This window comes from Tenrec ecaudatus, chromosome 3 (genome assembly GCF_050624435.1).
Source record: "Tenrec ecaudatus isolate mTenEca1 chromosome 3, mTenEca1.hap1, whole genome shotgun sequence".
NCBI lineage: Eukaryota > Metazoa > Chordata > Mammalia > Afrosoricida > Tenrecidae > Tenrec > Tenrec ecaudatus.
This window is the reverse complement of record NC_134532.1, coordinates 21,257,325-21,329,413: the sequence shown is the minus strand read 5'-3', so window position 1 is coordinate 21,329,413 and position 72,089 is coordinate 21,257,325. Positions and strand designations below refer to the sequence as shown.

At 41.4% G+C, this 72,089-nt stretch overlaps 1 protein-coding gene across 1 annotated transcript; it reads left to right on the top strand.

Annotated features, from left to right (window-relative positions):
* Positions 1 to 12,632: 12,632 nt before the first annotated feature.
* On the top strand, positions 12,633 to 37,025 carry LOC142443171 (uncharacterized). The gene is made up of 5 exons (XM_075544707.1): positions 12,633 to 12,831; positions 17,347 to 17,453; positions 24,504 to 24,630; positions 28,618 to 29,534; positions 37,011 to 37,025. The coding sequence occupies exons 1-5, from the start codon at positions 12,633 to 12,635 to the stop codon at positions 37,023 to 37,025; spliced, it is 1,365 nt and encodes a 454-aa protein (XP_075400822.1).
* Positions 37,026 to 72,089: the final 35,064 nt, after the last annotated feature.

The following is a 72,089-nucleotide window of genomic DNA, read 5'->3' as shown; positions in this document are numbered from 1 at the left end:
TGTGTTAAATCAATTCTGGCATGAATTAGAATTAATCTTGATACATACTTATTTTAATATATTATCTGAATCAGTTTCCTATTTTAAAAATAACATTTTCATTCAGATCCATTATCAACACTGGTCTACAGTTTTCTTAAAGTATCATCATCTGACATTGTTCTCAGGTTATTTCTTGTCTCATAGAAAGTGTTACTAAGTGCTCTCTTAAAACTATTGTTATGTTGGAACCCAGTAAGTTGAACTTAAGCAACAAAACAGTAAAAAAGTGCTTATTAATCTTATGCGAATACTCTAGCTCCAGAATTTTTAGTTTTCATCTATCTTACAGTTAGGCTGGAAGTTTCTCATGAAATTTTATTTTGATTCAATTGATTATGGACCTTCTAAGCATCCTGCAATCCAGTGAGTAATTATTGTCAGTCCCTTGCTCTGCTGGATCCTCTGAACTTCCAGCTGAACCCTCAATGTACAGGACTACATGATTTACAGTTTCCTAGAAAGACAAATAGCTGCTCACCAGTTAGTGAGTGTGCTGCCCTTAGGCTAGAGCCCATGTTCCTGAAAGTACTCTGCCATCTGGCATGCTGTGAGGCCCTTAGAGAACTGCCTTCAGCTCACCAAAACAATGGACTAATGAGGGGTAGAAATGCCTCAGTGATTTTGTTGTCACCTTGTTTGTTCCAGTTTTTTTTAACTGCAGAAGCCTCTTCCCTTTTTTAATGAGAGAAATGATATCTTTTGTAAACATAATACACTAATGTCTTTGTGTTTGTGCTGGGTGTATATTTGTGGTTTCTGAGACTGTTGTCATGTCAGCTGTCATTGAGTCAGTGCCATCTCATCGGGACCCATTGCACAACAGAACAAAACACTACACTCTCCTGTGCCATCCTCATAATTGAGGATGAACCCATGTTTTTAAAAATTAATTTATTTATTTTAACTCATATTATTAGGGGCTTGTACAGCTTGTACTATAATCCATGCATACATTCATTGTGTTAAGCACATTTGTACATATGTTGCTATCATCATTTTCAAAACATTTTCTTTCTCCTTGAGCACTGTATCAGCTCATTTTATTCTTCCCACATGAAGCCTTGATAATTTATAATTTTTTATTGCTTATTCATGTCTTATACTATCTGATGTCTCCCTTCACCCACTTTTCTGTTGTCCATCCCCCTGAGAAGGGGTTATATGTAGATCATTGTGTTCATTTTCCCCTTCACCCCTCACCTACCCCTTACTCTCTTGGTATTGCTACTCTGATTATTGGTCCTGATGGGTTTATCTGCCCTTGATTCCCTGTGTTTCTAGCTCTTTTTGGTACCCGTGTGCATTCTCTGGTCTAGCCAGTTTCATACAGTAGATTTTGGGTCATGATAGTGGGGTGGGGGGAGCACTAAAGAACTAGAGAAAAGTTGTATGTTTCATAGGTGTTATACTGAACCCTAACTGGCTCATGTCATCATTGTGACCCATCCTGATATGTTGGTTTATTGTGCTAACCTGGCCAATAGGAACATGGTATTAATGTTGCAGTTTGATTGCAGGGCAAAGAGATAAATGGCTAGGCAAACCCTGCCTCTCTCTCTTGCTCTCTTCTGATCAGATCAGGGTGCGCCTGCTTGTTCTCTGCCACAACTTGTGAGCTACACTAACTGTTGGACTGCCAACCTGTGGATCCTGCCGCTAGAGCTTGAGGTTCCTTTGAGAACTGCTTCATCATGTTGTTGGTGTATGCATCACTTGAGCTTGGGACTGTTGGATCCTATCGTCTTGCTCTTTGTTGATGATCTGCCCTTCTGTTTGCTGCCTGTGTCCAGACTGACTGCATTGCTGTACATAAAGACTCACCTGTCTGCTTCCTTGAACTTGGCCCCAGTGGCTCTCATAAATTGAAGGACTTCCAGTATATTAAATGTTTCACAGAAGTGAGTTGAACTGAGCACTCTGTACAGCTGTGTGAACAAATTAGCTGCTATATTCTTTTGTGCTTTATATGTCTATCCATTATATAAAATATATAATAATATATAATGGTTACATATAATCATTATATATTGTATATGTAATAGATGCATGTATGCAAATATCTATATATATTCACAAGTGTCCTGGTTTTGTTTCTGTATAACACACCCTTCTGTAAGGGGGTGTCCAATTGCCTACAGATGGGCTTTGGGTCTCACTCCACACTAACCCTCTTTCAAATTGATAGGATTTTTTGTTCTGTGTCTCTGATGCCAGATACCTGATCCTATTGACACCTCATGACCACATGGGTTTGTGTGCTTCTTCCATGTGTACTTTGTAGCTTCTCAGCTAGATGGCCTTTAGGACCCCAGACACTATATCTTTTGATAGCCAGGCAGCATCAACTTTCTGCACCATATTTGCTTCTGCACCATTTTTTCTTAATCGATTGTGTCAGGAAGCTGAGCATCACGGAATGCCAGGTTATTAGAACAAAGTCTTCTTTCATTGAGAGAGTACTGGAGTAGAGGTCCAATGTTTATCTGCTACTTTAATACTTAAAATTTAAATATATGTACATAGATCTATTACCCTTTCATCATATATGTGTACATATGTAAATGACTTTATTTAGAACTCTATAAATGCCCTTCGTCTCTTAGTTCTTTCCTCTATTTCCTTTTACTTTCTTCTTGTCCCACTATCATGTTTGGCCTTCATCAGTTTTCAGTAATTCCTCTCATTACATTGCCCTTGATCACGCCCTACCAGGCATCCTACACTCTCCTCAACATCGATTTTAGATCACTTGTTGTGCCCTTGACCCCAGGCTAACACCCACTTCCTTTCCCCCACTTCCCTGTTTCCTTTATCCCCCCCAGAACCATCAGCCCCATTGTTGTCCCCTCTGGTGTGTTTATCCTGCCTATCTTATCTAGATAGACATGCAGAGACAATAATAAGCACAGAAACAAGACAGAGCAAAAGAACAACAAAAAAAAGGAAACAACTACTGGAAAAAAAGAGAAAAGACTAGAAATCACTCCAGGTTTGTTAGTTAATTATTAGGAGTATTTTACTGTTGGTTGAGTCTGATGTGGTAACATGACTTGGCCACTCAGTCTATTTTTTTGTATTTCCCGGGCACTTCATTGCTTTGCTCCTCTTGCTGCTCTGTTGGATGCCCTTATAGTTTTGCCCCAGTTGGTAGAGTCAGATCGAGCACATTTCCCACAGTGTGCCACAGTGTTGTCCCTCATAGCGCTATGGGTCATTGAGGGATGCCGTGTCTTGTGGTTGGGATGGCCCTATGGTCCTCTCTGTGCATTGGCCAATTTGAGCAGGAATATCATTCTTGGGGTTTGGTGGGCCATGATGTGAGGGTGAACCATTTGTCGCAGTCACTTTGTTAATCCATTTGGTAGAGGGATTCATGTTTTTCACTGCCCTTCATCTTTACCAAACAAAATATCCTTTTCAAGGAATGATCTTTTCTGACATATGTCCAAAGTATATAATATGAACTCTCACCATCCTTACCTCTAAGTAGCACTCTGACATTACTTCTTCCAAAACAGACTTGTTTGTCCTTTGCATGTCCATGGTATGTGGGATATTCTTGTCCAGAACTACAATTCTAATACATTCTTTTTTTTCAGCCTTCCTTTGTTCATCTTTCAAATGCACATGAATCAATTGACAGTAGCATGCTTTGGTCAGGTGAAACCAGTCCTCGAGGTAATATCTTTTCCTTTCAGTACTCTAAAGAGGCATTGTTCAGCAGATTTATCTGATGCAATGATTGATCTCTTGACTGTTATACTTTCAGTATTCAGGGTTTTTGTTTATTTGGTCTTTTTTCTGTAAGCCAACCATGTTTTTTATGGAAGGCGTTAAAATTTACTCAAGTTTCAGATTAAGAATTTTGATCAAGGAGGGGCTGTCGGAGCAAGCTCAAGAGTCAAACAGTCCTGAAAGAGGGGGAATGATTATTAGGGTAAAAAGGAGAGACTAAAAGAATTGGGAGGGCAACAGTGAATACTGAAGCCTCAAGTTTATTTACATACTCCTTTTATCCATGCAGAAACAACCCAGGTTTATTATCTCATTGTTAAGCAAGCACATTTGATACACATAGCAATTCTGTCTTCTGCTAAGCCTGACATCCCTGAGAAAATTAACATATCTTCCCAGACTTTGCATACTTTCTTGTTCTTTTTTTTGTTCTTAGCAGTAAGTTAAAAACGAAAAGTCACAGAAGAAATCAGCAAACACTGACACAGGTCATGAGACTTCTCAGCCATTTCAAAGCTGAGTCTTAATGGCCTTCAACATCTCCCCCTTTTTATTTACTGAAGACGCCTTTACTCAAAACGTCAGCAGATCACTGTGTCTGTTTGAGGTTGTCAAGTCCTGAAATTGCCCTTACCTGTCATCGGTCACAGTCTGCAGGAGACTATGACCTGTCTTAGGTTGGGAGAGACTCAGACTTGATCTTACCCGTCTGACTAACCAGCCTCTGCCTTATAGTCCCATTTGGTGAGGGGGTGAAGTACGCAGGTGTACTTCATGTAACTTTGTTCCTAAGGCCAATAATTCAACCATTACCTTGTGCAGTATCATAGGGTGTATGCATAAGATAAACAATATACACAGTCCCGCTGTGACTAGAGAAAAAAGCATGTGAGGTAGGCCTCTGAGATTTCCTAATGAAGGGAAAGAATCTTGAAAATGCTGGAGCCAATCCTCAGCAACCTTGTCAACATCAAAATAAAGAGACTTAGCATATTTTATGGCTAATATTTCTTGATGGAGTTGTAATAAATCTAAAGACTCCTTAGCATTGTGCCAAGTACATTGAAGATGATTCTACACTTTAATCCAGCTGTACTGACTGTTACTATACTATTTAGGTGTAACACAGATCCATGTATGTACAGCATGGCACTGTAGAGTAGACCTGGCCTTAAGCCCCTGCACCTCGTCTCCTAAATATATGACCGTGTCATAAAGAGCATTTACTTTTTGTTCAAACTTCCTGTCTATAGCTTCTTGTGTACCCAACACAGTCACATTTTTGGATAATTCATTTCCACAGTGGGCAGTTTCTATGATTTGTGAAAGTACAATCGCAGCAGTAGTAGCAGTAGCAACTAAACTTAATATAGCTAAAATACTTGTTGTAGGCGAGCCTACAAAACACTTAAATCTGGTTAATGCTTTTTCAATCTCTTGTAATACCTGTAACCCTCTTTCTGAACACCAAGGCCCAGTAATATTCACTGGCAGCATAGCAAAAGAAGTTTAATACAAAATGGTGATGACAATACCTTCAGGGGACCAGGTAATACAATTAGACAAATTGCAGTTATTACAAGACCTGTTAAACTTAGAATCATCATGATCTATAGTAATATTCCCTGGCAAAAGTACATAAGGCGATGGTACACAGGCAGTAACATTTCCCTGTGGTCTGGAGGAAGGGCCCATAAGCTTCATGTCCCCCAAAGCAGCCCCTATTTTCCACCACTGAGTTTGTGGAAAACCTGAGTCTGACCAACAAAGTCCTGCAGACAGCCCCTTTTCCCATTTGGCAGTATTTTTTGAGTATTTTCCTGGTTGTCAGACCAATCAATGATAAATCTCTCTTTTGTGATGTTATACCGATGGGCTTGTCTGTGAGACACAATCTCCACAATACACTTTTATTATTCTTTTGAATCTCTAGTCTACATGAGGAAAAAGACTGCGGAGTGGGTGAAATAACATTTCCTTCACTTTGTACAGGGAGGGCGTGAGTCATTAACCCACATCTTGATTTCCGGACCTTCCCAGACAGCAGGATGTAAGAGTGGTGGATCAGAAACTTAAGCCTAGTACTTCTCTCTGTGCCATGCCCCTAGAAGCACTCTGAGGCAAATTACCTTCTACATGTTTTGCAAACTGCACCAACCATTCAGGCAGCCCCCATGCTCCATCAGCATCCTGGGTAAAAACCCAAACATGCCCTCCTCCCCATAATAATAGCGGGTTGGGGCCATGCCTTCAGGCAAAACAAGCCAATGATATCTCTCCATAGGCTTTTTGAAGTTGGTGGAAGGGACACTAAAGGCAAATTTTTTACAATCATTTGGATCCAAGGGCATGGTATAAAAACAATCTTTTAAATCTAAAGTGATCTTATGTGTATTGGCTGGAATAGCAGAGGGGGAAGGGAGCCCAACCTGCAGGGCTCCCATAAATTCCATAATATCATTAACCCTCCTTTACTGTTTTTTCCTTACAAAGCAGCTGCTATCGCAAGTCCCCGAGTAAAGAAAGGTCCAATGTCCAAGCATATTCTGATACAATTGGACAGGTTGCCCTTTTTTTCTAAAAGGTCTCAGCGCTCCCTGGCAGGCAGTATTTGCATTTCCAAAAGCCAATTGTTTCCATTATGCAGGGGGAAGTACCGCAATGGAAAGTGTATCTAATAAAGAATGAGTAAAAAGGGCAGGTGGACCATATTGGGCACAAGCAACCTTGAGTTCTTTTAGCTGTTTGAAAGGAATAGGAGTAAGCCCTCTCCAATAGTTTGTGTTGTTTTTCCTCAGTTAACATTATTTAGAGAACTTGAACCCCATTCTTTGGGCAAAGAACATGGAAGATAAGTCATCCCTTTCCTTGATCCATCTCATTTACCTTAAAACTTCTGCATTCACCTTGGCTCTTGGCATCACCCATGTACCTACAACTAGGCATTCTTTGAGTGTAGCATGCATTTCTTTTACAAAGGCTTTATCATTGCCATCATAAACACCAGAGCTGCAGAGAGGAGAAAATAAACATCCCTCTGGGCCTGTTTCTTAGTTAAGGATGTCTCTGCATTGACCAGTTCACCTCTAGGATTTCCTGTTCATGTCCTTCTATTTCTTATTGTCCACTTCAAAAAGAAGTTTCACTGATTAGCATACTCTGCTGTGCATATTACTATGGGCCTATAATGGATTCCCCCAAGTTTAGTAATTTCTTAACACTCAATAAATTATTTTATTCAAGGAGATGTGAGCTCATAAAGTTTGATGAAGAGCTCACATGGGTTGGAGTGAACACAGGCAAGAAGGAAACTCACATAATGACATTTGTATTTTAACAGTCATATTAACATACACATGCCTACTATGAACAAATCAGCACATATACTAGAACTAACAAATCTTCATACAGTACCCTCAGGTTAATAAATACACATGCATTTACTAAAAAAAAATAACCCAAAGAGACACTAAAATATACTAGCATTATAATAATAAAATCAATGCACAACAGACTACAAGTTCTGTCACATAGTATAACATCTTAAGGCAAAGAGTAGTTCGTGTGTACTAGCACACACAAAAACACAGACAAAGTGCATACAAGAATATACACACACTGAGCTACAAGAATGTGGAGGTGTGTGGCAGAGACATTTTCTCTGCAGGTAGAGGAAATAGGTACCTAATTTAACTAATCCTTCTTAGGCTCCTCTACATTTCTCCCCCGAGGGTCCCTGTTATCTGTGGGCTTGAGTGACCCCTGAGCCCCGCCCTATACCTGTATGGGTGTATGTGTCTGGGTTCCCATAGCCTTTCCCCCTGTGTGTGTCTGACTCAGAAATACGTGATTATAACTGCAGCAGTCACAGTGCAAATTGACAGATAATCAGTCCCTGGGCATGTCGCTAGAGAAGGATATTCTGATCACAATAATATGTGGAGGCATAGCCACCCACAGAACTTGAAGGGAACCTGTTGGTGCCCTGTACAGAATAGGACGTGCATAGCCCATGCGCAAGGGGATATAGGGCACGGAGCGAGGTGAGGTGTGTGGAGGCATGTTGAGACTAAGCATAAAATGTGTCTTGTCTCCCTTTTCCCAATCTTGTGTCAATATGCACAACTGCTAAATTCAACATCCTTTGGAGAAAAAAAACTGACTCTCAAATTAGTCTGTGGTGGACAAGGACAGACAGGAGCTGTGAATTAATAAAATGAATGAACTCAGAGAAGAAAGTCTGTGATTGGATGAATGGAGAGAGGTGACTTGATCGAGGATTGGGCTACTGGTGATAAGTTCATGTAGTATGTTGTCTGGAAATATATATATATATATATATATATATATATATATATATATATATATATATATATATATATATATACACACACACACATACACATACAAAGATAATAAAGTGAGATCCTTTGCACAGCAGGGACTGTTGTCCCGAGGAAGGAGGGAATACAGGAGGGGTATTCAAAGCACGGGATAAACTTTTTGATGAAGCCGATGATTTGAACAGAATCATTCTAGATGTAGTAATTACCAATTATATGGGAAATTTGGGGCGATTCAAGGGGAAAACGAAACAGAAGCTAAGTTCAAAACCATCCTATCATCGCAGGGAGATTGGGTGAGAGTTTTAGAAAGACGTGAGGAGATGCACCGATTCCCTGAGGGATACTGAGAAGGAGAAGAATCCCCAGACACAACAGGAAGCCAGTAGTGAAGCTTCATTTGGACCTACACCTGGGTCTGAGTCCTGTGCTCTGCAGATCCTGAGGGGTCCCTGCAGCCTAACCTCTTCCACTAGGGTACATTCTTGTCTGCGTTAACTCTGACTTACCCTCACTGTGTGTGTGTTGGCCTGGGTAGACTAGAGAAACAAATCCATAGACACATGCATATTGTGTATAAGAGATATTTTTATATAAAGGGCAATTGTGCATTAAGAAAGCATCTTACTCCAGTCAGGTCCAAGCCCATAAGTCCAGTATTAGCCCATATGTCCGATACCAATGTATAAAGTCCTCTTCAGACCCTTGTAATACATAAAATGATCCTGAATGCAAGATGATTTCAGGCCAGTGGGCAGAAAGTCTTTGGATCCTTTGACATTGTAAGCTTTTCAGCGGACACGGGTCTCTACATGGCTTCTCCAGCACCCCGGGCTGCATGGGGTAGGTCCATGTGGCTTCTAATCAGGGATGTCTCACAGGGAGTCTCCCTTGTCAGTAGGGTGTCTCCCAGGGATTAGAGAGAGTGTCTTCCACCTCCAAGATGGAATATGGGATTTCCCAGAATTCTCAGGAGAAGGCCATGCCCACACAGAGGCTTCATTGGCTATGACCCAATTGACAGACCACAACCCTTCCCTGTTTATCCTCTCAAGTCCCAAATTTACACCAGATTATGTAACTACCATACTGTGCATCTTTTTCAAAGAAATACAAAGCTGTGTCCTTGAAGTTCTGGTCGACCTTTTGAAGTTATAGGATGTCCTTACCATTGTCTTTGGAGATGGTGAATTGGCCCTTTGGAGAGTCCTACCAACACTATTAATGCATGAAACCCACTGCCGCCCCTTCTCCGTGGCTAGGCAGACCAGTGTATATTATAAAACAGGCAATGAATGCAGAGACTGCAGGACAGAGTCTCAGAGAAGCCTCAGGCTGCCTCAAGTCTCCCTCAGAAGCCGTAGCTCCACCTCACACAGGACACCTGCAAACACACAGACATCCTGATCATGAAAATCATAACAATTTACTGCCTCTCACTCATGCCCCCTCATACACAATTTCTCTCCATCAAAGCACCTTTTGAAATTCCAAAAAGGAAAATTGAGCTCAATAGAGATTCCATTGTGACTTGATTTGTTCAGTCTTGAATGGGGGTACCTTGGAATTCCAGAGGTGGAGCACCTGTCTAAGAGCTTCAGAGTTGGGACTTGGATGGTTTTCCTCAGCAGGGGAGGGGTCTATTTGTATACCTTCTGCCTACATAGTCATAAGTTATGTTGAATGACTTCTGAGAGAGTCACTCCAAGAGTAGATAAGGATGTTCTAGATATCTTGGAAAGCCCTGCGTGTGGGGTTCATTATGCAGTGTGCTGCTAAACACAAGGTCAGTCATTCTAAATCGCCAATGGCTCTGCAGGGGAAAGAATGCTCTCCACACCCATGAAGGTTTACAGACACAGAAGCCTACAAGGGCAGTCCTATTTTATACGGTTGTTATGAGAAAGGATTGACTTAATGGAAATGTCAACCTACAGTTACAGACACTGCCTTGAAATGTGCACCCCTCCAAATGTGGTGTTTATTATATACTTTTCTTGATGCAGTTAAATATTCCCCGTAGAAATATGTATTTAATCTGAAACAAGCTTCCCTTGTCTCATTCTGTTTTAGATTATCTTTTGGAAAAGAAAATTCACATGCTAAAAGGAAAACCCTCCCAAGTCCCTTCTGGACCTGCCCTTAATTGTCCCCTAGAGCTGGATATGACAGTGGCTCCTGATTCTCGCTCATTCTCTGCAGGTTTGTCCTGTCTTGAATCAAACTTGCTGTCTCCTCACAAGGCTTTTGCACACCAAGAATTTTAAGGTACTGAGTTAAACCTAGAAGTTCTGTAGACGCTGAAGGTCTCTACATCTCCCAGAGAAACCAAGGCTGTTTGTGAATTTTGATAACACATTGGGACGTTTCCAGGGCATCTTCCAAAAACTCGAGGAAGTCTCCCATGCTCAGGGAGTTGATTGTGCTCTCCAAATCTAGGTATTACGCTTTATAATACCAATGCTTTCTCTTTTATTGGGGGCTCTTATGGCTCTTATCACAATCCATGCATTCATCCATTGTCAAGTATATTTGTACATATGCTGCCATCATCATTTTCAAAGTGTTTGCTTTGTACTTGAGCTCTTGATATCAGCTCCTCATTTTCCCCTCCCTCTCCCACTCTCCCTCTTTCATGAACCTTGATAAATTATAAATGATTATTTTAATATTTTGCATTGTCCGCTGTCTCACTTCACCCACTTTCTGTTTGTCCCACTGGGAGGGAGTTATATGTCAATCCTTGTGATTGATTTCCCCTTTCTACTCCCACTTTTCCATTACCTTCTTGGTATCCCTATTCTCATTATTGGCCCTGAGGGGTCCTGGATTCCCTGTGTTGTGAGATCTTATCTGTAGCAGTGTACATGTTTTGGTCTACTCAGATTAGTATGCTAGAATGGAGGTCATGATAGTGGGGGGAGAAGCATTAAAGAACTAGAGGAAAGGTGTTTGTTTCATCGGTGCTGTAGTGCACCCTGACTGGCTCTTCTCTTTCTTTTGACCTTTCTGTAAGTGGATGTCCAATTGTCTATAGATGGGCTTTGGGTCTCCACTGCACACTCTTCTTCATTCACAAAGATATGATTTTTTTTTCTTGTTCTGGGTCTTTGATGCCTGATACATGATCACATGTACACCTCATGATCACACAGGCTGGTCTGCTTCTTCCATGTGGGCTTTTTTGCTTCTCAGCTAGATGTCTGTTTATCTTCAAGCCTTTAAGACCCCAGACAATATATCTTTTGATAGCCATGCACCATCAGCTTTCTTCACATTTGCTTCTACACCGAATTTGTCTCCCACCATCGTGTTGGGAAAGTGAGCATCACAGAATGCTGGGCTTTAGAACAAAGTATTCTTGCATTTGGGGAGTATTGAGTTGAGGCCCACTTTGCATCTTCAACCTTACTACCTAACATATAAATATAAGTGCACACATCTATTTCCCTACCATTATATAAAAATATATTTACATAGGTACATGCCTATATTTAGACCTCTATAAATACCCTTTGCCTCCTAGTTTGTTTCTCTATTTCTTTTTACTTTCCTCTTGCCCCACTACCATGTTTGGCCTTCATTTGGGTTTCAGTAATTCCTCACTCTTATTTTGCCTTTGATTAATCCCCACTAGGCATCCTATGCCTTTTCTTCATCGATTTTAGTTCATTTGTTCTTAACTTGTCCTTGGGTTGTTTGACCCCCCCCTCCCTTTTTTTCTCCCATCTCTCCTTCTCCCATGTCCCCCTCCCCACCTCAGGAACCACTGGTCCTATTTTTTCCTTCTCTTGATTGTTTATCCCGTCTTATATCTAGATGGATAAGCAGAGACATTAATAAGCACAAAAACAAGGCAAATCCAAAGAAAACAACAAAGGAAGACAAAACCAACCAAACAAACAGCAATAACAACAAAAAGTTAGCCAATGACAAAACAAGAAAAGGCTATGAATCATTCCAGGTCTATTTTTAGACTTTCAGGAATGTTTTCCAGTCGAATCTGAAGGGGTGGTATGCCACACTCTGTTCCCAAAGTCTAATTTTTGTATTCCCCAGGGTTTTTATTGCTTTGCTTCCCTTGCTGTTGCATGCCCTTATTTTTTCCCCAATGTGATGGGGTCAGATCAGACACAAGTCCCACACTGAGTCTCCAGTGTTGTCCCCATAGTGATACGGTTCAGTTAGGGACATCATGTCTTGTGTTGGGACCGGCCCTATAATCCTCTCTGTGCATTGTCTGCTGGGAGCAGCAATATTGTCCTGGGGGATTAGTAGGTCAGAATGTGTTCTTCTCACTCTCCTACCCTCTTTGTTTCTCCTGTGTGCTCTAATCAGACATGCTCCTTTCCCCAAGCTTCAGATTCAGTGCTGTCCTCTGAAGTGCCTTCTGTGGGTGGGGGTCGGGGGGAAGGGAAAGGGGAGAGTCCACATAGTTGGGATTGGGGCCAGCCCCATTATATGATTTGTAATGACTTTGAGATACTTTGATGCTTTATTAAGAATCTCAAAATGTCGGCCCCAGTCACTGAGCCGCCGCCGAGGACTCAGCAGCCTCCCCCTCGAGCCCCCTCGTTTCCCGATGCTCCATCCCCCCTGCCCGCCTTCTCCAGCCGCCGCCTTCCGCAGGCCGTTTCCACCGAGGAAAAGGAATCGTATCGTATGTCCGCTATCCAGAACCTCCACTCTTTCGACCCCTTTGCTGATGCAAGTAAGGGTGATGACCTGCTGCCTGCGGGGACAGAGTATTATATCCATATAAGAATTCAACAGCGCAACGGCAGGAAGACCCTGACCACTGTCCAAGGGATCGCTGATGACTACGACATAAAGAAGCTAGTGAAGGCCTTTAAGAAGAAATTTGCCTGCAATGGTACTGTGATTGAGCATCCAGAATATGGAGAAGTGATTCAGCTCCAGGGTGACCAGCGCAAGAACATATGCCAGTTCCTTGTAGAGATTGGACTGGCTAAGGACGACCAGCTGAAGGTTCATGGGTTTTAAGTGCTTGTGGCTCACGGAAGCTTAAGTGAGGATTTCATTGCAATGAGTAGAAAAATTCCCTCTGTCCCTTGTCACAAGTTTAAAACCTCACAGCTTGTATGATGTAACCATTTGGGGTCCACTTTTAACTTGGACTAGTGTAACTCCTTCATGCAATAAACTGAAAAGAGCCAAAAAAAAAAAAGAATCTCAAAATGTCAGTTTCTCCATGTTTCAAAAATACAACTGTCAATTATTTCAGAAATGGTAAAATCAGGTTTGGTTTGGTTTTCTCTTCACAGGAGATACTTGGGCTGGGATTCACACACATACAGTTTCAGCCTACAGTAATTTGGAAAAAAGAATTAGGATGGACAGAAACTGATTGTGTTGACTGAAGCACATCGAGGTCAGAATTTAACGACATAGTGAGACTACCGGTCCTTCTGAGATTGATTTCAACTTGTCACCGGTGTGATTTCTTTCTCCCCTGTCTTCTCAGGAAGAACATGGGCTTTTAATTTTTAGGATCTGCCCTCTAGGAAAATAAGAGGCATGCGACCTAGTTGCTGAAGTGTCCTTAAAGTGGTTCTCTACATGGGTGAATTGGGAAACTCCAAACGCAAGAGCAAACAAACACTTGGCATTCCTTGCACCTGCTCCAGTGGAAAAGACTGTCTCCCATGTACCCTGAGCTCCCTCTGCTGCCCAATTAGTGTTGTGATGCTTGAGATGTTTGACCATTAAGCCTTCATTGTGTCTCCTGGTATGTTTCCTACATTTTACATGTCAGTGTCCTCAGGTTTCATATTAAAACACATGCAGCTGGTTGAGCTATAGTGGTTGCAATGCATCAATATGTGAAAACTTAGTTGTTGCTAAGACTCATCACAAGGCTTCTGTGCCATCTAATACAGGTTGTGTTTCCCAGAGCCTTTTAGATCTAGAAACTTGATATCTTCAGACCTGGAAGCTAGACATAGCACTTTGAGACATAGCACATAGCTTTCCCAACTCATGACTGGTCTGTAGCAGGACTACCTGCACGATCACACCTAGAAATAAGGGGGAAATATAATTTAAAACCATTCTAAGATGAAAAGCACTGCTTTTGACATGAAGGTGCTTACAGGGTAGGACATTCATGTCACCAAGAAGAATCCAGAAGGGTGTCACCTCCACAGACATCTATGATTAATATGGTAAGGATGAAGGCCTAAGAAGCCTGACTTTCATGTGTGACTTGGAGCTCTGTTACCACATTTTACTGTAGGTGATTCACATGTGCTGTGCTTATGGAAGCAGAAAGAGGATGGCTCTGAGTAGGAGCAGTAATGGCCTCTAGAGGGGATTTTCCAGACCCCTGTTATGCAAGGTCAATCTCTACCCTTCATCATTTGCACTGACTGTGGACAAACAAGTCCTTCCTGAAAACCATGTGTAGATTTGTAGAAATGCAGGCAGTTGGCCTGAGGTGTGAGCCATAATGAAGGGAATTCCTGGGGATACTATTGTCCTAGGAATGTTCCACTTTCTCTCTGGGCAGCCCAGTTCTACCCTTAGGACAGAGCCCATGAGATGTGCAGGCTGTTGAGTTAAAGTGGATGGTAAAATGTTGAACATTTTTGAGTGTCCACTTTTCTTAAAAACAAAGCAAAACACTTTATTGGCACTTTTCCACTTATCATATAATTCAATACTTCAACCATATCAAGAAGAGTTGTATAATCTGTACCACAGTCAATTATAGAACAATTTCTCCCCCTCCGTAATCAGTATTCATGTAACATATTTCACATACTTGCAAAAATGTATACAACAAAACTTTCACCAGTTCAACAACTTCTACATGTGTAATTCAGTGCCATTGAGTATTCTTTTCATGTTTTACCACCATTACTATCCCCCTTCATATTGTTCTACCGTCATTAACGTTAATTCACTGCCCCCTAAGCAAAAACTCTTCCCCTTCACACATGCTAACCATAGATCAAGCTTTGCTCGCTTTCCTTCTTTTCTTTCGTTAGTAATGTTCCTGATATAACATTCATATTTCCATACTTAAAACGCTTCTAAAAAAGAATTGTAAGCCCATCATCAAAATAAGCTTAATGCTCCCTCCTGTCTCACAGATCCACTGATTGCTCCCCAATTCCCCTCCCCCTTCCTTATAAACCATTGCCTCAGTTATTGTCTCTATGGATCCACTTCTTCTTTACTTCCAAACAGGGAGACAGTAACAAAAACAATTAAAAACAAAGATAAAATGAAACATAAAGAAAAGTAATAACATAAAGATAAAAATAAGTAAGGTAGGAAACAAATAGAAAAGGTTCCTACTTCTCTTTTCCTGCCTTCCTCTTCATCTGCCTCCATGGTTGTTGTGGTAGTTGCATAATCTGTTGTCAATTTGAGAGTTAATAGTGAAGGGGTGGAGTTTAGTCTGTCAATCCGGGTGCATTTTGATGACATCATTTGAGGCGCTGAGGAGATAAATAGCTCGCCGGAGGCAGGACACAGGTTCACGCCCTGTGAGACATTCCTGAGAACAAGACACATGGAGCTACACTAGAGCCCTGGAGCTGAAAGAGCCACGTGGAGACCCCTGACAGGATTGAGATGTTTCCACCTCCACTGGATCCAAAAGACTTTCCACCCTCTGGCATGTGGTCTTCCTGCAGTTGGCATGATTGCATATGTTGCGTGAGTATGAAGAGAAATTTATAGTCTAGCATCGGATATGTGGGTTAATAACAGACTTAGGGAGTTGAACTGGACTGGGCTGGTATGCTTTCTTAATGCACAATTGCTCTTTGATATAAAGTTCTATCTTATATACATTTATGTCTATGAATTTGTTTTTCTAGTCCTCCCAGACCAATACAGTTGTAGGGTTTCACATGTTCACTTTCCAGGCACTCGGTAGAGGTACCCATGATTTATGACAAGGTGTAGCTAGATCTATCCTCTAGTTGATCATATTCTGTGTACAGGATCTTTACATGGCTCTGCTCAATACTTACCTTCATTGGAAAATCAATGAAGATAAGGGTATTACAGCAAAGTGTGGTGAAAAAAGCAGATGGTGCCAGGCTATCAATTATCTGGGGTCTTAAAGAATTGTCTTCAAACAAGCAGCCATCTAAGTGAGGTTTCAAGTAATTCCAAAATGAAGAAGCACACCAGCATGTGTGATCCAAAAATAGTGACAATTAAATTCAAATATGATGAAGGAAAAAGATTCAGAGCTCAAATTATGAACATCCAATTTGTTGAAGTGTAGGTGAACAGTGAGAACTCAAAAAAAATCTAGCTGAAGGATATCTAGGCATAGCAAACCTCTGGCAGATCCCTTTGAAAAGCTTTACTATCAGAGATGATTGTTACCTTCATCATGGTGGATTGGACCATGGCATAACGTGATAATTGGTCAGTTGACCCACCTCTTGATCCAACCAGAATTTGTCCTAAGGTAAAATATTTCTCACTTGTTCCATGACGAATTTTTTTTGCTGAACTTTAAAATATTGATGGTAGTCTTTCCTTTCTTTAAAACTCTTTATTTTAATTTTTATCTTAATATTATTATTTTCTTCTTGCTGTTTTATTTATTTATTTGTTGTTGTTTTTGGGTTTCCAAATTTGTAAAGCACAGACAGTGCAGATCCATAGAGACAATAACTGATACAATGGTCTGTTGGGCCCTTGGGGAGCAGAGGAGTAGGAAGGGTGAGGACATTTTGGGAGCAAACAATGACTGTGGGAGGGGGAGGCATTATAATAATTCATTATGATATATATGCATATATATATTTAAAAACACTTAAAATATTTAGCTATGAGAGTGTATGATATGTGAATATTATATACATCTATTTTTTAAAAAGAAAGATTAACCAGTGGTTGCCATGGGTGAAGGAGATAGGTTTGTTGATTAGGGGATGTTCATTTTATATTAGTGGTGGCGGGATAATTTTGAAAAGGATATCAATAATGGTTGTAAACATGAAGAGTATAATCAAAGACACTCAATTGTACATATATTAGTGGTTGAATTGGAGAATGTTTTGCTGTGTACATTTTGCCAAAATAAAAATGATATGAACAGCAAAGAAGAAAATTTTAATCGATATTGATAATGATTGTATGCCCCCCACTTTTTAAAAAAGAAACATCTTTATTAATACAGTATTTGATTGTCTTCTCTCTGTCAAACCATGATCCCATTTCATGTGTTACCTAGACATGTGTTACCACCCTACCAAATTGAACATCAGAGATAATGACCAAGACTTCCTGTTTTATAGCTTTGACTATATAATGAGAAATGTAAAGTATAATGAGAATTGTGTATGTGCGTGCATATATATACATATATGTTGAAAAAAATATATGAAAATCCGTGAAATCAACATTTAAATGATCCCAGACAATAAAATTTCAAAACTAGTTGATATTACACAGTAGAAAGATTGTATATATATTTGAAAGTGAGTGACTAACCTCATGAACCCGTGTGGAGTGATGGATTGCTTTTATATGGCCTTTCTGTTCACTGCTTTGTCCTTACCAATAAAAGAATGGGTAAGGCTATGCAAATAGGGTGGGGGGACACCACACACACACACACACACACACACCACACACACACACACACCCACCCCCACCCACCCCCCCACCCCTTTTTTACGGAAAGTAACACATGCTTGCATTTTGTACGGATAGGATCTAAGCATGGCGGCCTCCAGCAAAGTCTGTGAAGGGCGGGGCCGGAAGTGCGTGTATTTGGGCCTTTTGCGACCGCCGTAGTCACGCGCTGCGTTCCCGTCGCGCCGGTAGCTGTGGCGGGAGTTTGAGGAGCGTCCTGCGCACCGGCGGGGCGGTGGAGCCTTTGGGAAGTAAGTGTAAGTTGTCGGGACGACGGTGAGAGAGGAGAACAAGTGCGTTTCTGTCTCTGAAACAGGGCGAGCGACGCGCGGACGTGTGGCGTCAGGACCCGGGCTCCTGAGGGCGAGGCGGAGCAGAGAAGCTCGGTGGGCAGCAGGCGGGAGCTATGTTTTCTGGGGTCCGACGGGGAGAGCGCCCACGCACAATCGCTAGGCTGTTCTGCCCGTCAGGGCCAGAGGGCTTTGCGCCTCTCCCTGAACGACAGAATTCACTGGGTGGACAACCGTTTATAATTGTATTAGAGCTTCTTAAATTCTGAGCGCTCCAATTTGCAAAAAGTGGTGGCCTCCTTGGTTACAGATTGGGCTGCTGACTGCAAGGTCAGCAGTTCAGAAATACAAGCCACACCTGGACAGAAAAGCAGGGTTTCTACTCTTGTCTTGGGAACCCACCCGGGGCAGGTCCAACTGCTCCTAAAGGGTCGCTATAATCGGAATCCACTCGATGGCAGTCAGTGGGGTTTTAGGTTTGGGTTGCTGATGACAGTGATAACTCAGTGTCCATTTGCTGTGTTCCCACTTTGATTAAGCTGCAATTAATTTCTCTCTGATCATTAACCAAGTGTATAGATCATGTCCCCCTCCGGGGGAATGCATTAGAAAGTAGATTGCCTGCACTCCTCTGCAGCCAGCCCTCTCTGGCCTGCCTCGGTGTATGCCTGATGGAGGTCACCTTACTGAGCACAGAACAAGGGACATTGTCGAGTCTTGCCTTGACTGGCTTTGTATGAAGGTCCTGGACCAGTCTTGTAAGTTCTTCTATTGAATAAGGTATATGTCCTAGTCATGGTCCCTTTCCTGCTTCTGAAGTCCCACCTGTACCTGTGATGTATTGATCTGCCACCAGTCATGATCTGTGACATGCTTTTTGTTCTATGCCCTGTTATCCAGGGTCCAGGCTGTGAATCCTCAGGTGTTATTTTGACCTCGTGCTAGTGGTCTCCCTTATCCATCCGGTGTGTGTGTGTGTGTGTGTGTTTGTGTGTGTTTTGTTTTCTCTTACAGTTCAGTAAATCTCCTTAAATTATATTTGGCATAGGGGTAACTTTTGTACCCTAACACATAATTTGGATCCTAAATGACTCAAGATACAGTTCAATTTTGGGACAGCATCTTGACAGCCATACCTGCAGCTAAAGTGCGGCCCTGCAGCCCCTTGGCTTCTGTCCTGAATGGGCAAGTGTTACAAAGGTCTTTTAGTTCTGCAGAGAAGTGCCCACTCTGTCCCTTAGCCTCACAGACCTCTGTGTAGGTTGGCAGATCTGGTTCCCCAGATAAATACTCAGATGTATACTACTTCATGTATTAACCTCCTGCCCAGAGGCACTCAGCTCTCTTGTTCCGTGCCTTGGGAATTGCACTGCTCTGTCTCAGTCTCTTGGTTCTGCTGCCAACATGTCTGTGTTGCTGCTTCTCCCCATCACTTCCTCTTTTGTGTCACAGCTCTCTGTCTTCTACATTGAAGAGTTTCAATGCAAGAATCTGAGATCCAAAAGCCGCTACTCCTGGCTCTCTGGCTCTCTCTCATTTTTTTTTTTTTTGATGGTAGTGAGATCCCAATTTCTGTCTGAGAAATGCCTCAGTTAAACCTAACAGACGTCCAATGTGACTCATTGCCAGGTTGGGTTTTCAGGCAGTTTATTTGCATAGCCCCAAGTCTCAAGGGTAGCAATCTATTGTTTGGCAATTTTCACAATTCTCTTAAACCAAAAAAACCAAACTCATTGCCATCAAGTTAACAGTGACTCATAGCCAGCCTGTATGACAGGGTACAACTGCCCCATGTTGGTTTCCAAGACTGTCACTCTTCAGTGGACTAGAAAGCCATGTCACTCGTGAAAGAAGAAATCCCCAACTTACTTTCTAGGAGAAATTGGTGGTTTCCAACTGCTGACCTTGCTGTTAGAAGCCCAACAGTACCCACTATGCCACCAGATCTCCTTTTCCTCATTCACATTGTCAGATGACACACCCACCTAAACATTTGGAAGGAGTTAAGGGGCCATCGCAAGGAAGACGTAGAGGCAACTCATTGCATTGGGTTACTGCAAATAATGCTACAATAAAATGTTACTTGTCTTGGAGTTCAAAAGTGCACTCATTATGGGGGGACGTATACTTCTACATATATATACACATATATATGAATTTCAAAGTGTAATAGGTGATATATGTGTTTAATATGGAGCTGTGTTTTTTGACAAGTGTAAAGTGTTGGACTGCTAACCCATTAGCTGCCTGTAGTGGCTCTATAGTCTCGGAAACACTATAGAACTGTTCTTCTGTGTCCTATCGTTGCTTATATGTGTAACTCTACTTGATGGTGAGTTTTAAAGTGTTTCTAAAGTGATTGTACAATTTACAGCTCTAGAAAAACAGCTTTCAGTTTTAAATAGTTCTTTATATAGCCCATTTCAATCATCATAAAGGTTCATTGATTTGTCATTCTCCTTGAGAGTCACACAGTAAGGAATTGATATTTCATGTGCTTTGAGGTAGCGGTCCAGGTTTATTGTTTCTTATTTTTGACATGTGTATTTGATTACGCAATCTCTTTATTATAAAGTCATCTTTTATACATAGGTCTGAAAATTATGAGTTTTAGCTTTTATTGCTCATGGTATTAAGATGTTTTCTGTCACTCAATTAGGAGACCGTTAACAGTATTGGGGACTGTGTTAAGAAGACGGACAGGAACACTTACAGCATTTGGACCTAAACTACTCACATTGTATCCTCCCATCAGCCTGCAGATTTTCACCAACCAGCAGCTTAGAGGAAGAAGGAAGAAGTGCCTGGTTTGGGTATTATTATTTCTGGGATGTCCTCCTGAGAGGCTGAAATTCGTGAGCATCATTAGAGCTGATACAGAAAAGACAAACATAGAACATCCCAGTTCCTGGCAGTATTACAAGGACCAAAGAAAATGACCAAGACTCAGGTAATTCTGATGCATTTTTTCCTTTTCTGTATTACCTACTAGAAGTGTAGAAGCCTGTATAATACTGATTCAGTTCACTGGAAAGTGGAAATTTGAAGTAGTAGAAGTTAGAGATGAACTTTGACTCTGACTTCAACATTGGGATGGAGAAGATTAGGAATATGTTGATCACAGGAATAACACTAAACTACTGACATTGAACATAATACATCACTAAGGATTCTTTGGATGATATTAGCTTTCAACTGATAGTTCATTATTTTATGGCCAACCCATGAGAATCATTCAAATTTAACACTATGCTAAGTTTTTAAGGAGAAATAAGATCACTTCTTTAGGAGAGTCCATTATTCCATGGGTTTTTTTTGTCTGAGTGAGTTTCCGTAATGTTTCTTTCTGAAGGTGGTGTTGAATAATATCCCAAACTGCAGCATTCTCATTAATGCCTCTGAAATGGGCCTTGTAGGAATACTAATTTTAAAATGGTTGATGGCTTCTTACTTCCTCTAATTAGAGATGTAGGAGAGCGAACCAACCATCAGCATCAACCCTGATTCATGTGAGGCAGAACTTAAACGTAAATCTACCCTCCAATGGTTTTCCAGTTCTGACAGCAGTTATCTTTACATAGTTCTCTCCTTCGCAGATCATTATTTTTTTCAGTGGCCACATAGAAATTACATGCCAGAATCACAGGCACAAGTTTTATTAAGTAGCAAAATGTAACTTGCTAACAGAATCAATAAGATAGACATTGGGATTCATGTTAAGGAAACATGTAGGCAGATTTGCTCTTCTTCAGAGCAGGCCTGTTCTCTGTGTCCCTCTCAGACATTGTGCCTTCTGAATATAGGCTCATTTCTTGGTTCCATCTTTATCAGTTCATCTAGATCAGCTCGTTATTGAGATTGTCCTCTTGATCTTGTCGGCTTGTTCCTCGATCTTGGCTGGAAAGCTCTTTGTGGCTCTGTCACTGTGTCCCATGTGCCCTGGTCATTATCTTCATTGGTATAGATCTTGATCCATGAATATTACAGTTCATTTTGCAGGACCAGCAGTAGACCTTCCCTGTGAGGTAGAGCTTCAGGATGCTCCATGATTTGCCCTGCTGTATCTCACAAAACTAAATAGCCATCAAGTAAATAAATCCCTCTTCAAGATGTGGAAGCTGGTGAGTCCCAAATCCATAGGTCAGGTATCACTCTGGAGCAGTGGTTCTCAACCTTCCTAATGCCGCAACCTTTTAATACAGTTTCTCACATTGTGACCCCAAATCATAAAATTATTTTTGTTATTACTTCATAAGTATAATTTTGCTACAGTTATGAATCATACTGTAAGCAGGATGTGTTTTCATTGTTACAAATTGACCGTAATTAAAGCATAGTGATTAATCACAAAACAATATGTAATTATATGTTGTGAAATATTTCTTTCTAATGACAAAAAATGAAATTTTGTTTTGAAGCATGTGTAGCATGGGTAATAGTCTTCACACCCGGTACTCATATGTGGGCGTATCTGCATGTGAGTGGACTTGCCTGAATAACGATAGAGGAGTGGTATCTTGGTTCCTAAGACCATTGGAAATATGTGTGTTCCAATGGTCTTTGGCGACCCCTGTGAAAGTGTCATTCGACCCCCAAAGGGGTTAAGTGCCATAGATTGAGAACCGCTGTTCTGGAAACTTCTCATTGATGTGTTTGCGAAGGCTGATGAACCAGATCACCAGGACAACAGTACACTGCCGCACAAGGTGAAGTTGTTGAATCTGGTCCGATAATAGGTTGCAGGGGCTGAGGAACCCAAATGGGAAGGTCACACAGCAAGCTGTTGACTCATGGAGTGGAGGAAGCTCTCAAGTAAGTTCACACAGGCGGCTCGCAGTTGTCATTCAAAGAAATGGCTCATGAATTTCTGGAAGCTGCAAATCCCTAATCCATGGGTTCCTTCTGAACTGTGTGGCTGCAGGGGCAAACAAACCCAAATCAACAGCTCAGATGACAGGCTAATGCCTCACTGTCTCCTCTCAAACCCTGCCTGCAGGCAGTTCTCTCTCTCCCTCTTAATAAGATGGCTTCTTGGGCCAACCTAGCACCTTCCCTGCCTAGGCAAGATTAGGAAGGCTCCAGAGATCCACCCAACAGAACTAGGAGGGGCCCCTTGGGGAGCATGTGGTGAAAGATGGCAAGTTCAAGAGGACCTTGTAATTAAAGTTAAGGTAATTCGGTCCAAAGGTGGCTGAGGAGAATTGGTCCTAAGGTTGTCAAGAGGAGCTTGTCCTAAGGTGGCCTTTAAGAGCTTAGAAAGTTGTTCTGCACTCAGGAAGGGAGATTATGTCTATGAACATTCTGATCTTGGTTCTGAGTTATGGCTTCTTTTTCCTGATCCCGAGTTGTACCTTGTTCATTAATAGACCACTTTTATCTATTGAGTGTTGTGTGACCACAGCAACAGATTATCAAACCCGTAAGTGAGACAGAGTGGTGTGGAAGGACTGACTTTTTTTAGTGTTGACAAAAAATGTTGGAGAGGTGAGGTATGTTTGACCTCCGCCATCTGCCCTATTCCTGATACTTATTGCCACTGAAGGTACCGAGCCTCTTATAATGGTGATGCCGGTAGAAACCCTAATTCCATTTAATAACAAGCAGGTGTTTATCTACTTTGTGTGATTATAAAGCTGAACTATTGCTAGAACATTCAGATAATGTCACTGGAGCTCAAAATTCTAATTTTATGAGTGGGTGCATTATTTTCGGACACTGGGGTCCCCAACACTCCAAAAGTGATCCTCAGGAGTGACATTGCAATTGTGGGAAATATTAAAAGACAGAGAGCAGACAGCCGGACACAGGGGCTCTCTTCCCATGTCAGGCCTGAGAGAGTGAATATATTTTCCAATGGGTATATATAATGGAGCTTACAGACCTTTCCATAAGGCATTCGTGTCATGCAGTTAGCATGTACATAGTTAATGGGTCATATCTTAAGCGGGTAAGATTATAAACAAGCAAGATGCTGAGTTACCATCTTGACCTAGTGTTAGTTGACTTCAAACCGGCCCTGTGCCCTCTCCAGGGATTTCCTGCATTTATGTTGGGCTGGCTCTAGAGCCTGATTGTTCAGACCTACAGATAACTTTCAGGCATAATTAAGTAGCCAGGCACAGAAATGATTCATTTACTATGGGAGCTTCTTTAAATCTGCTCCTTAATGTACAGCTAGCTATTGTTGGGGGCACATTATTTGACCTGGAGAATGTATATTTGAAAACATTTATTTCTCAGAACACTGGAGATCTTTCTAAAAATAGGCCTAGTTTTCTGGGCCGATGGTCGTGAATGTAGAAATAAGGTAAGTATATTGTCTACCATGTCCTCAGTTAATGACACATTATGGAATGAGCTACCACAATAGTTTTTATTACTGTTTTGCTTTCTTTACTGTAAGATATATTTTTAAAATCTTCAAATGTAAAATACTCCATTAAATAAACTCCCCTTACTACAGGAACCACTGACATTCAACGATGTGGCTGTGAAGTTCACCCGGGAGGAATGGCAGCTCCTGAACCCTGCTCAGAAAACCCTATATAAGGATGTGATGTTGGAGAACTATCACAACCTGGTTTCCATTGGTGAGAAGAAGTCTCAAGTCATTGACCTCGTCACTGGCTTTTCCTGTCTTATGTGTTAAAAACTTTGCGGTGTTTGTGGTATTCTCAAAGAGGTAGATTCTCATTGCATTGTCTCATCCTAGGTTAGTGGGTTAGGTCTTCTACCCTTGAGAGAACACTATTTACTTTGTTCCTTTGAACGTTATTTTCCTAGAAATACAAAAGTGCATGCTTTGCAAACTTTACGTTAATGTTGGTGTGTAGGATTCTGTAATTTCTCATAACAGGTTATCTACTTGTCACCCCAGAAGCTTTCTCTCAATTGGAACAAGAGAACTGTGTTTGGTATTAGAAGCAAACTATAGTGGAATTTTCTCAGATGCGTTGTCAAAATACCTTAAGGGGAATTGGTGGGGTAGTTGATTGAACAGGGAGAAGGCCTCCTATCTATGATAGGGGTCCGAAAGTGCTACTTTGAATGTGAGAGTTCACTTGTCCAAGATGTTGAGAGAAGTACACCTGTAGCTCTAATGAGATTAGATTTCCATTTTCTTGTTTTATACTATTGTATGTTTGCTTCCATAATTTTCTTTAACATTCTGAAATTTTCCCTTCTTTTATGTTTCCACTTTACTATGAAAATCTTTCTTGCATACCTCTCCAAACAGAGAACTCTGAATTTGTAACTGTCCTCTGAATACAGCACATTCCTCCCATACTGAGTCAGAATGGATTGCCATTTGCAGTATGCAGCACCATCTTGAATCTTGAGCTCCCACCATAAACGGGTCTCCTTTCTGCTTCCTTAGCTTCCCCCCTTGGAGTTTCTTTAAAGGTTTTGGTGTCCATTTTCTCATTTGTTGCCCTGTTCCTTTAAACTTTTCTTCATGTAGATGATATCAGTTCTTTTTTTGTTTTCTTAGAGAGATGGTCAAATTGCCTTCTCTGCTGGAATTCTTTAACAGACATGTTTCTCCATATTTTATTCCTCTTGTTAAAACACATTTATGACTTCTGTTATTTTTAGGTATTTAAAATCGTCTTCCTAGCAAGAAAATTGTTATCAGCTTAGAACATACTTTAGCACCGTACCTTCAATATTTTTGTACCTGTAAGATTTTTATTTTAAGTTGTCTATACCTCTAGTAATTTTCTAAGTGGAAAGGGCATTTTTAACATCGTGTATTCTTGCTTTTTTCATTACGCACATGTCTGCTGTAGATCCCTTAGTATACAGTTTGCCTTCCTTAGGCCCACTACTTCTTAACAGGTCCAATACACGACAGATGACCGTTGCTGCTTGTAAAGAACATTTTTGCAAGATATTCCAATAGATTTTATTAGTTATTCAAACAATGCATAGTATATTCAATATTGCTCTCTTTTCTGTCTTTTGAGTAGCCTTTTGGTTTCCATATGGAAGTTGGCTTTCATGTCATCGCACATCCCATCTGGTTTCTGTCATTAGTCTTCAGTCAGTCTTTTATTCCCCAAGTTTATTCTTTACATAGTCTCTAAACTTTGTGCTCTAGCTACTTTGGATAGCTTCTACTTGGATTTGAGCAATTTATGATCTGTTCCATAGTTAACCCATGGGCGTGTTTTGACTAATAAAGCATCTCCACCATTTTTTTCTTTAGATGTGGTTGATTTGATTTTCATTTGTTCCATTCCGAAAGATCCATATGTGTAGTTTCCATTTCTGGTGTTTAATAAGGAATTTGCTATGAATTCATCATTAGTCTCAAAATTTTATCAGTAAACTTGCGCGTCATCTCTATTACTAAGATCACATTTTCCAACTACTGATACTTTCCCCAAATTTTACATTCATCAGTGTACATGATTGTATGGTTGATCAATGTCAGGCTGAAAAATTCATGTAAATTGTGCAGTATATTTTTAAAAATATTTTATTGGGAGCTCTTATAGATATCATAACTTCCAGTAGTTCAATTACATGGAGCAGTACTGTACAATTGCTACCACAGTACATTTTCTTCTTAAATTCCTTGATGTCAGCTCTCCTTTAACCCCTCTCCCCTCAATTTCTTTATTGTGGAAAACAGAACCTGGATGAAAGTGTGATCAGCCTTATCTCTACACTCCTGACCATAGGGCTTGGGAGACCAGTACTAGTGTTGGAAGAAAACTTCCACAAGCTCCAAAGCTTGAACTGCTAATGCACAATCTTCAGATAGAGTTTTCCCCAGAACTGTCCTCCAGTAAGATGTTAGTGTACAGCTGCTACAGGCGCCTGACTTCTTGCTACTCAGCTGAAAGATGCCTAGCTTTAAAAGCAATCAGGTTCCCTTTGTTGCTGTCACTTAAGGAATCAACTATCCCTTTGTCTCTTTAATGCCCCCTGGATTGGTCCTAAGGGACAGTTGTGTAATTGAAGGGCAGATATAAATAGGTTTTGTATTCTTTCACCAGTTTATGTAAACTCAGGGCATGCAGCTCCCATCCCCACTCACCGCCCCCCCACCCCACCCCCGCCTACACACACACAGGCAGACACCTACCTACCTAACAAGGTAGGCGGGATCTTTACCCTGGGGATCCCTGAAATAATTGGATGAGCAACTTAAGACCAGTGCTGAGGGTAGCTGGAGTAGAGTAACTGTCTCCTGAGCAGGGAGAACAATACCAACAACATGTCTGCTTTCGTAGTTAAAGCTGCTGGCAGATAGTAATTAGTCATATGCTTGTATGAAGTATCATTAAGGTAGCACTATAATGAGAGGGTATTGTGGGGATGATTTTTAATTGAGAGAATGTGACTGGGACTCTTCTCCAACTTACAAATCTGAATGCTTCTGCGTTTGCTTTAATTGGTGCACAAAACTAAATAACACTTGTACTAAATGGTCTTGCTTGCAGGCATATGAATATTAGCCTACCACTGACAAAATTATACATCAGGGAAGATATTGCGGTGTTCTTTTGGATAATGAATGTGATGCCAATCTTCTTGAATTTGTCAATCTCAGCCTTATAAACCACTTGATTATCTAGTTAAGAAGAGCTAGTACCAGTCTATTAAAGTTGAATAATACATACACTATCAATTTTTTACCATTCCGTTTTGTCTTGACAACTTGCAAATTTTTCATTATAATATTGCATGTATGCCATTTTCCAATTATTAGAGGATATTTGCAGCTATTTTTTCTCATTTTCAGTTATGCCATGTCAAGCACTGAAGGTCCCCAAAGCTCTTCCTCCATCCACATCATTACTGTTGACTGTACTTTGAGGATTCAGTATTTCCTCAGTGTTATTTCATTGCCATCAAACCTGAGGGGTCCATGTTTGATCACCAGGTCTTCCTCGCCGTCCCTATTTCTGGAGATTCCACTAAGACCTGTGCACCATGGATGGCCCTGCTTGTCTTTGAAACACTGGGTGGCAGTGCTTCTGGCATCACAGCAACCTGCACGCCACCACAGGACAGCACTGTAAGATGAGTGCTGTGAGCTAGAATACAGGCTCCATAAACATAAAGAATGTGTTTCTGTTCCATAATCCTTTTCATATATACCTGTAAAAATGGTTTTCTCCCAAGTAGAATATTCAGCATGTTTCACATTCCCAATTTTGTCTAGTACTTAATTGTTTTTCAGTTAGATTGATGCAATGAAAAATCTAACCTCTACCAACTGGAATTAGCAAGTCTTATCAGTCCTGTGGTCTATTGGTCTCATGTCTTCCTTCTGTTATGTTTGTTGTATGTATTCATGTACCTCTTTAAGCAAATATCAAATCTGTGTCCATTTATCACTTTCATATCCAACCTGATTTCTATAATAACTATTTTTATCATTTGGATTGTTTACATGTTTGTATTTCGTTCAATGGGCAATAAACATTAAGCATAGTGTTTTATTTATATTCATATAAGAGGGTTGTCACTAAAGATCTACTTTGTATCAATGCGTATTTTAAGGGCTGTATTGTAAACCAATATGTTGAAAATAGTCAATGTTCTGTTCTGTTCTTTTATAGGAATCCAGGAAGATGATGATCATTTGCTTGAGCACTTACAATGTGAAAGATGCATGGACAGAATAGAACAATGCTATAAATTTAATACCTATTCTCAGCATAAAAATAATTTTCCTCCAAAGGAAGCTTACGAGATGTTTGAATTACATGAAAAAATTGTAAAATCAGATTTAATCATTCTAGAATTAAATCAGAACAGAAGCAACAAAATACAGAAGTCAGTTGTGCTCAGTGAAGATGAGAAAACTTTTCTCCACATTGAACAAGAGCAATTTTGTACTGAAAGAAAATTCCCTGAGTGTGAACCACCCAGGCTCATGAAGTCACAATGCATTCAGCATCAGGAGTCTGATGAACTTGAGAAACCACACGCAGGCGATAAATGTGGGACAACCTCCATCGAGGACTCTGAATGCAGTCAGCGTGGGCAAAAACTCAAGAAAGTGTTCACACTCAATGAGCATTATCAAAAAAGTCACAAAGGACAAAAGCTATATAAATGTTTGCAATGTGGGAAAACTTTCCACAGTGTGTCATACCTCAAGGGACATCAGGAATCTCATGTGGCAGGCATGTCCTATGTATGCAGTGAATATGGGAAAGGCTTCACCAAGAAGAGTGATCTCACTGCTCATCAGCAAACTTATACTGGAGAGAAACCCCATGTATGTTGTGAATGTGGCAAAGGCTTTAACCAGAAGAGTTCTCTCACTTTTCATCGGCGAACTCATACTGGAGAGAAACCCCACATATGTGGTGAATGTGGAAAAGCTTTTATCAGGAAGTGTATGCTTACTGTTCATCAGCAAACTCATACTGGAGAGAAATCCTATGTATGTGGTCAATGTGGAAAAGCCTTTCTCAGGAAGGATGGTCTCACGGGTCATCAGCGAATTCATACTGGACAGAAACCCCATGTATGTGATGAATGTGGCAAAGGCTTTATCCAGAAGGCTTCTCTCACTGTTCATCAGCGAAATCATACTGGAGTGAAACCCCATGTATGTGGTGAATGTGGAAAAGCCTTTATCAGGAAGACTTTTCTCACTGTTCATCAGCGAACTCATACTGGAGAGAAACCCCATGTATGTGGTGAATGTGGAAAAGCTTTTATCAGAAAGGGTAAACTTACTGAGCATCAGCGAGCTCATACTGGAGAGAAATCCTTTGTATGTGGTCAATGTGGAAAAACCTTTCTCAGGAAGGATGGTCTCACTCTTCATCAGCGAACTCATACTGGAGAGAAACCCCATGTATGTGGTGAATGTGGAAAAGGCTTTATCCAGAAGACTTCTCTCACTGTTTATCAGAGAACTCATACTGGAGAGAAACCCCATGTATGTGGTGAATGTGGAAAAGCCTTTACCTTGAAGTGTACTCTCACTATTCATCAGCGAACTCATACTGGAGAGAAACCCCATGTATGTGGTGAATGTGGAAAAGCTTTTATCAGAAAGAGTAAACTTACTGAGCATCAGCGAGCTCATACTGGAGAGAAACCCCATGTATGTGGTGAATGTGGAAAAGGCTTTAACCGGAAGAGTTCTCTCACTTTTCATCGGCGAACTCATACTGGAGAGAAACCCCACATATGTGGTGAATGTGGAAAAGCTTTTATCAGGAAGTGTATGCTTACTGTTCATCAGCAAACTCATACTGGAGAGAAATCCCATGTATGTGGTCAATGTGGAAAAGCCTTTCTCAGGAAGGATGGTCTCACGGGTCATCAGCGAATTCATACTGGACAGAAACCCCATGTATGTGGTGAATGTGGCAAAGGCTTTATCCAGAAGGCTTCTCTCACTGTTCATCAGCGAAATCATACTGGAGTGAAACCCCATGTATGTGGTGAATGTGGAAAAGCCTTTATCAGGAAGACTTTTCTCACTGTTCATCAGCGAACTCCTACTGGAGAGAAACCCCATGTATGTGGTGAATGTGGAAAAGCTTTTATCAGAAAGGGTAAACTTACTGAGCATCAGCGAGCTCATACTGGAGAGAAATCCTTTGTATGTGGTCAATGTGGAAAAACCTTTCTCAGGAAGGATGGTCTCACTCTTCATCAGCGAACTCATACTGGAGAGAAACCCCATGTATGTGGTGAATGTGGAAAAGGCTTTATCCAGAAGACTGCTCTCACTGTTCATCAGCGAACTCATACTGGAGAGAAACCCCATGTATGTGGTGAATGTGGAAAAGCCTTTACCTTGAAGTGTACTCTCACTATTCATCAGCGAACTCATACTGGAGAGAAACCCCATGTATGTGGTGAATGTGGAAAAGCTTTTATCAGAAAGAGTAAACTTACTGAGCATCAGCGAGCTCATACTGGAGAGAAACCCCATGTATGTGGTGAATGTGGAAAAGGCTTTAACCGGAAGAGTTCTCTCACTTTTCATCGGCGAACTCATACTGGAGAGAAACCCCACATATGTGGTGAATGTGGAAAAGCTTTTATCAGGAAGTGTATGCTTACTGTTCATCAGCAAACTCATACTGGAGAGAAATCCCATGTATGTGGTCAATGTGGAAAAGCCTTTCTCAGGAAGGATGGTCTCACGGGTCATCAGCGAATTCATACTGGACAGAAACCCCATGTATGTGGTGAATGTGGCAAAGGCTTTATCCAGAAGGCTTCTCTCACTGTTCATCAGCGAAATCATACTGGAGTGAAACCCCATGTATGTGGTGAATGTGGAAAAGCCTTTATCAGGAAGACTTTTCTCACTGTTCATCAGCGAACTCCTACTGGAGAGAAACCCCATGTATGTGGTGAATGTGGAAAAGCTTTTATCAGAAAGGGTAAACTTACTGAGCATCAGCGAGCTCATACTGGAGAGAAATCCTTTGTATGTGGTCAATGTGGAAAAACCTTTCTCAGGAAGGATGGTCTCACTCTTCATCAGCGAACTCATACTGGAGAGAAACCCCATGTATGTGGTGAATGTGGAAAAGGCTTTATCCAGAAGACTGCTCTCACTGTTCATCAGCGAACTCATACTGGAGAGAAACCCCATGTATGTGGTGAATGTGGAAAAGCCTTTACCTTGAAGTGTACTCTCACTATTCATCAGCGAACTCATACTGGAGAGAAACCCCATGTATGTGGTGAATGTGGAAAAGCTTTTATCAGAAAGAGTAAACTTACTGAGCATCAGCGAGCTCATACTGGAGAGAAACCCCATGTATGTGGTGAATGTGGAAGAGGCTTTATCCAGAAGCCTTCTCTCACTGTTCATCAGCGAACTCATACTGGACAGAAACCACATAAATGTAGTGAATGTGGCAAAAGCTTCATTCGTAAAGGAAATCTCAAAACTCATCTACAAATTCACAGGAGAAAAACCCTATGTATGTGGTGAGTGTGGCAAAGGGTTTATCCAGAAGACTTCTATCACTGTTCATCGGTGAACTCATACTGGTGAGAAATCCCATGTATGTAGTCAATATGGAAAAGCCTTTCTCAGAAGAATGCACACACTGTTTATCGGCGAACTCATACTGGAGAGAAACCCCATATAAGTAGTGAATGTGGCAAAAACTTCATTCATGAAGGAAATTTGAAAACTCATCTATAAATTCACAGGAGAAAAACCCTATGTAGGTGGTGATTGTGGTAAAGCTTTCAGCCAGATGCAATGCCTTACAGCACATCAGAGATTTCACAAGGAAAGAAGCCCTTTGCTTGAATTAAATGGAACATCAAATGGAACATCTTATATGTGGACGTCAGATCTCATTAAACATGAGAAATTTTCTACAAGAAAACCTTTCATTGGTGTTACTGTAATAAAGTTTTAAAAACAAAGGAAGAGGTGCTGGAGTTTGTCCTGAGCCAAGTGTGTGAACGGACAGTTGTGGCTTACCACATGGGTACCCATGTTATGTGTTGCTGTCCCTCTACTGACATGGCCCACCATTTTGGGGGCAGATGACTTTCCAGACTTCCACAGAATGTATGCTCTTCCAGCTTTCAGTGCCTGAAAGAGAGCTGAACCTGGTGTTTTTGGATAACAGATGTACCAACCAGTAGAGTGCCCACCTAGTTGCCAGTTGTGCCTGCCGCACTTGCATGTTTTTTGTTACCTTCCCCTCCTGCCGGAGACAGCACAGAGTTACCATAAAATAAAAATAAAGAAAAGAGAGGATGTGTGGGAACAATTCATCCTGAGGATGAATGGACCACAGTGAGCTTCAACCTCCACAACCCTGAGATAAGAACTAGATGGTGCCTAGCTTCCACTGCTAATTACTCTAAAGGGATCACAAAAGAGGGTCCTGATTTGAGTGGGAGAAGAAAGTGGAACAAACCAAAATCATAAAATAGATCAGGCTTACTGATCTGATGTAGACTTGGAATCCCCAGATTATGTCCTCTGGTGACTCTTCACTCTTGGATCTGTACTCACTCCTCTGACTCAGATTTCAGCCCAACAATTTACAGGCTCAGAGGGGAAGAATTACATCTGAGAGGTATACACTCCTTAGAACAATCAACTATACTAAATCAAAAGGACAGCATTTGCTTATGGATAAGAACTTTTGAAAACAAGAAGGAATAGGAAAGAAGGATGAATAATATAAAAACACAAGGAGGGCTGAAGTGGGAAGAAGGTTGGTATGTCTCAGGAATTGCAATCAATGTATGAATGTGGCAACCACATACATGTGGTTTCTCTTCAATTTACTCTGTAAAGTTTTGAATCATAAAAAAGTTTTTTAAAAAATTGAAGAGCTCATGTCTCATCAATGCTTTCTTGTAGGGTAGTTACCAGGTAGCTGTAATGAGTGTGTAACAAACTTTTACCTGTGTTTCTAAGTTTTCTTGACGTAAATCTACAAAATGTAAAAGCCTTAAATTCAGTCGAGATGGGAAACTCTCCACTGGTAGTCATATGACATCACATACCAGTGATGTCACGCAGAAGGAAATTTCTGGCAATATACTGACTTCGCAAATACCTCCTTAGTTTCTCTCTGTCAGTAAACTACATTAGGATTTTAACCTCTAAGTCCACTGCACTTGGAAAAAGTAGCAGAAAGGGCACAAGCTCAAGGAAGTATAATCTACAGACATAGCTATTTATATAGATTTTGATATTGAGATATATACCACAGTAAAATACTGGTAAAAAAAAATCTGGCTCAAAGACAATAAAGATATTCCACAGGGTTTAGGCTGCTTTCTTTACTGAGGAAAGGGGAAGTATTTAAATCAGGCTATTCGGAAGGCTTGCTCTACCTGAACTTTGCACATACATTACGGTTACTGTAGTCAGAACAGAGTGGTACTGGCTTAATGACAGATATTCAGACCAATGTAAAAAAGCCGAAGACCAGAAATAAAAACATCAGCATACAGGCAACTTATCTTTGATAAGGGCCCCAAAAATATTAAATGGGAAGCAGATCGCATCTTCAATAAATGGTGCCAGAAAAAATGGATATCTACCTGCAGAAAAATGAAGCAAGACCCTTACCTCACTTTGTACTTTTTCTTTTGAATTCATGTTTTTTGAGAATTTGTTAATAATTATTTGTTTCCTAACACTAGTATTGGCATAGACAATATTTTTTTAGGGTGTTCTAAGAGGAAATTATCGCACAATGTGCACTAGTGAGTATTCATTAGAATGAAAAAATTCAAGATATATCTGAGGGTGTGGACAAAATTTGAGACTCAACATGATCATTTTTTTACTGCATTAAATATTTTTAACTTTGACAACAAATGGCAGTAGGTAGTATCTGGATTGTAAACTGAGGTCTGAGCAATACATAGTGCTCTGAAATCTGCCTGGTGAAAGATAGACAAAACCCATTCCAATGAAAAGAAGGCATGGTCAGATGCATGAAGATTCCCTAGACTCTATGCACAGTGGTCCCTGGAGAAGTGCTGACAAGGTAGGGAAACCACAATTTCTGATAGTAAAGCCTCACTGCCTTCATTCCCTTGTCTCTGCTGAAACCGAGTTTGTCTGTGCTCACAATGACCTCCCATCACTGTGTATCTTGCACAGTAATACATGGCTGTGCTCTCAGGATTCACAGAGCTCAGTTTTTAAATAAACATGGCTCTGGGCAGTGTCCCTGGTGATGCTGACTCAGTACTGGAGAGCTGGATTATACTTCGTGCCCCCCATTCTCCCATATTATCCCAATCCACTCCAGACCCTTTCCTGGAGTCTGGTGGACTCAGGTCACATGATAGCTGGTTAAAGAGAATCTAGAGACAGCACAAGTGAGAGACAGGGTCTGTGAGGGCATCACTAGTCCAGGGCCTGACTCTTGTAGCTGCACCTGGGCCTGTACAGCTGGGGATAGAGAGAAACACAGTGAGTCATGTGCTTGGATGCTGCACTCCCAGACTTCATGTCTGACTCCCTGAACCACTCACCTCCCTGAGTTGCCAGAAAGAGGAAAACCCACACATGCTTCTTGTTCATGTGGATAAGATCCGTGACACCCAGAAAATGCTCTCCTGGTGAGAAGGAATATGAATTTAAGTCCATGCGTGCTGTGGTTTCATTTGGGTTCTAGTCAGGCATTTGCGTGTGGGAGGTGAATGGTATGTAAAGGTAGAAAGGGCTGAATGGGGTCCCTGCCTCTGGCACTCACACTAGAAAAGCGATGCTGGTGGAGTCCTTGGGAGAACACAGCCCTCTCTGAGGTCTTCACTCTACCAGTCATGCGGACAGCTGTGCAGATTTTAAGTTGAATGTAGCTTTACATCCATTACCATCAGAAGTACACAGATGATCTGGTGAAATTAAAGACAGTCTCTATCCTTACCAAGCAATGGAATCAAGACTAAGCCTACCTGAATCTTGTCATTCCTTTGCCCATGTAGGGCAACAAGTATATGTCATCCCTAAAACTCCTTTCCCCTATAACGTTCCAGAATATTTGGGAAGGGATAAAAGACACTTTGTTATATTCTATATTTAATATTGGAATAAAAGTGTTTCCTAACAAGTTTATTTGTGGGGTTACAGGAACCCACAGAAATCAAAAGAAGGTCGTTTTTCTTCCCATGGATTAGTACCCTATGTGGGTGATGGGTATTCTGAGCCCCCTGCTGACAGCAACCCATCACATACAGGAGAGGTGTTTCCTGGGCTTACACTGTCTTCCAACTTCTGTGGGGCACACAGTAACATTTTCTCTGGTCATAAGCATTCAGACGATTGGTCAGGAGTGTTACCTGGAGTTGTCTCTGCCGATTTCCAAACACGGGGAGTGGAGCTTCCATAGTGGTCAGCACAGCAGCTTTAACTGCAGTCTCTATCCAGGCTCCTGTGGGGCCTTAGCACCCCTGCAAGTCAACTTTCTCCCTGAGGTTATTATTTTTTAAACATTTTATTAGGGGCTCATATAATTCTTATAATCCATACATATAAATACATCAATTGTATAAAGCACATCTGTACATTCTTCACCCTAATCATTTTCAAAGCATTTGCTCTCCATTTAAGCCCTTTGCATCAGGACTTTTTTTTCCCCCTCCCTCCCTGCTCCCGCCTCCCTCAGGAGCCCTTGATAATTTATGGATTATTATTTTGTGATATCTTGCCCTATCCGGCGTCTCCCTTCACCTCCTTTTCTGTTGTCCGTCCCCCAGGGAGGAGGTCACATGTAGATCCTTGTAATCGGTCCCCCCTTTCCAACCCACTCACCCTCTACACTCCCAATATCACCCCTCACACCCCTGGTCCTTAAGGTATCATCCACCCTGGATTCCCTGTGCCTCCAGCTCCTATATGCACCCGTGTACAACCTCTGCTCTATCCAGACTTGCAAGGTAGAATTGGGATCATGGTAGTTGGGGGGAGGAAGCATTTAAGAACTGGGGGAAAGATGTATTCTTCATTGGTGCTACATCGCACCCTGACTGACCCATCTCCCCTAGACCCCTCTGTGAGGGGATCACCAGTGGCCGACATAAGGGCTTTGGGTCTCCACTCTGCACTTCTCCCTTCATTCACTATGGTAAGATTTTTTCTTTTTATGATGCCTTATACCTGATCCCTTTTGCCACCTCGTGCTTGCACGGACTGGTGTGCTTCTTCCATGTGGGCTTTGTTGCTTCTGAGCTAGATGGCCGCTTGTTCACCTTCAAGCCTTTAAGACCCCAGACACTATCTCTTTTGATAGCCAGGCAACATCAGCTTCCTTAACCGTATTTACTTGTTCACACATTTTGGCTTCAGCAGTTGTGTCGGAGGGGGGAGCACCATAGAATGCCAATTTAGTAGAATAAAGTATTCATGCATTGAGGAAGTGCTTGAGTAGAGGCCCAAGGTCCTTCCGCCACCTTAATACTAAAACTATAAATATAGACACACAGATCTATTTCCCCATCCTTGAGGTTATTTTTATCTCTGATTCCTCAGTGTGAAAAGCTTTAGAGGTAGAGAGTGCTACAAGTTGCAAACACTGTGAGTTGGATACAGTGAAAGGAAGTATGATCTACAGACATAGCTATTTATGTAGATTTTGATATTGAGATATATACCACAATAAAATACTGGTAAAAAAATCTGGCTCAAAGAGATATTCTACAGGATTTAGGCTGCATTCTTTAGAGAGTAACGGGGAAGTATTTAAATCAGACTTCTATTCAAAATAATTGAAACAGGAAAATTTTAGTTAACTATTCGACGTTATGGGGAAACCTGCTAGGCAGACTATTTTGGGGGTGGTTTTCTGTTATGTTTGATAGGAAATTTTGCAGGTGTTTGTAATTGTTGAAAACAGTAATCTAATGCCACTGAACTACACCTGAGAAGAATGTTGCAAATAGTATTTTGTTGCATGTTTCATGAGAAAAATACGTTCAAATACATGACAGAAAGTTTTGCACACATAGCTGGAAACTCATGGAAATTCTTGCCAGTCCAACATTTCTAAAACTTTAAAATATTGAACAGGAAAAGGGATTATGATATAAACCAATAACTGAATTTACAAGAAAAAAATTCATAATGAAATCGTCTGTTTATTATTTTATTTTATTGTTTGTTTTTTGCCCAAAGCATTTTATTGTTAGCTGTGGTCATCATATAATTTGTCAATTTGACACGATTAAGAGTGAAGGGGTGGAGTCTAGTCAGTTAATCAGATCATAGCCAATGTGACCTCTGTGTTGGCATGGCCTTCTGAGGATTCTGGGAACTCCTGCATTCCTCCTTGGATGTCGGAGTCTCTTTCTCTGTCCCTGTTTCTCTCTGTTCTCTCCCTGGGAGACATTGCAGCTTACAAGATACATAGAAGTATGCTAATGCCCTGAGCTGGAGAAACCACGTGGACCCATGCCAGCACTTAGATGCTTGCAATGCCACCGGATCCAGAAGACTTCCCACCCACTGGCCTGTGCTTTTCCTGCATTTGGCATCATTGCATGTGTTTTGTGAGTCTGAAGAAGACTTTAAAAATAGGTATCGGACACATGGTCTAAGATTGGACTTAAGGACTGGATCTGGGCTGGGATGTTTTCTCGATATTTGATTTCTCTTGTATATAAAGCTATTTCTCAAGGAAACGAGTGTCTATGAATTTGTTTGTCTAGTCTACCCAGAGTAACACAGATGCCGTATCATTCCACAGTTCAATCACATCAAGCAGTATTTTCTGATTGCTACCACAATCAGTATGAAAACATCCTCTTCTTTCTTGAACTCTTTAATATCGGTGCCCTTTTACCCCACCCGCTACCCCACTGTACCTCCAAGAAACCCTTGTTTGTCTTGCTGCCTCTATACGTTCATTCTGGGTTCATATACTGTTAAACAGAAAAACACATAACAAAACTCAAGAGTATTACCCCCAGTTGCAAAATTCATCTAAGATGAACCCCAATAGGAATTGGAAGTTGAGGAAGAAGGCAGTCCAAGTGTAGTCTTCTGTCCTTCCCTGGAGTCCAGGACTGAGCCAGATGTGTTTAGGATCAATTATGTCAGTCTGGCTCCTGGAAGGTGGTGACCTTGCTGGATAACTGCCTTTCCAGGGCTTCAGTGTTCAAACATACTCTTTAGGTCTGGTGTCCTACAGCCTGCCCCTTGTACCTTTGACTGAACACATGCTAACATTCCCCAAACTGATTGTTAAACATATTACAAGGAATACAGACGACAACGACAAAACTAACTCCCTGCCTTCCAGTAGATTCTCCCCATAACACAGCCCTATTTTGTCATCTTTGCTGGTGAGGAGGGAACACTGTTCTTTTAGCAGCACAAATGAGGGATGCTTATAAACCACCATCCCTGCACTGGCCGCAAAATGAGACCGCTGACTGTGGGGAGTGGGACCCACTCCTGATGATGAGCCGGCTCCATCTCTTCTCTGTGTGAGCAAAGTACTGTTGCAATGTCTGTGGGTAAACTGCTTTTGCTGGTGACCACAGACAATGGTTTAACAGAATTATGCTGTTAAGTTGACCTTACACTGCAATAGAGGGGAATACTGTTGGAAGGAAGAATGAGGCTATTTTTATACATCTACCTTTCAATTGAAGCACAGCAAGTGAAAAAATGTATTTAAAAGGAAAACTAAGTATTGGATCGCCCCTGTGTACAGCTTACTGCTGTGGGATCGCCAAATTTGCGGATAGGTAGCTGGGTTGGGAGACTGGGATATAATACCGGGTGTCCTTTAAACTGGTTTACCCACAGAGCGCACAGCTGTGCTCTCAGTCATGCCGTCCCAGTTCACAGCACCTTCCTGTGCTTTGCTTCCCTTGCAGGTGCTGTGGCAATTCCCGTCCTAGCTGTTGATACTTCAGGAGCATCCCACAGAAGCCTGTAGAGGCATCTGGAGGCTTGATGCTGAACCACAAGGTCCGCAGAGGGAGGAGAGCTCCCACTGGTGATAATTCCTAGCTATGCCCAGCTCCCTCCTGCAGATGATTAGATCAGGCTACCTGGAGAGAGGCTCAGCACTGGGGAAACAGGAGTGCTTGGAATCTGCCAGGAGCTGGGCTAGGTGTCAGTGGAGGTGTTTCTATTTTGTTTTGAGAAAGGAATTACAAAGCTTCTCATCCTGCTAGTAGAAATGGGACCTGGCACCTCCAGATTTCCCAGCAGTTTTCCTGCTACAGGCCAGGTACCTTTCAGAACTGGTGCCCAGACTCTAGCATGATCCACTTCTCAATGTACACCCCTCCTTCCCGAGCCATCCACTGTACTAGAAAATTGAAACCCCAGGACCACGCATAAACAGTGGATAATTCTGAGCTGTATAGGAAATCACTGTTATAAGCAAAAATAAAAGTGTACTCTTCTAAAAATAATACAGAGAGTCCATAAGGGACTCTAGTAGACTGTTTATACTCCTTCTTTGCCCCAAACCACAATAACCTCTGGAAATGCAGACCAGTATCTGTCATGAATATAGATGCAAAAAATCCTCAACAAAGTCCTGGCCAATAGAATCCAACAGCATATGATTTTTTGTTAAGACCAATATTCTCAGGCCAATGAATCAGGATAAAACCCAGCAATAAAAACATCCACATAAAATTGATTTTTACAATGGCCCAAAAGACATTAAATGGGAAGCAGGTGCCTCCTCAACAAATGGTGCTGGAAAATCCGGATATCCACCTGCCAAAGAATGAAATGAAATATCCCATTCCATGTACCAAAACAAATTCCAGGTGGATTAAAGACCTATATGTAAAATCCAGAGCTAGCAGGATCATCAGAAGATCGGGTCATTGCTAGGAGGCCTAGTTCAGGGACTACATGGGCTGGCAGAATTAGCAAAAGAAACATACTCCATAAAAGGTAAAATAGATGAGTGGGACCTATGGAAAACAACACTTGTGTAAATCAAAAGAGTTTATTGATTAAACGAGTAAAAAGAGAACCCACAGACCGGAAGAAGGTATTTAATAATGACACATCAGATAAAAGAGTAATTACTGAGATCCACAGAATTTTACAAGCTTATAGCAAGGAAAAAACAAACTTTTGATAAGATGGGAAAAAGACCTGAACAAACAATTCACACAAGATGACACTTAAATGGCTAATAAACACATGTGGAAATGTTCCAGGTCATTAGTCATCCAGGAATTGGAAATCAACACAACAATGTGATACCAACTAAAGCCCAGTACTGTATCCCAATTTTAAAACAAAGCAAAGCAAAACAACAATAAAGGGTGGACAGGGTCTGGTGGGATAGGGACTCTTGCACACTGCTAGTAGACATGTAAATCTGTACAGCCACTATGGAAGGAGATACGGCGATACCTAAAACATGGAAATTGAACTACCATCTGACTCACCAATACCATTACTGGGCATATACCCCAAAGAAATAAGGAAGTGATGACGAACAGACATGTGTTCCCCCATGATCATTGCAGCACAGTTCACAATAGCACGAAGCTGGAAACGGCCTAAATTCCCATCAAGAGAAGAGTGGATACATTTTTTAAAAATTCTGATACACACAATTAAGTAATATGAATCCCTAAAAAGCAGCATTGAAACACCTCAACTCGTGGAGGGCTCTGGAAGAGATTAGGCTGAGTGAAGTTAGTCAAGCACAAAAGGACAAATGCTATCTAAGTCCACTGCACTTGGGAAAAGTGGCAGAAAGGGCACAAGCTCAAGTTTGCAGGCCATCTGGTCTTCTGGCAGGGAGCTAGATCGGCTGGGAAATAGCTGGACCAGGCAATGAACCACAAATCCTCTGGTCAAGGTAAGTATAGTGGAGGTCATTTGGCCAGAGGGCACTTCCTGATAGCTGGGATCCATTGGTGGGGGGAAAGAGGGCAGGGTGCTGAGTGATAGCAATATGGATCTGGGGTGAGGTCCCCTGGAGAGGGTGGTGGTCCTCTCAAAGGGGTGAGGCTTAGTGATGATAGGGAGTGGACAGCACTGAAGAGGGGAGATGGAACAGTCAATTTTGGGTGAACATAAGTGCGTGTCTGTTGGGGTGTGGGAAAGGAGAGCTGACAGCCAAGTGGGGGAAGGAGGGACTTCAGGTGCTCTTGGGATCAACAGGTAGGGAGGGTATTTCATGACTTGCACTCAGAGAGCAGAGCTGACCTAGGGCTCTGGGGTTACCTGGGAAGCCAGGCCAGATGTCACAGAACAGTGGACATCGAATCTTGACTCTCAGAGTACAAGTCATGCTGCAGAGCTGCATCTGTGAGATCCCCAAATGGGAACTCCACTGGGGGAACTGGATTCTACCCCAGACTCTCTAACCTGAGGATTTAAGCAGGAAAACACATGGTGTCTGGGGTTGAAGAAAACAGCTGTACCAAGAGCTGTGTACTATTGGTTGTCAAACAAGTCTTGGTACAGCGAGTGTGCTGTGTTAAGACGTATTATCCTGGCAACCCTGTGATGGCTGTCCTGTTGCAGTCTGCTTATACTCATCTACATTAGACTGTGTCTCAGAGGTGTGCCGCCATTGGGGCTCACCGTCTTGAAGGAGTGTAATTTGTTTTATTATTTTTCAGAAAGTGAAACCTAGGGATGTTGAGCCCACAGGGAAAGAAAGTATAACAAGGGTTTAGGGTGGGTGCTTGAAGAGTGGAGGAGACAAAAGGGAGATGATTTCCAGAAGTCTAGGAAGGAACCCTATCATTTGGAAAACATGTATGAGTATGCAAGAAATTGCACAGTTTCGATAGAATTGAAACTGTATGACCTATACAGTGGTTCCCAAGTTAAATCATTTTAATTTTATCAAATAAAAGGAAATAAAGGAATAGATCAAGGAATGGGTTTGGAGCTTGCACTAAATCCTAGCCCCAATTTAAGAACAATCAGTTCTTACTTCATGGCCCTGCTTGATCCTCAGCTTAATGAAATGATCACTTGATATAAGGGTGCTAGAGCAAAGTGTTGAAGAAACCAGATGGTCCCTGACTATCAATCAGAACAGTGTCTGAGGTCTTAAAAGCTTGCATTCAAACAAGCAGCCATCGAAGCAAGGAGTCCGCTAACTCCACACTGAGAAAGCACAGCAGCTCATGTGACCCAAAGATGGCAATTACAAACCATCAGTACAGTGAGGAGAAAAGCATGAGAGCACACATTGTGAACACCCAATTTGGGGAGGCCTTTGGGGATGGTGAGAGCCCCAAACCCATCTGCAGAGCATCTGGTCAGACGGATCCACTGGCAGATGGCTCTAGTCACAGAAAAGAGTCTCCATCAACCTTACTATCAGACAGAGACCATGGTCATCCTGATTATGCAAGGTTGAATTCAACACTCAGCTAGGGGACCGCCAAACAGATGAGACTTGACTTGGTTCTGAGCGCAAGCAATTCTTACCGGTTCAATGACAGAAACCTCTTCCCTGGCTTTTTGAATATTTTTGGTGGTCTTTTCCTTCTTACACATTTGCCTTTATACTATTATGTTTTTACCTTACCACCTTAGCGAATTTTTGTTTGTTTTTGTTCGGTCTTCCCGCAGTGATGTACAGGTAGAGCAGATGCATATTGATAATAACGTCTATAAGGGTCTATAGGAATAGGTAGGGGGAGATCGGGAGGGAAACAGGATTTGGGGAGTAACTAATGAAGATGGGAGGGGGAAGGGAGCACTAGGACAGATTGTGATTGTATAAATCTTCTTAGAGACAATTTACCTATGGCAGGGCAGGGGGGCGATGCTCTATAATTGATGTGGGGCCAATTGTAAAATTCTCTGTGACAGGATTGAGTAAATAAACTATAAAATAAACAACACAAACCATTAACATCTTAATAAAGATATTATAAATGATATCATAAGTGATGTCACAGATGAAAGGACATAATTAAAATAAGAACGCCATGAAGAAAATTCTGTGGAGACCAAGGTAATGGAAAAATAGAACAATTCCTGATAATATTAAATATGGTTAAACAAAATACAGAACACACAGAAAAGAAACTACTGGAGAAACGCAACCAAAATAAGATACAAATTGGAGACACAATTTCCATAACCCACTGGCACCAAGTGAACCCACATTCACAGTGACCCTCTAGGACTGAGGAGACTGCTCCTTAGGGTTGTTTCAACTGCCAGAGATCTTTTTCCTTCATTGAGAAATTGACACATTTTACTATGAAATATGTATTAGATAATCAATTTTAGACTCCCCTTTGAACGTGCAACTGTGTTTTATAAAAGTAATTTTTAAATATGTTCAAAATAAAAATGTTCTGAAACATTTATCAACTAAGATCCTTTAATATTGTCTTAAAAACATTTTATGATCTATTTCAGACATCATACTATTCTATAATTCAGTCCTATTAAGCAGTGTTGTACAATCACTACCACAATGCATTTCAAAACATTGTCTTCCTTCTTGAAATCCTTTATGTTAACTTCCCTTTACCTGCCACATCCCCTGCCATAGCCCTCAGAACCCTAATTCTAATTGTCTCTGTAGGTTCACCCATCCTGGGGTTTAAAAATTTTGAAAAATACCTAACCAGGATTCAAAAAGATTACCAACAATGACAAAATACAAGAGCAATAAACCTGTATCTGGAAAAATAACCCACAGAAAATATTGAAAACCAAATCAAGCACAAAGGGTATCAAAAGGGAGATCAAATGATAAGGTTTTAATCATTGAAGTCAGATTTGCCATTTTAATTTACTTAAGTCCTTTCTCCAATGCTCTCAATCTGAGCACCAGGTTATTCCCATTCCTCAATTATGGTTCGAGGGAAATTCCAGAGGCTTATAACCAGTGTAAATCCTGTGTGTTTTGAGTTTTCCCTGTAAGTGTGTTTTGAGTTTTCAGTGTCACCCACAGCTTTCTGCACACCATAATCTCACAATTTACGCCCTGATACTATCCCCCCTTTTGGATTTTAATGATACAATTTACAATTCCGGCACATCTTTTTAGATCCTTAACGCTCTCCCTTGGATTGGCTGGTGATTTTGAACTGCTGATCTTGTACTTGGCATTGCAATGTGAAATCCAATGTTGTATCAGGGAGAGTATATTTGTCTACCATGTTTATTACTTATTTATTAAACTTTATTTTTCCTGATTATGATAGCCATATAGTTAAATTTAATAAGGAATGGTATATGTATTGCATTTTAAATCACTTTCTGAATATAAAAAGCTGTAATATATTGTTATTTTAGGTAGTTACTTGGCTAACTAGAATTAATCTAAATGTTCTGTACCTCACTTCATCAGGCATGTTGTTCGGTGTTTTTGAGTCAGTTTTACTCACAATAACTGTGTACCAGAGAGCAAACACATAAAGTGCCACGTCTTGAACCATCCTCACTTGCTCCTGAGTTTGAGACCATGTTTACAGCCACTCTGTTTGTGCATCTAACTGAGCATTTTCCTCTGTTTTGCTGACACTATACTAAACAGGATGTTCTTCTCTCGGGACTGGTTCCCCAATAACATGTTCAAAATATGTGAGGTCTCACTATTCTCATTTCTAAAGAGAATTCTTAGATATTAGTCTGGAATTTCCTCCTCTTGTGACACATTTGCTATTTTTAAAATCAAAACTGTCCTTCCAAAGAATGTGGACTCTTTATGACTCCAAAGAGGAATCTCACAAAGGACGCCGCCAAGCAGATAGGCCACTCCAGTGCACCTGTTCCCGGTGTCGAGGGTCTCCATATGCTTTGTTTGTGCATCAAGGGAGACAATGGGTAGCAAGCATCCCTGAAGACATGCCACAGGTTTGGCCCCAGAAGTCACCACAATTATTTTCTCAGACCTAGAGATCTTTAGTCAATCACTACCCACAGCACACAGGGAGCAATGCAGAGAGACATCTCCAGAGACCTGACCCTTCAACAAACTGATTATGAGATAGGATGAGAATGACCATGTTAATCTGTTGACTATTTGTACTGCGAACTGAGAAGGCTAGTTCCTTCTTTCAAGCTTTCAGTGAGGAGAAAATTTAGAGAAAAGAAACACCATCCTTGGGGATGCTGAGAGCTAAGTGAGGGAACCCCGATTCCAACAGGAAATTCTCCCTGTCATCCATCTGTGCCTGTCTAGACCTGGGTGTCTGTGCTCTGTGGGTCCTTTGTGCCCCCTGCTGCCCATTGTCTTCCCTGCAGGGGATGTTTGTGTCTGGGCTCACATTGACTTCCCCTCACTGTGCTCCTTGCACAGTAATACACGACAGTGTCCTCAGCAGTCACGGAGCTCAGCTGCAGGGAGAACTGATTCTTCGGTGTGTCTCTGGTGATGGAGAGTCCGGTTTGGAAGAATGGATTATAATATGTATTACCATCATACCTTATATCTCCCATCCACTGCAGTCCCTTCCCCAAGGGCTGGCAGAACCAGCTCCAGCTCTAAACACTGGTGATGGAGACACTAGAGATAGTGCACGTGAGGGAGAGCTCCTGGGAGGGCTTCACCAATCCTGGGCCAGACTCCTGAAGCTGCACCTGGGACAGGATCCCTGCAAGCAAAAACAGTCAGTCACTTGAAGTCACAACCATCCCCATAGACTCAAGTCAGATATCTGAGACCCCCACCTTGGGGAACTGTCACCAGGCACAGGAGAACACACAGCAATAGCATCTTTAGACCACAGCTTTGCTTTCCCAAGAGACCTACAGCCCTGTCTGAAGAGGACTGATAGCCTTCCCAGCCCAATGGTAAATTTTACCTTGGTGCCTGAAGAATAATTTGCATGTGAGGGACCCCTGTCCTCATAAGCAGAAAGTGTTGGAGACCAGATTGCCCTCTTCCTTCTGAGCCCATTGTAGGATAACTGCTTGCTTTAACTCATATGCATGTTAATCTATAATGAAAGGTTTTTCTCAAGAGGTGTGTGGTAAAGGACAAAGAATGTCCAGAATGTCTGAGCCCAGTGTTCTCTCCTTCCAGCCCCTCATTGCCCCTGCCCTGCCTTGGACTTCTATAAGTTCTGTGTCCCAGAGAGTGGGCAGGACAGGGTTTGTTGAAAACATCCATTGGACACCAAGGCATCTTCAGATCACACTCTCCAAGACCCATTTTTTTCCTGTCCACCCTGACACCTCCTAATTAACATCCTCATATTCCTGAGAAGTTGTACATGTGTGAGAGTAATATCTATTAGAAATATTAACGCCAAATCAGTCCCAAGGAGTTGGGGTTGATAATGTCCCAAAGGTCCAACTCTTCTATGATGCCATTCAGTTCCAATTTCTAGGCACTCTACCCTTGAGGAGATCCCCTCATGCTTCAGGGTTCTGAGAATCACTGCAGCGTCCACCAGAAATTCATGAACGCTTGAAGGAATGAATCACATGGTGGTGGGGTCTGGTCAGTCCAAATTCTGAAGATCAGGAGAGGCTAAACCAGACACTGGGTAGAAAGATATGCCCCACTCCTAGCTTTGCATTTTATTTATGCACATCTGACCCTAAGCCTCTGACAGAATGTTTCCAGTTGGCATTGTCCTGCTACTAAGCTTATCCGCCAGGGTTTTTCCAACCTTGGGTCATAGTCATCAACAACTCCACTGCTCTTACAAGCAATAGACACACCACATCCCAGAGCCTAATGAGCGAGGTCACCCTCAGTGTAAGGAAAGGTATTCAAGTGCCAAAGAGTCTCAGGGAAGCACATGTGGCCTATAAAAGTTGGGCTTAAGACAGATAATGTTTTAACTCTGTAGCCTCTAAAAAAAAAGCAAGATACTGAATAGACACGCGCGTGCGCACACACACACACACACACACACACACACACACACACCTTTGTTTTCTGGAATACCCAAAATGATGTCAAATCAGTTGAGTCCTGGTTTCAGGTATAAAGATTCAGAAGAGCAGTAGGTGGAAAACAATCGTTTGTGAAAATAATCAGAATAAGAAGAAGAACCAAGAACAGTGTTTTAGATCTTGAACCAAAACAGTTTCTTGAGAACCAACAGGCACTCTCCATTAACTTTAGGTCCATCCATGAAGCTGATCCTCAACATTTAGAGAATGAGCACAGACACTCTTGTAAATGTCCCTTACCCAGGGGGCTCTGGTTCAATTGAAATGGGAGCATCTCCAACCAAAGATAGCCTCTCCATTTGTGCTCTGGACACAGCCCCATCACAACTACTCATGGGTCTCACCTTACATTTATTCCCTAAACTCAAGGAGAGTCTACTTTTGTAAAACTGTTCATATTATTGACTCTAGAAGCTGTGCCACTATCTCTAGCCATGCTGTTTTAAAGCGGAAACCCCTTCAAATACTTTCTTCATAATGTATCATTTCCGAATAAATGACAGTCAGTATAATGTCTTGATAATTTAGAAGAGTCTTTATTTGGTTATAACTGGATGGCTAGAATCTAAAAGTGATTTGTTGTTTGCAGTCCCAAGTCCACATTTCAGTCAATCTTTTTTCAGTCACCCTTCTAAAGGCAGAAAACTTATTTATCCTTTGTCTAAGATGTAATCAAGCATGGACAGAAGCAGAAAGAAAAACTAATGCTACTATTCTTTAGGCTTAGGGAGCATTACAGGGCACAGCAATGATTATAACATTCTGGCAACTAAAAAAACCAAGCATGCATTACCAGGTACATTCCTTATCATAAAAGAAACAATGCCAAAATTGACTATAACATCCTGGTTACCATAACCATAAGATTAACTACACCGTTCAGATTACAACATCAAAGGAAGCAATATTGAATCAGAACAAATGATATATTGAAGAATAGTCAAAACTAATTGTGTCCAGAACCTGGGAACATGGAAGTACATGCTAAAATTAATCACCAGCAGATACTTTCCCATAAGGGAAGGGAGAAAGGATAGGTCAACTAGCAGTCTACATTCTGAGATGTGACGGAGGAACTGGTAAGTCACTTAGCAGCTTACAAAACCAAGTCACTTAGCAGCTTACAAAAATGGAGTTTTTTTTTGCTAGTCTGCCTCAATAACACAGTTTAAAATATTTTCCCCAGACTAAGCTTTGACACCATTAATTTACTGAATTAAAACCTCTGTATATCTCCAAATATATATATATATATATATATATATATATATATATATATATACATACATATACATACATATACACACACACACATACATATTACATTGGGGGAATCCAAGCACAATGTTTTGGTCACCTGGACTTATTTTGGCCAGAATTTGCTGAAGGGAATAAGCAATTGCTTTGAAATGAAGACACATAGATTTCAGTACAATCCAGGGGTATAAGCACAGGACACTAGCATTTTTTGTTTGGAGATAATTGAGTCAGTTCCCTTTTCATATGCACACTTGCAGAGCATCACCTGATCCTGTTCATTTTTCCAAGCCCCCATCTCACCGTCTGCCCTTGGTGCTTGTCTGACCGATTTAAGCTTGAGACCATGATGTAGCTGCACACGAGTTCAGCTCGCCTCCATGTCTGAGTTTGACTGCAACGATCGTCTCAGATAATTTCATAGCAGTGGTTCATAGGGTTCTCCTTAAATGTCACCTTGATGACATGACCCATCTGCACATCACTTTCCTAACAGGGTTGCTACACATGTTCTCAGTGAGCTCCTGAGTGCTCCCTGTACTCTGAAACAGCAACACATCGAGCTCTAGACGCAGATGGTCTGGGTTTGCTTTGCAGTCCTCCATCTCCTGGAGTTAGGCTTAGTCGGTCACTTAATCAAGGTGCCCTGCATCTCTCTTAATTCTGAAAGGCAGAAATGATGAAAATATGGCTCCAAGGAAAATTCAATCATATTTGCTCCAGTTGTCTATAGTTGTACAAGAAATAGACAAACAACACTGCAGCCTAAAATTACAAGAATTTTTGTTGTTGTTTTATTTGTTGCTTGGTTCCCCTTTTATTCTTTTGATGCACAAATGTCTGATTTTTAGAAGGTCACTCTCATCCATATTGTTTTCTTTGTGTGTACTTCTTTTGCTATGTTTGACAGTGTATGAGTGCCCTGCAATGGGGCACTTACATGTGTCCCTGCTTCCTTATAGATGGACCCTATGGCTCTGGTATTGACATTAGGTCCTTGATCATCTTGTGTTCTTTTTTGTACATGAGCTGAGGTTTCAGGTCTCTTTCATCTTCTGAGAGTTGTGATTCAATTGTGCTGGCACCATTGTTGAAGAGAATGTTGCTGTCCCTTAAAAATTCCCCTTGGACCTTTATTGAAGATCAGTTGCCTGCTTGTGGATGGATTATTTATTTGTTTTCTATTCTGTTCCATTGGTCAGCATGCCTGTCATTGTATGAGTGCCAGACTGTTTTGATGGCTGTGGCTGTAATAATTTTAAGGTTGGTTTCTGTGAGGCCCCTACCTTGTTCTTATTCTTTGGGGTCTCTTACTTATCCTGGGACTCTCTGTATGAAGTCAGTCATAGGTTTTTGTTGTGGTTGCTGTTTTCATTTCTTTAAATGATTAAGTTGGTATTTGGATTGTAATTGTATTTAAATATCTCATTAGGTAGTATTGACATTTCCTTTATATTCAGCATCCTTATCCATGAATGTGGCATATTGAGAATGTGAACAGATTTGCATTGGGAAGCATGAACATTCCTGAATCATGTCATCTTACTGAAAAAGAGACTGAAAATAGGTAAATAAAGACACAAAGAGATTTTGAACCAGTTCTGAGTCTGGCCTGCACACTTCCTACTGAAGATGAGAGTCCTATGGGAGGCACATTCTGCTATGATGTGGTCCATTCCCTAACTAATTGCCTGCATATCTCTAACCTGGAACTCACCTCCCCCAGTTTCTGTGGAGAGTTACTCTAAGCACTATTTGTGATCACTGCAGGCTGTACTGTAGAGTGATTGTCACACTTCTTGGGTAGTGTGTTAGTCCGGGTTGACTAGAGAAACAATCCTGAAACACTCATTTGTGTGTACGAGAGAACCTGATACTAAAGAGCAATTTTACATTATGAAAACATCCTATTCCAGTCTAGATCAAGTCCATAAGTCTGGTATTACCCCACATGTCAATACTAGTGCATAAATTCTTCTTTAGACCCATGCAGCCATGCAATGATGTTGAATACAGGAAGATCACAAGCCAATGGGTGAAAAGTCTTGTGGATCCAGTCGTGGTGGAAGCCTCTCAGTGCTGGCATGGGTCTCCACGTGGCTCCTCCAGTTCCAGGTCTCTGGCTCCATCAGCCTAGCTCTATATGTCTTGTCAGTAGGAAGACAAAGCAGAGAGTATGTGTCTGGCCTCCAGTGAGATATTAATCTCAATGGGACCTCTAAATGAGGTCATCAAGCTGCAACCCGATTGACAGGTTAAACTCTACCCCTCCACCTGTAACAGTGTCAAATTGACACCAGATTTTTTGACTACCACAGATAGGTTGTACTATCTCTGTTATTGGGGAGTTAAGGCTTCTAGGGCATCCTACTAGAGCTTTCTTGACTTGTTCTGCAAGCCAAGTTATTTGTGCATGTATCAGCCTCATGCTGGTCTTGTAGACCTATATCCCTGAATCTCAGCAGCTCCACCATCCAAGCTAGCTCCTGGACTGGGAAAATTAGGTCTAGAGATTTGGGGATCTTTACACAGCCAGCGAGTCGATATCAACGTGAAGTCTATCAGCAAAGGTTACTGATCTTTTACTAAATTTGTGTTTACTTTATGCTGATAATCCTGCATTCTGGAAGTATAGGATATCCCTCTCGAAGTTATTTTCCACTGGTCTTTGTGGAGTCCCTCCCATGTGTGCTACTCAGTCACCATATTGCTCCGTCTCTGAGATATAGTATATATATATATATATATATATATATATATATATATATATATATACACAAAATATGTTTCTCTACAATTTTAAACATTTTTCTAAAGAAAAAAATTAAAATGTAAAGCTATTCTTCTAAACTTTCCCCCAAAGAATTCTATCCCCCTTGATTGACAGCACGTCAGAATGATAGTTCCACAAGCCTCAAGAAAGTTCTCTGATTTGGGGGGACACCCAGAAATATGCAGGGGAAGGTCAGCTCTTCAGTGTCCATGGTGTAAAGTTTGTCAACAAAATCCTCTATGGACAACCTTTCCAACTCTTGAAGAATGAGCTGGTGTATTGTCACGATAGATAGAAAAGATCCTTTGTGCAATATTCTAGGATGTTTTCTCACTAATGTCATGTTTCATTTTCTTTAAACTTATTCATAGTAATATTCTTAGGTTTTCTATGTCTTATGAGAATTTCACTCCAGACCTACCTGTTAGAATCCACAAAACCGCTGTCATATTCTGAATTGACCTTTATGCCTTGAATATCAACCTAGATGATTCCCTCAGAACTGTTTTCATTGTATCTTTCTCTTTGGATCATAGTGATACATCTAAGAATTATCAATAATTAAGTTTCATTACATAAAGCTGGCTTCATTAACTTCAGTTTTCTTTTAAAACAGTTGTGTAATATCAATTTTTGGAGCTCATTGATCTGTGTGAACAGCTTTCTGGCACCAATCAAGAAACCAAATTTATCACTTAAAATTTAAAATACCGAACCATGTAATTTTCCCACTTCATAAGTTACCTCCTGAATAGTAACTCGACAGTCTTCTTCCACAAGTACTTCATGTCTGCCAGTTTCATCATTTGTAGCAGTTGACTTTTCCCCTCTTTGACCCATGTGTGAAGTTTCCACTACTTTCCTTATCCATTTTTTAACTGTCTTGTGTGCAGAAGACAGAATTTCTGTCGACCTAGTTTCTTTCTTTCTTTCTTTCTTTCTTTCTTTCTGTCTGTCTGTCTGTCTTTCTTTCGTGACTTCCACACAAACATGTATTTTAAATCACCCTAATGAAACCAAGTTAAGTGTGTTACTGAGAAAATTTGGCCACAGCCATCCCCTGTTAGCAGAGGCATGTTTAAACATGTTTTACTTGGAATAAACACATGAATGCAGAACTTACTTTCCTAATTCTTACATAAACTATAGCTCTTCTTGGCTAGGCTTAAATATGTATGAATGTGTGGATAACTGCAACTTTGACTTTATTAATAACATAACCAAATATTTATAAAAGGTTAAGGGTTCTAATTTGATTTGGTGAAGATGATCATAAGCGTAATTTTCATAAACTGTCATTTACTCTGCAGATGAATATTTGTATTTACGTAGTAAGTTTTAAGGCTATATAGTACAGTTTTTCAATCTTAGCATAATTGATATTTGGGGTTATATATTTATTGTGATTTTAAAATAAGAATCCCTGGATTCTATCTACTAGTGCCAGCAGAACTTCCCTAGGTTTGGCAAATTGAGATAAACTTCAAGAATTTCAAGGTATCTCTGGGAGAATAAATTTCCTCTGCAATGTGAGATTGTTAATATCAATGTACATAACATTACCCAGGTTATTCTAAATATGATATTGCAGTAACATAGATTGATGAGTATTCATATAAATGAGAAGATTGATGATATATGTGAAAGCTGGGGAAAGATTTTGTTTTTTTATTGTTAAAAGATAATTTTATTGGGAGCTTTTACAACTCTTATTATAATCCATATATCAATTGTATCAGGCATATTTGTATATATGTTGCCATCGTTCTTTACTAGACATTTACTTTCTATAGAGCCCTTATCAGCTCCTCTTTTTTCCCTCCATTACCCCCTCACCCCAGATGTAGTTTTAACATGATCAATGTTACAACCAATTCTGCATTGTTTCTAAACTTTGCCATTAATGACGCCTTTTAGTTCCGTGCACTGCAAACCAAAGTCTCACCAAGAACTATTTCTTTAAAATAATCTCTGGGATGATCAGTGGAAGACAAACAAATCCATCCCCATGAAAAAGTATTGTTCCCTCTCAAATTTTCCCTAGAGTTACTGTGCTTGGGAGTCCCCAGGGAGGTGGTGACAAGATGTGGAAACCACAGCTTCTGAGAAGAATCCCACACCTAACTGTTTTCCATAGCATCTGCTGAGAAGACAGGGCACTAAACTGAGTGTGTACTGGGGACCCCAACACACCAGCACCCTGCTGGCTACCACAAGGAACTTTTTGTCTGAGCTCACAGTTTTCCCATCACTATGCCTGTCTCTTGCACAGTAATAGACTGCTGTGTCTTCATAATTCACAAAACTCAGCTTTAAATCATCTTGGCTCTTGGAGATATGTCTGGTGATGCTGACTCGGGACTGGAGAGTTGGAGCACCGTTTGTGCTCTCCCCACTCCATATCATACCAACCCACATCAGCCCCTTTCCTTGAGTCTGGTGGACCCAGTGCACATGATTGCTGGTTGAAGAGAATCCAGAGACCGTGCAGGTGAGGGACAGGGTCTGCGAGGGCTTCACCAGTCCCGGGCCTGGCTCCTGCAGCTGCTCCTGTGACAGAGTCCCTGGGCACAGGGAGAACCCACTGAACCATTTGTTCCGAGGTAGAATTCCGGACTTCACAGGGAACCCCTGAAGCATGCACCTCTAGGAGTTGCTGCCAGAAAAAGGAAAACCACCACATGTTTCATGTCCCTGTGTGTGAGGTCTCTGACGCCCAGGAACTGTTCTCCAGGACGAGGAGGAACCCGAGTTTAAGTTCACATGTGCAGTGTTCTCATGTGGCTGCCTAAGAGGGGTTTGCATGTAGTACATGCATTTGTATGTAGAGGTTAAATAAGGTGAAGGAAGGTCCCTGGTTTAGAGACTCACACTGCGGGGAGACTGATGCTGAGCGTACCATTGAGAGAAGACATTTCTGGCTCAGAGTTCTTCACTTCAACTAGTCCGGGGTTCTCTTTATCCACATCAAGACATATTCAGGCATCCGGATATAGTTATGGATCAAGGAAATCTCCTAGGAATAGGGTAAATGAACTTATACTCCAAGTTGTGGATAGATATTTAGATAGTGTCAAAAATAAAAGATAGATTGGTGAACACACCTGCAGATAAATAATTTATGTTAGATATGTGGAGATAATAAATAGATATAAAGAGAGATCTCTCACTGCTGTTGAGTCCAGTCAGACTCAGCACGAATCTGTAGGACAGGGTTGAACTGCCCCTATGAGTTTTGGAGACTAATTTTTTATGGGAATAGAAAGCCTGATCTTTCTCTGCACAGCAGCTGGTGGTTTTCAGCTACTGACCTTAAAGAACACAGCCTCACACGTACTCACTACACCACCATGGATCATGTTGAGTCGTGATCCATAAGGTCAACAATTCAAAATCCTCACCCATACATCAGAGTCACACTGGGCTTTCTACTCCCCTAACAAGCTCCAGTCTCGGAATCTCATGAGGGCAATTCTACCCTGCCCTATAGGGGCCCTGTGAGTCAGCATCGGCTCAATGGCAGTGATTTTTTTCATAAAGAATGACAGATAATGGTAAATGGAGAAGTAGACCAATAAACATCAAAGAGTCACCAACTCCCCAGGGTTCCCTGAATGCTCACATTTTTAATCATTACAAATGTCCATTCACACTTGTTGAAAATATTAAATATTCCAAAGTATGAATAAAGGAATTAAATGGTCCCCAAACATTGACTCATGATGAAACCGGAATCAAGGTGCTATTTGTCATGCACCTTGAAACATTCATTAACGTGGGCAAATAGTCTGCACCAAAACTATCTTTTGGAGTCAGGTGCACTTAAGAGTTATTGTGCCAGGCAATATCTCCATGTCAACATGAAGTAGATTTTGTTTTTCTCCGCCGATGTGTCTGTCTCTCTGCCCTAAGTTTACCTCTCTGCCTAGAAAATACTTCCTTTCCCCTGAAATGGAATTTCTTCAGAGTCTGTAGATCATGACTTGAAGGACAACTTTGGGAAGCAGAAACCATCAGGACCGCAAACAAAGATAATACATGGTCCTCAGTTCACAACTATGTTCCTGAATAACCAGGACTTCATACTTTGATCTCTGATTATTATCACCTGCCCTGCAGCCTGACATCCACCTGCCCCTATCATATTCAAGGTCAGTAGTTTGAACCCACCAGCCACTACATGGAAGAAAGACTGAGATTTGTGTTCCCCTAAAGAGTTATAGTCCCTGAAGCTCACAGAAGCAGATCTGCCTGTCCTGTAGGGATGCTATTAGTCAGAATTGGCTTGATGACAGTGAGGCTTTGTTTCGTGTTGTTTATCACATAAGACATCAGCCTGCCACTTAATCCAAGGATTTGGTACTTGTGAGTCCTCATTTATCATGTGAGCTATTTCTTGATATCAATCTTTGTGTGTGTGTATATATATATATATATATATTTCACCAGGTTTATTCCTCTGGGTAACTCAGATAAGTATGTGTATGGATGTGCATGTGTGTGTGTGTTATTGAGAACATTTTCAATTCAGCTAACCTAACAGTGACTTACAGAATATTTCACTGCATTGAAATATCAACAAACATAATTCATATCATTTTTTGTGTTTTGGTTTTCATTGTCTATTACTGTTGAAAATAATTTAGTGGAATGATATCCTATGTGAATATCTATATATCCCCAAAGTAATTGAAAGTGATTTAAATTAAACTAATTGTTCAACTAGAAGTAAATGCCATTATTTTGAAACCCAAATTTTAAAGAAACTCATATTTACCTCAAGCCTACTTATTTTCCAATTACATAGTACTAAGTTTAATATTATTTCAAGTGGTCTCATTGATGTGCAGTTTATGCACTTGCTTGTTGGGAAAATGTTCATATTTCTAATCCACCAGGCTATTTTTCTTAGAAAAATCTAGGATTCTGTTCCACTGAGGCAAGCTGTTGTACTCTACCAGATGGTGTTGTGATGCGTGGAATAACAACTGCAGTACACCTACCAACAAGCGTGATATCAGTGGCTTATTCATAATTATCAAAATACCAACCGATTTCTCTGCAATATTATACTTTTTGAGATTTTATGATTAAAATAATTATGAAACTTATTTCCTATTTCATAAAGTGGTAAAATAGATGTTCACAATTTTAAAAATATATATTTCTTCCACGAAACAAGAAGAACAAAAATAAGCCAGAATTGTATCCTGGACAGAATCCAGGTTACAACATTTAAGAATGTTTTGTGCTGTTGAAACTATAAATATATTAACCAAGAGCCCTACATTGCTTTAGGAGACACTCAGAGTGACAGTTCATGAAAGAGAGCTGCCCCATACGGTTTTCTAGTCTGTGATCCTGAGGGGAGCAGGCCATCAGATGTTTTTCCAACAGAGATATCAAGTGGCTTTGCCTAACTTTTGGTTAGTGTATTAGTCATGGTAGACTAGAGAAACAAATCCATGGACACTCACATGTGTATAAGAGAGAGTGTTATATCAAAGTGTAATTGTACATTAAGGAAACATCCCTGCCCAGTCTAGATCAAGTTCATAAGCCCGATATTAGCCCATATGTCCAATACCAATCTATAAAGTTCTCTTCAGACTCACGAAACACATGCTATGATGCCAAATACAGGAAGAGCACAGGCCAGTGGGTGGGAAGTCTTGTGGATCTAATGGTGTTGTAAGCATCTCAGTGCTGTCAGGGGTCTCCATGTGGCTCCTCCAGTTTCCAGGGCACGGATCTATCAGTGCATCTCTCAGGGAGTGAGCAGAGAGAGAATGCCTCCTGCCTCCAAGGAGGAAATACAGGAATTCCCAGAACCCTCAGGGGAAGGCCATGTCCACACAGAGGCTTTATTTGCTGTATCCTAATTGGCAACCTAGACTCCACCCCTAAGTTCTTAATCATCAAATTGGCACCAGATTATGCAACTAGCACAGTTAGAAGTTGGGCACTTACCTATTCTGCCCCAAGGCTTTCTGTTCCAAATTCTTCTATAAGGGAATGCAAGGTGGGCAATGTACTAAGTTCCATGGATAACTTTGAGACTGAAGAAAGGAGCTCTGTTTCTTTCAACCTTTGTCCCAGTTTTAATTCTTTAGTAGAACCCCTGCCCTCTGCCAACACTCATATAATACTAAATTAATTCATTACTTATTTACAAAATGCCTCTATATTCCCATGAGCTCTCAGTCCACAGAGTTCTTCTGAACATATATGTATTTTTCTCCAGATGTCCTAGACCCTTCACTCTGGACGCACTATATTTCTCATGCCTGAGATACAACCCATTGCCCATTATGCTGTAGAAGTTAATGATGTGCATGCCTACGTCCTTTTGATTCTAATTTCTGTCCTATCATCTCCTTAAGAAACCAAAGACAATCTGCTCTCAGCTCAACTTTTGGTAAGCACTCTTCAACGGCTAAGCATTACATATCCCAGATGATCAAGATTCACAGAAAACAACACATAAGACAGAAAGGAGAGTGGGAAGGAGGGGGGGTAGTGATCTCTGCATTAAAATGGAAATCATACATTCTTAGAGAAATATTGGCCTTTTCTTTCAACATGGTTCTAGAATTATCCTAGTGCTTACATGATCATGCGCATCCACTACTGTTTGAATGTACTCGCCATATATAGTGAGAGATACTGATCTCTCAGATTTCAGCAGAAGAAATGGGATGTGCGGTATGCAGACTGGTGATAACATGGTAGGTATGAAACATGCTGAAGCAGAAGCATGAGGAAGCACCCTATCTATGTATTTGTTCACACCTTCATTACACCCAACTATTGGTGTGTCTTTATCGTGTGGCCTGTTTTGTATTCTCCTGATGCAAATACTTGCTCACAGCTATATATTATTGAGTCCTGAGAGGTCTTGTGACAGCAGTCTTGTCCAGGCAAATAATAAATTGCTTTACTTCTCAAGCAAGTGGGTCATTTAGTGGTGTTCCCATACTCCTCCTTTTCTCCCCATCCCACAGTCATCCTCCGGGAACTCTTGCAGTGAAATCCTGTCCTGGACTGTCTAACCTCTGAATATGGAGATGCTCTAGAATCTAGAGTCTAGATTCTGTGGAGCTCTAGTACTTGACTTCAGCCCATCTATGTAAAAATATGAAAGAAAATGTTTTGAAACTGACTGTGGTAGCAATTGTACAATACTGTTTCATGTGATTGAAGGAAGGTTATGATATATGTAAGAGCTTCCAATAAAATATTTTTTAAAGAGAGAAAAAAGAGATAGGATGAGAATGACCATGTTAACCTGTTTGTCAAGAAAAAAAAGGATCGTATTGATGACAATAAAGGATCAGAGTCAGGTTTAATATTTGTACTGTCAACAGAAAATGCTAATTCCTTATTTCAAGCCTTCAGTGAGGAGAGAATTCAGAGAAAAAGAAAAACCATCCTTGGGGACGCTGAGAGCTAAGAGAGGAATTCCAACAGGAAATTCTCCCTGTCACACATCTGGGCTTGTCTAGGGCTGGGTGTCTGTGCTTTGAGGGTCCTGCGCACCCCCTGCTGCCCACTGTCTTCCCTGCAGGGGAGGTTTTTGTCTGGGCTCACACTGACTCCCCCTCACTGTACTCCCTGCACAGCAGTCATGGAGCTCAGCTGCAGGGAGAACTGATTCTTTGATGTGTCTCCGGTGATGGATAGTCAGTTTTGGAAGGACGGGTTATAATATGTATCACCATCATACCATATGTTTCCCATCCACTGCAGCCCCTTCCCCGAGGTCTGGCGGATCCAGTTCCAGCTGTAACCACTGCTTGTGATGGAGAAACCAGAAACAGTGCAGGTGAGGGACAGCTTCTGGGAGGCTTCACCAGTCCTGGACCCAACTCCTGAAGCTGCACTGGCAAACAAACACAAATGTTCCCTGTCGGTCACTTGCGGTCAAAAACATCCCCATAGACCCAGGTCAGATATCTGAATCTCCCGCCTTGGGGAACTGTCACCAGGTACTGGAGAACACACAGCAATAGCATCTTTAGACCGCAGCTGGGCTTTCCCAAGAGACCTACACCCATGTCTGAAGAGAACTGATAGCCTTCCCAGGTCAGTGGTGAATTTGACCTCAGTGCCTGAAGGATAACTTGCATGTGAGGGAGCCCTGTCCTTATAAGCAGAAAGTAATGGAGATCAGACTCCCATTTTCCTTCTGAGCCCATTGTAGGGTAACTGCTTGTTTTAACTCATGTGCAAGTTAATCTATAATGAAAGGTTTTTCTCAAGAAGTGAGTGGAAAGGTCAAAGAATGCCCAGAATTTCTGAGCCCAGTGTTCTTTCCTTCCAGCCCCTCGTTGCCCCTGCCCTGCCTTGGGTTTCTATATGATGTTTGTTGAAAGCATCTTCAGTCTTAATACTCTCTAAGACCCATTTTTTCCTGTACACCCTGACACCTCTTAATTAACCTCCTCATAGGCCTTAGTAGTTTTCCTTGTGTGAGAGTAACATCTTTTAGAAACACGAATACCAAATTTGTTCCAAGGATTGATAATGTCCCAAAGGTTCAACTCTTCAATGAAGCCATTCAGCTCCAATTCCCACCCACTCCACCCTTGAGGAGATCCCCTCAGATTTCTGGGTTCTGAGAATCACTGCAGCACCCAACAGAAATTCATGAAAGTTTGAGTGTTCTGTTCAGTCAAAATTCTGAAGTTCAGAAAAGGGTAAACCAGATGCTGTGTCTGAAGAACAGTCTCCACTCCTAGCTTTGCATTTTATTTATGCACACACGAGGTGAAGTCCCTGACAGAATGTTTCCAGTAGGCGTTGTTCTGCTACTAATCTTCTTTAGCCAGGATATTTCTGACCTTGGGCCATAGTCTTTACCAATCCCACCACTCTTATAAGCAATATCCACACTACATCCCAGAGTCTGATGAATGAGGTCAACCTCAATGTAAGGAAAGAGATTCAAGTGCCATAGGGTCTCAGGGAAGAACGTGCCAGAAGAAAAGTTGGTCTTCAGACAAGTTACTATTTTAACTCTGTAGTCTCTAAAAAAGTAAGATTCTGAACAGACACCCCCCCCACACACACACACCTTTGTTTGCTGGAATATCCAAAATGATGCACAATAAGTTGAGTCCTGATTTCAAGTATAAAGATTCAGTAGAGCAGTAGATGGAAAATAATCGTTTCTGAAAATAATCAGAGTAAGAAGAAAAGCCAAGTGCAGTGATTTAGATCTTCCACAAAAAGATATTTTCTTGAGACCCAGTAGGCACTTTCCACTAAAATTAGGTTCATCCATACAACTGATCCTCAAAATTTAGAGAATGAGCTCAGACACTCTTGTAAATGTCCCTTGCCCAGGGGGTTCTGGTTCAATCGAAGTGTGAGCATCTCCAACCAAGGACAGCCTCTCCATTTGTGCTCTGCGCACAGCCCCATCACAAATGCTCATGGATCTCACCTTACATTTATTCCCTAAACTCAAGGATTGTCTAATTTCTGAAAACTGTTCATATTTCTGACTCTTGAAGCTGTGACACTATCTCTAACCATGCAGTTTTAAAACGGAAAACCCTTCAGATTCTTTCTAGATAATATTGCAGGTTCGAATATATGACAGCCACGGTAATGTCTTCATAATTTAGAAGAGTCTTTGTTCACTTATAACTGGACTGCTAGATTATAAAAGTGAATCCTTGGTTGAAGTCCTAAGTCCACGTTTTAGTCCATCTTTTAAAGGAAAAAACTCAGTTATCATTGTCTAAGACTTAAGCTAGCATGAATAGAAGCAGAAAGCAAAATTGATGTTACTATTCTTTATGGTTAGGGAGCCTTACAGGGTACAGCATTGATTATAACATTCTGGTAACTTCAAGAAGACCAAGTATGCATTACATGATACGTTCCTAATCAGAAAGAAACAATACCAAAATTGTCTATAACATCCTGGTTACCATAACAAGATGAACTACACTGTTCAGATGATCACATCACAGGGAACAATATTGAATCAGAACAAATGATATATTGAAGAATAGTCAAAAGTAATTGTAGTGTCCAGAACCCAGGAACACATGGAAGTACATGCTAAAATTAATCACCAGCAGAGGATTTCCCATAAGGGGAAGGAGAACAAGAAGATCAATTAGCAGTCAACTTTCTGAGATGGGAGGGAGGAATGCGCAAGTTACTTAGCAGCTTACAAAAATGGAATTTCTTTTGTTATCTGCCTCAATAACAAAGTTTAAAATATTTTCCCCAGACTAAGGTTTGACACCACTCATTTACTGAATTAGAATCTCTTTATATCTCCAAATTAATATATATATTTCAATAGGGAAATCCAAGCACTCAGTATTGGTCACCTGGACTTCTTCGGGCCAGAATTTGCTGAAGGGAATAAGCAAATGCTTTGAAACGAATACACATGAATTTCACTAAAATCCAGGGGTTCAAGCACAGGACACTCTAGCATTTTTTGTTTGGAGATCATTGAGTCAGTTCCCTTTTCATATGCACACTGGCAGAGCATCACTTGATCCTGTTCATTTTACTGAACTCCCATCTCACTATCTGCTCTTGGTGGTTTCCTAACTGATTTAAGCTTGAGACCGTGATGTAGCTGCGCAAGAGTTCAAGGAGTTCAAGTAACATCCGTCTCTGAATTTGACTGCCATGATTGTCTCAAGATAATTTCATAGCAGTGGTTAGTAGGGGTCTCCTTAAGTGACAACTTTTATGACATTATCCATCTGCACATCACTTTCCTAACAGGTTTTTTACACATGTTCTCAATGAGCTCCTGAGTGCTCCCTGCACTCCAAAGAAGCAACGCATTGAGCTCTTCTAGACTCGGATTTCTGTGTTTGTTTTGCGCTCCCCCATCTCCTGGTTTAGGTTTGGTCAATCACTTAGTCAAGGTACACTGTATCTCTCAAAATTCTGAAAGGTGGAAATGATACAAAATATGTCCAAGGAAAATGCAATAATATTTTCCCTGGTTGTCTATTGTTGTACATTAAATAAATATACAACTCTGCAGCTTAAAATTACAAGAGCCTTTTGCTTTTTATTCATTGCTTGAGTTCCCTTTTTACTCTCCTGATGCACATAAATGTCTGATTTTAGAAGGTCACCCTCATCTATGCTGTCTTCTTTGTGTGTGCTTCCTTTGCTCTGCTTGACGGTGTATGAACGTCCTGCAATGGGGCCACATAAGTGTGTCCCTGCTTCCTTATAGATGGTCTCTATAGCTCTGGGATTGACATTAGGTCTTTGGTCATCTTGTGTTCGACCTATTTGTACATGAGCTGAGGTTTCAGTTGTCTTTCATGCTTCTGAGGGTGACGATCCAATTGTGCCGGTCCCATTGTTTAAGAGAATGTCACACTCTCCCTTATAAAATCCCTTTGGCCTTTGGTGAAGATCAATTGTCTATTGTGTGGATGGATTATTTGTTATTTTTCTATTCTGTTCCATTGGTCGACATACCTTTCATTGTACGAGTATCAGGCTGTTTTGACTGCTGTGGCTGTGGAATAGTTTTCAGGTTAGTCTGTGTGAGGGCCCCTACCTTGATCTCAATCTTTTGGGGTCCCTTGATTATCCTAGGATTCTCCATATAAAATGAGCAACTATTTTCCCCATTTCTTTAATGGATTAATTTGTCATTTGGATCACAATTACATTGTATTTAGAGACAGTATTGTGTCGTTTTGACATTTTCTTGGTATTGAGCATCCTTTTCCATGAACACGGCATATTGAGAATGTGAATGTGAACAGACTTGCGTTGGGAAGCATAAACATTCCTGAATCATGTCATCTTGCTGAACAAGACGCACAGAAAATAGATAAAGACAGAAAGAGACTTCAGACCAGTGCTTAGTCTGACCTGCACAATTCCCACTGAAGAAAGGAGGCACATTCTGCTTTAATGTGGTTCGTTCCCTACCTAGTCAGCTGCATAACTCTAGCCTGGAACTCAATGTCACAATCGAGGAATTCTATGGAAGCCTCTGCTCTCTGTCCTTTTAGCAGCACATCCCCGTCTTTCTCTTCAGGCACCATTTGGAGAGTTTGAATAACCAGTCTTTCTGATCCAATTCAATATCTAACCTTTGGCAGCACCCAATCGCTCCACTTCTCTAAATCTCATTAGATTTGGAGCTCTGAGTTTCCTTGACTATCTTCTGGACCCTGATTCTGAGAACCACGTGGCTAATTTTCCTCCACACCAAACAGACTGATTTTTGTACAGAACGTTTACTTGTTGTAATACAATTATTGTAACGTAGAACATTTCAGGGATAGGCACTGCATGGTATTAAAATAGAGAGATTCTCTAAGGGAAACGGAGAGATGGAGAAGAACACCAATACCACAACAGGAAAGCAGCCCTGAACCTCTATCTGCACCTGCTCCTGGACCTTAGACCTGTGCTCTGTGGGTCTTGAGCGCCACCTGGGGACCTGTTTTCTCCCTGCAGGGGAGGCTTGTATCCTGAATCTGAATTTTCCTCACTGTGATGGTAGTACAGTAATGCAAAGGCATGTCCTGGAAATTCAGGCTGTTCGTGCGCAGGTGTAACATGTTCTAGGAATTGACGTTGGAGATAGTGAATTGGCTCTTCACAGAGTCTTTGTGTTATGTACCACCACTACCCCAGGTACTGAATATTGAGACCGACTGTAGGTCCTCCCCAGAGTCTGGTGGACCTAGATCATGATTTAGCTACTTTAGGGAAAACTAGAGGCAGTGCAGGAGAGTATCAGAGGCCCCTCAGACTTCCCCAATGCGCCTCCATACTCCACTAGCTGCACCTCACTCTCTGAGCAGGAAAACCATCAGACATATTCACCATGTCTCTCACTCACACCCAAGCACACAAACTGGTTCTTGACAAAATCACCTCTTAAAATAGCAACAAGGACAAACCCCTTTCAGCACAGACTCCATGCTGTCTGTGTTGTGCTCAGTCCTTATCACTGAGTGGGGACTCCTGAGAATCCAGGAGCACTTCCAGAGCTGCAGGGTTGGAGCTGCATTGGCTTTCATCAGCAGAGGGAGGGATGGATTTGCATTACCTCCTAATCCATAACAATAAATGAAGTTGCATGACTTCTGAGATCTGAGGACTCGGTTCCTAGAACACATCTGAGTGTTTTAGGTGTGAAGGGCACAATGATAATAACAATATCATGAATTATGTGACTTTCTATAGTAAATTGTCATCACACATTAATCCACTTTAATTTTCTATTTACACACAAAATGTGTGTGTACATTTATATCTCTGGTTGATAGGAATAATACTATAAACAGAAATGTAAAAGTGCATTTTTATATCTTTGAGGAACTCACAGTGTGTTCTTTCTTAATATCCTTTTAAATTTGGGAACAAAAATATTTGGGAAGGGGCATAATCAGGGTTTTAGGGTAGATGAACAAAAGTTTCCAAATTAAATTCCCAGGACCTCCCTTGCTATCCTTGAAAAATAGGTAGATACAAAATCATGAAGGATTTAAAAAATAGTAAATAAATACTTGGCCCAACTTCGTTTTCTCACAGTGCAGTTTTATATCTTCTTACAACTTTTTCATAGAGCCCTGGTCATCACCCTGAAACCTGTTTGAATTTCTACACGATTATTCCATAAAATAGGTATCCCGACAGAAAGTTGACCAAATTATTGGGCAATTAAAATATCTTCTTCCCACTAAAGCATTGTGTCCTGAATGAAGGCAAGATTGGAATTCACAGTCATGTGGTGGTGGTTGTTGTGGATAGGTGCTACTGAGTCAGTTCTGACCCACAGTGACCCTATTCACAGCAACAGAACACTGTCTGACACTGCACTGTCCATATGCAAGTTCCTTTGTTTTGGGGACAGATAATTAAGGACAAATTGGGGAGAACTTTCTTCATAAGCTATAAGAGGAAAACCCAGCATTTTAAAATGCATGATTTAGGAGAAATGACAGGAAAAGTACCAAAAATATAATGAAGCATTTCAAAATATGCTTATTTGTCTTTTTTAATTGACAGAAGGTCAGGCTCTGCTTCTGATCCTTTGCAAGGCAACATCAGAATGGTGTAGGATCATTCTATGGATGCCTCCTCTTCATTTCAGAGAAGGCTGAGTTGGGACAAGCAACTGCAGGGCGTATCTCCCAAAGGAAGCACAGAACTGCATGCTGAGATGTTCATGGTAAAATGTGACTCAGCATGCTCAGTGCAGAGTATAGGGGAGATGCCACATTGTGAAAAAAAAAAGTGGCCTGAAAAATTCTTAAGGATGAGATATGAAAAGAGTGACCCAAGAGGGAAAAAAAGCACATTATGGTGTGGCAAGAGGCAGGGGGCACGGCTGTGTCAGGTTGCTGTGAATCAGAACTAGATTCCGCAAAGTACAGGAATGAGCACTTCATTGTTTTCTGTGTCCTTCACCTTAGGACCTGCAATCAGGGAAGGTGTTACTGTTAGGATTCTTCCAGTGCCTCTCATGTTGAAAGTCAACGTGGTAAGACTGTGAGGAGGAATAAATGTAGGGAGAAGGGAACATGAATATCCAGGGGTGAGGAGGAATCCGTTGTTCTTGGAGTAGAGCAGAGAGGCAGCAGGTTTGTGAATGGTGAGGCGGGGACACGAGTGGAGTGCTAGAAACTGTGATAGGGGAGGGAAGTCAGTCTTGGAGAGGTATGCTATCACAACGCTGCTTGGGGAAACTGCAGTCTGGTTCATGACTCCTGGGGACCAAGTGGTCCTGTGACCAAAAAGATGCACTTCACCCAAGCCAAGCATTTTTAATGACCTCCTATGCATGCTAAAGTTGCACATGGAAAATGGAAAACCAAAATGGAATTGACACATTTGAATTTTGATGTTGGTTAAAAATATTTAAAGTGCCATGTCCTAAAAAAGAATCCATAAACTCATCTTCAAAGAAGTACAGCCAGAATTCTTTTCAGAGGAAAGCATGGTGAGGCTTTTGGACATGTTATCTGACAGACTTGTCTCTGCAGCAGGCCCTCATGCTTTGTAAAGTGGAGAGGCAGCGAAAGGAGGAAGACCCTTGAGAAGATGATGGACACAGTGGCTCCAACAACAAGAACAATTTTGAGGATGGCACAGGTTCGGGCAGTGTTTCATTCTCTACACAGGGTGGAGACGAGTCCTAACTGATGGACAACTTCTAACAACAGCAGCAATATTGCCGTGGGTTTGTGGGTGAAGGTTCTGATCGATTTCTGTGCCCAGGAAGAGTGCCTATCATATGAGAACTCTCTGTAAAAGGTCCTGATGCCCTTGGGATGCCCAAATTTCTGTGTTCTTCAAGAAGCTGTCTTTTGGTGAATGGGGGACACGTGTCAATGAACAACCAGGACAGACAGCAAGGGCTCTTGCTGCTCTCATACCTTCCCCTGCAAACTCATCCTGTCCTGAGCCAGAAGAGGAACTTGTGGACACTGGGTCAGCCCATGGTACAGAGGGCACACACCTCAACCTAAGGAGCAGCTTTGACTGAGGACAGTTCTCTCTAGAAGAAGGCACAAACCCAGCTGTAGGAGCTGGATGCTGCAGCCTGTGAGAAACCTCTGGGTTGCAGGTGGAGGCAACAGCAACATCTGCCAACACCTGGTAAGTTACTGGGAAGATAATAGAGAGAGAAATTTATTGAAAAGGATCTAGAATAACAGATTCCAGAACTTTCTTTTCCTGGTTCATTCAAACTTAATGGTGAAATGTGTAACCCAATACAATAAAGCACATTTTAAAACTGCAATTATTTACTTTTGAAAAATGTATTTTCCCTCGAGATTTTATGTATCAACATATTGAATGGATATCATCTTAGTTCATATCAGTTCTTCATAGATTCCTATCAACTGGGCAATCATGTAATCAGGATCATTAACTCTGCTTCACTGGCTACTTGAAATGTTGACTTGGAAGGCTTGCAAAAGAGGTTCTGGAAGATTATAATGTCACCGAATCCATGGGAAAGTGCCCTTGGAATGACACTGCCTGGAGTGACTCGAGTTATTTGAAGAGAACTTTATAAAGTTGCCTCGAAGGAACCAAACTGTTTATTGGGAAGATGGAGGGATGAGGTCAAATTTACATCAAAGATTGCTGGTGGTGCAACGGGTCAAACATGGGCGTGGTAACTATATGTGTTTGTGGTTCAAATCTGTCAGCTGCTCCTAAAGAGAACAGTGTATCATTTTGCTTCTTTTGGAAACACCCTTTCAGAGAAGCAGGGAAGCACTGCTCTCCCATCCACTGGTGTGAGACAGAAATGACTTCATGGCAGCGGATCAGTGGGAGGGAATGGACTTCGGACCAGTTTCTGCATGTTTAGTACAATGGCAGAGATGTAAACTCATTAATTTATTTTTAATTTTACCAGTAAAGATAATAGAAAGACATACCTATATAATCTCCCCCAAACCATTATCTCCCAGCCTTGCCTGATTTTCCCTTGCATTATAATGGCACATATTAATCATCAAACACCAATATTGATACACTGTTATGAATTAAAATCTATGATTTGTTTGGATTTCCTTAAATCTTACATAAGGTAATATCCCTGCCATAGGATTCCATACAAGACATCATATTACATTTAGTCATCATGCCCCTTTAGCTTGCTCTCTATTGTGACAAATTCTGAGGAATTCCTTTCTATTTTTAAAATTGTCTTGACAGCTCTGACGGTGTTTGTCAGGTTTTATTTTGGGTTTTTTTTTGTTTGTTGTTGTTGTTGATTTGTTTTGGAGAATAGCCTGATTGGAAACTGTCTATGTTATTGTGACAGTATATACACCGTCAGAAACTTATCAGTGTTAATTTGACCTTGATCACCTGACTGAGGAAGGGTTTGTCAGAGTTCTGCAATATGAGAATGCTCAATGATGCCCCAACTAAGAAGTAAACTATTGAAGAAGCCAGGTTTTATTTTATTATACATAATAATAATAATAATATGGTAGATATCACATAATTCGATAGTTAAAACATTCAGCAGAGTTGTACAATTGCTATGACGGTTTCCAAACTCTTTTCGTGCATGGCCTCTTTGACATTGTCTCCCCTTTTCCCCCCTCCACTCTTGTATCCCCTCCTCCTGAAACCCTATTCTCCTTGCTGTCTCTATGGGTTCATCAATCATAGGATGCATATAACAAAAAATGGAAAAACATATAACACAAATTCAAGAAGGTGACCTCCAATGACATAACACCTCTGAGATACATTCTAATATGGACAAGCACAAACCAAAGCAAATACCACAAACCAAAAATAAAGAAAATGTAGGACACCAGATAAGGGTCGGCCTCATCAGTAGAGCAGGCGGAATCTACTGACAATGTTGTAACTGTTCAAGCCAGATTGACGTTTTTGATCCTTTATACTCATCTCTCCAAAGCTCTCTGTTAGATAACCACTTTTCTCCATGCATCAATTGTAGATGGAGGGACTTCTCCAGAGACTTATTTCCTATGAAGTTCGACAAATGAATCTTGGGCTACCACTCTCAACCATCACAATTTAGTCTTTGATACTAGATCCTCCTTCAACTTCAGATTAAATGGTTTACCATCCTTCAGTGATGATGGTGTGCTTCCTCCATGTAGGCTTAGTTGACATCTCACTTAGAGGGCCGCTTGTTTGAAAACAATCCTTTAAGACCCCATATGTGAAGAAAACAGATTAGAAAGTTTTGTTTTTGTTTGTTAGCTTGTTTGAAATAGAAGTTATGAAGGCAGGATAGGGGCAGAGGGCTATGGGTCACTGTTTGATCATAGAGGGAAAAAGAAGAGCAGAGCAGTGGGAAAACATAAGAACAGCAAGCAGAGCACAGAGCTGGTGTGATTTTTCTCCTAACACCAGCTCCACGCACCTGGGTATGAGCTCTGACACTTGGGCTCTGGGCACAACCTTCAGCCTGAGCCTTCGTCAGACTGCAGGGTAGGCTTGTGTCTGGGCTCACACTGACTTCCCCTCCCCGTGTTTCCTGCACAATAATGCACAGCTGTGTCCTCAGCAGTTAGTGAATTCACTTGCAGGGAGAATTGGTTCCTGGCTGTGTCCCTAGAGATGGAGTTGCTACTCTTGAAGGAAGAGCTGTAGTAAGTGTTACCACTAGCAGAAATCTCCCCAGTCCACTGCAGCCCCTTCCCTGTGCACTGGCGGGTCCACTCCCAGCAGTAACCACTGGTGGTGTTGGAGAATCACAGACTGTGCAGGTGAGTGACAGGTTCTGTGAGGGCTTCACCAGTCCTGCCCCTGACTCCTGCAGCTGCACCTGGGACAGAACACCTGGGAACAAAGAAAACCACAGTGAGTTCCAGACAGACCTACCGTGCCTTGTTCTGATCTCTAAAATCAGGGACGATCTCACCTGGGGCTGCAGCCCGGGAAGAGAAGGAGACACAGCCACACCATGTTCTCCTCTTGGAGGATCTTGCGTTGCTCACAAACTCCAGTCCTCACTGAAAGCAGCACTGACCTGCCCAAGCTTAAAACTCTCCTCTCTCCATGGCCGAAAGAGTTTTTTGCAGGTGGGGGTTCGGAAGTGATACAAGAACATTGTGTAGAGAGGACTCTGTACATCAGCTGCCTTTGAATACAGTTGTTCCTGTGTTTCCCTGGTCCTGACAGAGAGGAAATTGAAGTGGACCACATGTGAGGAGAGGTGGAAATCCAGAGGAAATGATCACCTCCCAGCGCTTCCATTGCTTCTCCTCAAGTGCTGCTGGGGGTTGTCTAGAGGATGCAAATACTCAGTTGGGAACCACTACGGATTGTAGCGCACAGCCAATGACACTGTGAATGTCACACATGAGGAAGGAAGCCTTGCCCGGGAGAAATGGCCACTCTCCACTCAGATGCTCCTGCACTCCTGGGTTTGAGAAAAGTTTCCCCAGTGCGAGAGAGAGCTCTGTGTATCCCTGTGACCTAAGGACAACGTTCTTTCCTTGTATACAGAAGAGACTAACTTCCTAAACTCTTATGGATAGGACAATATCTTACTGTTCACTATTGAACATATCTAGGTTCTACTATCCATTGTAATAGCTGCACAATTCATGGACAAGTTGTAATGCGGCAGGGACAACTCATTGCTCCAGAGACAACAGGCCTCAAAGGAAGCCCCTGACATTGCTAGCACACCCTCCACTAATATAACCTCACCTGCCTTTTTTAGCTGCTGTCCTCCACTGGCCTGCCAATCCCCAACAGCCTCCTGTGAGTGACCCATTTCCTGTGAAAGTCCTCAACACCCCAGGTGTGAAGGCTCATTTTCTGGATACAGACTCACTGCGACACATGTGGGTACAATAAAGTTCTTCCTTTTTGATATGACCCGTGGCAACTCCTTCAGAGCAACTCCAGTAAGAGTAGTGCCAGTGGAAACGTCACTGAGTTCTTTATGAGGACATGTAAAGTTCAGTCAAGTCGCTAATATATGCCGGAAGCGCATACCACTCTGTTATAAATATCAAACGGAAGGCATTCCGCTCAAGCACCTTGCGGCACCCAACTCCAGCAAGCCTCATCCGGGAGGCACTCGGCACCAGTTTCCAGGGTGAGTGAGCCCAAAGTTCTGAAGGAACCCCCAGAGACACTTGAGTCCATTAAGCAAGCCTCCTGCCCAAGAACAGTTATGTTAATTTACTCTGTGGATTGGGAAGTGCATCACGGTTCCACGCTCAGGCTCTGATGGAGTAGCTGTCATCTGGATCGGGGAGTCCACTGTGCAGGGATCATAGGACTGGAGAATTTCATCCATCCGTGACTCCTGTGGGCAATGCCATCCTTCCTCCTGCTTTTCATGTGGTTCATTTTATAGAAAGTGGGATCCTCTCTAGGGAATCCTATTCTGAATTACTCAGGTGAACCCCATCAATATCACCCCCAAACCTTCCTAATAGACCCAAGCAGGGAAAGGTCATTTGTGGGAGTTAGAAACGTTGTCTGGAAGAGCCGCATTAAAGATTTTACTTGCCCTGAAAATGTAAAGAATTTCAAACATATTTTCCTAATGACAGCATCCAGGAACCCAGCTTTCTGTGTTACAAAGTGTGGAAAATGTATTTTGAAATTAATATATTTCCAAAGTAGGATAATTTTGATCCCGTCCTTCCAAATAAATGAATTATTAGTAAACACCAACTGCAATAAGAAATATGTTTTAAATAAAGTAACTTATTAAGAACAATTACATTGGGGACTGGATGATGTATTTTCTTGCACTGAGTAAGGTGGTGTGGCTGGCACCTGAGCATGGAGAATTATATGAAGTAGGGCAGGGAGTCAAATCGGGGTCAGAGGGAACTGTGGTCTAAGCTGTGAAGTGGGAACTTAATCCTGAGCACAGCTGCTTCCAGACCCGTACTGAGCAAGCCATGATAGCCACTTTAAACCATCTGCTCTGAAATTATAAAACAGTGATGACTGCTCAAGAAAGAATCCAAAGAAGTCTTCTAGAACCCAACTTACTTCAGTTACCAGGTAAACAAGTAAAAATCAAGCTTTCTGAAACTTTTAATCATTGACTGAAAGTTCCAGAAGACAAACTACAGGTTATTAGTGAAGTGACCAAAGTGTCTCATAAAGCCAGTTTGCTCACTGATGATAACAAAGACAACTGAGAACTTAGACCTGGCTTGACAGTGGCTCACAGTATCAATAAAATT

Excerpts from the sequence above, each read along its gene's own strand:
- LOC142443171 (XM_075544707.1), top strand. The coding sequence starts at position 12,633 with ATGTCGGCCCCAGTCACTGAGCCGCCGCCGAGGACTCAGCAGCCTCCC. Across the intron at positions 17,454-24,503 it reads TAAAGTATAATGAGAATTGT|GAACCACTGACATTCAACGA; the intron begins GTATGTGCGTGC and ends CCCTTACTACAG. Across the intron at positions 24,631-28,617 it reads TCACAACCTGGTTTCCATTG|GAATCCAGGAAGATGATGAT; the intron begins GTGAGAAGAAGT and ends GTTCTTTTATAG.